The sequence below is a fragment of the Lolium rigidum genome, chromosome 5, assembly GCF_022539505.1.
Source record: "Lolium rigidum isolate FL_2022 chromosome 5, APGP_CSIRO_Lrig_0.1, whole genome shotgun sequence".
NCBI lineage: Eukaryota > Viridiplantae > Streptophyta > Magnoliopsida > Poales > Poaceae > Lolium > Lolium rigidum.
This window is the reverse complement of record NC_061512.1, coordinates 225,822,285-225,884,507: the sequence shown is the minus strand read 5'-3', so window position 1 is coordinate 225,884,507 and position 62,223 is coordinate 225,822,285. Positions and strand designations below refer to the sequence as shown.

The following is a 62,223-nucleotide window of genomic DNA, read 5'->3' as shown; positions in this document are numbered from 1 at the left end:
GCCCATTTGGGATGCCTATGTCACCGGCCTTGAAGAGATCGCATCATGCAACTTGCTCCATCAGTTGTCTTCGGCCTCAACCGGTGAAACTTGTCCTAAATTCGCTGCAAATATTTCTTCCCGGGTTTATCAGTGTCAGTGACCGCGTCTAGAGAAATACTCTCCCACGCGTTGGGAAGAGTAATGTCCTCCTTCTCCGTGTAATTCGCAGAGCGCTTCGATGCTCCGGCTTTGATGATGGCGGCAACGATCTCCTCAAACACCTACTCCTCCACCTCCTCTATCTCCTCTCTCTCTTTGGGTTCATACCCTTCGTCGAAAAGCGTGTAGTGGGAAATAGTGATGTATGCAGTGCTCGGCTCTAGCATGTTCACGAACGATTCCGGAGCATCGCCCTCACTACAAGAATGAAACACAGGCGATTTATGGAATATTCACGCAACGCAGATCCAAGAAAGAAGACATTGCTTACGTAGAAGTAGCGGTGGAATCCGCCGGAGTCAAGGAGGGGACCGTCACTGTTGGGGAGGTAGAGGAGTCGCAAGAGGCGGATGCCTTTCGCTTCAGCTTCAGTGGCCACCCTCCCGTCGATTATGTCCGGTCCCAGTTTTGCGGCTTGGTCGACGGCGCGGAGGAAGAAGTGGTGGGCATTGTCACCGCACCGGGCGGGCTCTGCTGCTTCCGCTTCGGCGAAGCAGCGGTTGCCACAGGGACATCCAGGAAACCATAGCGAAATGTGTACTATTCACTATAAAATTTATCAGAATTTTTCTTTTTTGTGTGGCCTAGAATATAAAGTAGTTTGTATTGAGATTTTGCACCATTGTAGTATACATCATTGGCTATCTCTATAATTTTGATTCGGATTTTTAAAAATTATAAATTTAAATTATGAGTGTTTGAAAATAAAGGACTAAGTGTAGCTCGGCTTTCGTTTGAAGTTTTCCCTATGTCCTAGACCATTTGGAACATCAGAAATGACTAGGTGTTCAACAACAAGATCTGTTAATCTCTGATGAGTAACGTTATCATAAAAAAAAAATCAAATCTTGTGCCATGGATGGCTTTGCTGCGGTAAAACATAGCGAGACCTGGAAGGTAGTGGTCAAGAAGATGAAGCTTAAAGCAGACTGTACTAACTTCTTTGTGAGTGTAGTTGGTTAGCTTTTGTTTCTGGGTATTGCTCCTGATACGTAAACTGGTAGCCCAAGTTTTTCTTTCTTCTTGACAAATAAGCTACGGAGTACTTTTTTAAAACATAAATAAGCTACTTATCTAATCGTTAATTTCCTAAGAATCAGGGAAATTTTGTGCCTCTTCTCTAACAATAAGTGATTTGTTGCGGTTCTCTCTTTGATCTTGCGACATCTGCGGTAACTTTTGTTTGATCCGGAGAAATTTATTTCATTGATTTCTGTTCCTGATACGTAAACTGGTAGCACCAGTTTTTCGTTTTTCTTGAAAAATAAGAAACGGGGTACTTTTTAAACATAAATAAGCTACTTATCTCTAATCGTTGATTTCCTAAAAAGCAGGGCAATATTGTACCTCTTCTATAACAACAAGTGATTTGATGCGGTTCTCTCTTTGATCTTGCGGTACCTTTCATTTGATACGGAGAAATTTATTTCATAGATTTGGTTATAGCTGTCAGATCTGTTCTTCTCTAAAGAAGATAAAACGGAAAGAAACAAAAATATAAACAGGCAAGGGAATCAAAACATGGAGACGGATGTTCACTGCCATATTACAGTGCAATTCATGCGTACAGGAACACTTAAGACTCTCGAGACAAAGACAAACTAAACACTCGTGTACGGACGCGAGAACGCTAAAACGATTTATTCAACTGACCCATGACGACCTATTAATTTTGGGTCCCAACGAATTGCGGAAGAAGAAACTGTTGGCTCAGATGAACTTCTTCTTCAGCCTCAGCTGTAAAACAATCCATCAGATCAAAGCATCAGTAACCTTAATGACAGGATTTCAGATTATGTTCCCGACTAATAGCTAATCGAAACTTTGAAAGAGAGAAAAAAAGAACCTCGTTGGTGTGGCCGCACTTCTTCTTGCGGCAGTTGGTAGCCCTGAGGGGAAGACGCGCATAGCACCTGATGAGCGGTTAGAAGAAAGTCAGAGAAGAAACAAAACGAATCTTCGGTATGCATAGATGCGTAGCACAGTAGTAGATGGAAATCTGAGGATGATCTGCGGGCAGATCATCCTCTTCTCGTTATACACGTACTTGCGGCAGATCATCCTCTTCTCGTTGTGCTTGAGGGCGAGAGCCAGGAGGTTGGGCGGGACGGTGGTGGGCCGGCCGCCGCGGCTGCCGCCTCGGAGGCGGAGCACCAGGTGGAGCGTCGACTCCTTCTGGATGTTGTAGTCGGCAAGCGTGCGGCCTTCCTCCAGCTGCTTTCCGGCGAAGATCAGCCGCTGCTGGTCTGGCGGGATCCCTATACCACGATAAAAATTCAGCGCGAGGGTTCATCAAATTGGAAACGGCGATCGTCCGGCAAATCGATCTGATAGACACATATGTATATACGTACCTTCCTTGTCTTGGATCTTAGCCTTGACGTTGTCGATGGTGTCGCTGCTCTCGACCTCGAGGGTGATGGTCTTCCCCGTCAGGGTTTTCACGAAGATCTGCATCTTGCCGCAACGACAAACAGCGCGTCCGCTTTCGCTATCAGCTTAGGGTTCGCGTTCGTGGCGGTGATCGTGATGGGAATGGCACTGGTGCCCGGTGCCCTTATATATGGAGCGGAGAGGAGGAAAACGCAGGCGCTAGAAAACCCTCTGCATGCAGCATCGCATCGCATCGAATCTGTCACGCGTATCGTAACAGTATATCGTAATTAGCGCCATTCCCGCGCATTCGACGCTAACAGCAACTCCAGATCACCGGGATTATTGCTTAACATTGTGAAAATGAAAAATTTGGGTTATCTTTTTTTGTAAATGGAATGCTTGGATTACAGTCTTAAACGTGAAATTAGGAGCTTTTCTAAACTGTGATAGCTTTATGGAAAATGGAAGATTGGGATCAGTTAACGGGTGACCACGTCGGGCCGGACCATATGTGCGAGCTGCTCCTCTCAAGAGGTCCATGCAGGACGTGGTCCTTCGTAGAGTTTGGCAAGTCCAAACGAGTAAACGTACAAGGTGTGATGGATCTTCCTCATGCTTGAGCTCTTTCTCAGCTCACCAATCACTACAGTAAACACATAAGGTGTCGACGGCCATCCTCTGTGCCGATGTCCGGGTTGTCGGCACATGGCCCGTTCCGTCCAGACCAGCTGACAAGCCGTCGACACAGGAAAGTCATCAGCACAGAAAGCCATGTGCCGACGGCCTCTCCATTGTGATGGCAAGGTAACAGCGCCAGGCCTATGCCAACAGCTTTGCTTTCGGCACAACTTCCTTTTTTATTTGAGGCCGCATAGCCATTTTTTTATTTTACCACATTAATCTTAAAAAATCATAACTAAATTATTATAGTTCAAAAAAATACAAATAGTTTATCAAAATTTGCAGAAAAGTACTATCTTGGAAAATTTTCAAACTTGAAATATTGCAAACATATCAAAAAACCCTTCTCAGAAATGAACTATCATGTTTGAGGTTTCATAGCTTTCAGGCTGAATGACCAATGTTATGGCTAGAACCAAGGCATAGTTTGTGATAATGTGTCTATATTGTGCACACATGTGCATCTTGGGATGGCGAACAATGTTGCGGGAGGAGGCTTTCCTTTTCTTCGCATGAAAAAGCTATTTTATATTTTTTGAGTCCCAAAAAACAGGGTGTTTTGTGAAGCAACCACCAAGTGAAAGTTTCACAATGGTATCACCCAGTTAAAAAAAAAATACTAAACCACCATACATGCAGAATTTTCCAACCGGGATATCTTAAACATTTCCGTACACCCCTCTTGAAAAATATAAATTCCTGCCGAATCGGTAGGAAGTCGTTCAGATTTGAACTACGGGTACTGATCTAATGCTCATGATTTTTCGAAAAAATCATTTTTATGTTCACAATATGCTATTTCATGAGAGATCCACTTCAAGTTTAGCGAGGCTCGGCTCGAGCTAAGAATCTTCATGCCCGCCATTTTGACCATAGTTTGAAACGGGCATAAGAAATTAAAAAACAATGAAAACAATGAAAACCTTCGCTCGTGGTGTCATATTATGTGACATAGTTTCTTAGAAAAATATCAAAATTGGAATGTTGCAATTATCTCAAATAAATCTTCTCAAAAATGAGATATCATGTTTCGGATTTCATGACTTTCAGGCCGAACGACCAATGTTATGGCTAGAATCGTAACATAGTTTGTGAAAATGTGCGCATATTGTGAACACTTGTGTATCTTGGGATGTCAAACAATGTTGCAGGAGAAAGCTTTCCTTTTCGTCGCACAAAAAACCATTTTCCATTTTCCAGGTCCAAAAACGGGGTGTTTTGTGAAGCAACCACCAAATGAAAGTTTCACAATAATACCACCCCATTTTTCAAAAATACTAGACCACCTGAAATGCACAATTTCCCAACTGGCGTAGGTTAAACATTTCCGTCCACCCCTCGTGAAAAGTATAGTTTTTTGCCATAGAGGTACATGATCTAACGCTCAGATTTTTTGAAAAAATTAATTTTAGATTCAGAATATGATATGGATGTCATATTTGGATTCCTCTCATTTTTCTGATCGATTTATACATAATATTTGTCAAATTGCGATCTACGAATTTAAAGATAATATTTTTCCATATTAAATAGGAAAGGAAAAACAATTTTATTGTTATTTGAATTTGAGATTAATATTATTAATTAATTGTTCTTTGCATAAGTAACTGTTTGGAATCCAAAAAGATAAAGAGACCATGTCCGTATTTTCTAAAGCTAAACCTAAGCTGTGATACCATATTAAACTTCAAGCACTAGCCAACGTAACCAAAAATCTAAACTAATGGAAACAGCTAGGCAATCTACTTATACATTTCAACAACCACATCAAGGCATATGGGTTAATATGATTAATATGATACTATTATCAACAATGTATCATTTTTTCACATAATCTTATCTAGAAGGAACATAGAAGTTAAGCGTGTTGGGGCTAGAGCAGTGTGAGGAGGGCTAGAGTGTGAGGAGGGCTAGAGCAGTGTGAGGATAGGTGTCTCATCGGGAAGTTTGACGAGGAGTGCAATGTGACCTAAGATTAACTGTACTTAGTGTGACGATGGTTGACTGACCGGAGGTTTGATCACGAGTGCAATGTGACCTAAGATTAAGTGTCTTTAGAGTTAAAAATGTCCATTGTGATAGATTAACGAGTCAAACATTTCGAAAAATTGAATTTGGTTTTGAAAATTTGAAAACAAAATTGATTTTTTTTGGAAAGATATAATAAAATCCTATGTCGAAGGCTTTATCATCGGCAAAATCGGCTACGCCTAACGGCCGTTAGTTGCTGACGACCAACTGTCTGTGTTGAGAACCTAAGGTGCCGACGAAGGCGGCACAAACCTTGTGCCGACAACTGTGGCCTTCGACACCTTGTGCGTTAGTGAATCTTATTACTTTCTCTGTTCATAAAAGGATGTCTCAATATTATCTAAATTTAAATATATATCTACACACCGAAAATGCGTCTAAATACAAGCATATTTTGACAATGTTAAGACATCATTTTGTAGATGGAGTGAGTATTACTCTTTTCACCCTTAATTAATAGGGCGCGCTGCAAAAGGATTGTGGACGCTCTCATTTCCCCCTTACAGTAGCCTAGGATTTCTTCCACCTTCGACTGGGCCGCCGACGGTCGCTCCATCGGAATAACCGGCCGTAGTTGGTCTAGGTTTGGCACCGGTGTAGTTTAGGAGTAGATCTGTAGGATTTCTCCTTCATTTTTGGCTTCATGCCAGTGTTTGGGCGTTTGCCCCACAGTGAAGACGGTGGGTCGGATATCCGTCGCTGGATCCTAGCCGTTGTAGGGTTCCTACTTGATGGGATTCGTAGCATAGAAAACAAAAATTTTCCTACCGCGAGAACGCAATCCAAGCCAAGATGCAATCTAGAAAATGGGAGCAACGAGGGGATGAACGAGACTAACCCTTGAAGATTTCCAAAGCCTACAAGAGGAGGCTCTCGTTGCTGCGGTAGACGATCACTTGCCGCTTTCAAAAGCGCGTAGAAGATCTTGAAGGTGCCACAATCGGGCAGCACCTCCGTACTCGGTCACACGTTTGGTGTTGATGACGACGTCCTTCTCCCTGTTCCAGCGGGCAGCGGAAGTAGTAGATCCTTCTCGGAATCCCGGCAGCACGACGGCGTGGTGGCGGTGGTGGTGGAGATCTCCGACAGAGCTTCGCCTAAGCTATGTGGGAGAGAGAGGGAGGAGGGAACCTCTAGGGTTTCTGGGAGAGGGGGATCTTGAGGGGGTGCGACCATGGTGGTATTGGTGTGGCCGGCCAGCCCCTCCCCTCCCCTCTTTATACAGGTGGAAGCCCCAAGGATTAGGTCAAAAGTCTCCGAATAAGACCCCAACATAAACCTTCCATATGACCAAACCTAGGGGGAGTGGGACTCCCCCCTTTCCTTTGGTGGGGTGGCCGGCCACCATGGGGAGGAGTACACTTGGGACTCCTCCTCCCTTAGGCTGGCCGGACAAGGTGGGTGGAGTCCCACCTTCCATGCTGATTTCTTCCGGACTCTTCTAGAACCTTCTAGAACCTTCCAGGAAAAATACCGGATCATTTTCAAACCTAGAAAATGACTTCCTATATATGAATCTTATTCTCCGGACCATTCCGGACCTCCTCGTGATGTCCTGGATCCCATCCGAGACTCCGAACAAAACTTCGAACTCCATTCCATATTTCCATATGTACTTAAACGACATCAAACCTTAAGTGTGTCACCCTACGGTTCGCGAACTATGTAGACATGGTTGAGACTTCTCTCCGACCAATAACCAATAGCGGGATCTGGAGATCCATAATGGCTCCCACATATTCAACAATGACTTTAGTGATCGACTGAACCATTCACATACGATACTGATTCCTTTTGTCACGCGATATTTTACTTGTCCGAGGTTTGATCATCGGTATCTCTGTACCTCGTTCAACCTCATCTCCTGACAAGTACTCTTTACTCGTACCGTGGTATGTGGTCTTTTATGAACCATTCATATGCTTGCAAGCTAATTAGACGACATTCCACCGAGAGGGCCGAGAGTATATCTATCCATCATCGGGATGGACAAATCTCACTGTTGATCCATATGCCTCAACTCATACTTTCCACATACTTAATCCCACCTTTATAACCACTCATTTACGCAGTGGCGTTTGATGTAATCAAAGTACCCTTCCGTCATAAGTGATTTACATGATCTCATGATCGAAGGACTAGGTAACTATGTATCGAAAGCTTATAGCAAATAACTTAATGACGTGATCTTATGCTATGCTTAATTGGGTGTGTCCATTATGTCATTCACATAATGACATAACCTTGTTATTAATAACATCCAATGTTCATGATCATGAAACGATGATCATCTATTAATCAACAAGCTAGTTATACAAGATGCTTACTAGGGACTCCTTGTTGTTCACATAACACACATGTATCAATGTTTCGGTTAATACAATTATAGCATGGTATGTAAACATTATCATAAACTCAAAGATATATTATAATAACCATTTTATTATTGCCTCTTGGGCATATCTCCAACAGTCTCCCACTTGCACTAGAATCAATAATCTAGTTTACATTTGTAAAGATATAACACCTTGGCCTTCCGATGTTTTATCATGTTTTGTTCACGGGAGAAGTTTTAGTCAACGGATCTGACATGCTCAGAAACGTATGTATTTTGCAATTCATTTGCGTCTCAACGCATCACTCATTTTCCAAATGAGTCGGCATTAAATATGTTTGGTCTTCTGGTGGAACGTTAATTCCGCGGTCTGAAATATGTCACTAATATTGTCACATACAATATAGCTTCAAGGTTCTGACACTATCGGAACTATACCAAATTCTCAAAGAACTTCTCGACTCAACATCCTCAGTCATTGTCAAAACAATGTCATGCTTTGCCTATGTTTGTAGAATCCGTCACAATATTTAGAACTCTTCTAAATCTAGCATTGTGTTACCTTTTAAACGATACTTAGCCTAATTGAGATTTGAATTTCATTTTTATATGTGACCAAACAAATATCGGTGCAACACCTTACAGTGATTTGTTTGACATTACCCCATATAAAACTATATATGTATCCTTGGTTCTTCTAAAGCATACATGGATATTCTTACTGTTTGTCCAATGATTATCATATGAATCATTCTGGTATATGCTCCTAACCTTTTAGAGCATAGGACATCTAATTTTGTACATTTTATTCGTGATCTAAAATCACCCATGTGTTTTTACTCATTGAGTGTCAATTACACTCAAGTCTTGTTTAAACCTTCGCATGAAAAGAACACATTCTTAATATTTCTATATTGAACTACTTTAATATCCATTCTATGTACTTTGACTTAAACTTATTATGTGTTTCAATCTATCTTCATAGATCTTGACACTAAATATGTTTCAGTCCATATCCTTTCATTAAAGTTAATTCTCAATGAAACCTTTTAATCAAATATATAATTACATCATTTATAACCAACTATATGTCATCTACATAAAGTATTATAAATATGTCTCAGCACTCCCACTTAATTTCTTGCAAATGCAAGCCTCTTCATCGTCTCTAATAAAATCAAAAACTCTTTGACTATTTCATCTGGTGAAGATTCCAACTCCGTGATACTAAATTCATCCAATTGAAGTTTGTATACCTATCTAGTATTCCACGGACCAGCAAAACTCTTGGTTGTATCTTGTATACACCTTTAATACACACTTCTGATAAGTAATGTATTTTTCCATCCTACTAACATATCTTATAAAAGAAATATGTAGTGATTACTAGAATAATCCACATAGACTATAAGCATTGCTACGGAAGATCTAATCTTGTCGTAGTCAACTCTTTGAACTTTATCGTAAACAACTTTTCGACAAGTCAAGCTTCTTCAAGGATATTTCATCCAAGTCCATCAATTTTATAGATCCATTTACTTTCAAAAAGTATTCATCTATCTTGGATTTCATGGCGTATAGCCATTTCAACGGAGTCAGGGCCCATCATAACTTCTTTGTTTGTAGTTGGTTTACCATTGTTCAAAATCAATCCTTTGTCCACAAATCATTTATTTGATCACAAAGTAAACCATACCTACAAGGTTCAATATGTACTTCGATCTCCATGGCTAAAATATTTTGTAGTCATGGGAGCCATGATCGTCGTGGCCGCTTCCGAAACCAATTCCGATGCTGCGCTACTCTGATCATTATGCTCAGGTTCATAAACCTTATCAAATTCTATTGTCCTCCCACTCAAATACTTCGCTAGAAAACAATTTCTTGGAAATAAGAAACATTGACAAACACTTTTGTCTTTGTTTTCATAGTGAAAAGAATTCCCAATCAATTCTGTGGGATAACCAACAAAGACATTCATCCGATTTTGGTTGTAAACTCTTAGACCAAAATTTAAAGAAAGGACTATTAGGGTTTATACCCATGCCATAACTTGTATGGTGTCATTTCAACAGACCATGATGATGCTCTATTTAGTGTAAAAGCGGTAGTCTCTAAAGCATAATCCACAAAAATATAATGGCATTAATATTTTATCTCATCATTGACCCAACAAGGTTTGGATACATCTCTCGGATACTTCATCATCACTATGATACTCCAAGAAACGTGAGTTGTAGAACAATTTCATAACTCTCTTAGATGTTCGCTAAAACTAGTAATTCAAATATTTCCACTATGATCCAATCATAGATATTTGACTTTTCTATTACGATGATTTCCACTTCATGCTGAAATTTATTTGAATCTATTCAAATGTTTCAAACTTCTTCCTTATCGAATATATCCACATATATATACTCAATTCATTGTTTGAAGTTTTCATGAAGTAGAAGAATCTCCCGCACACAACTATGTCCAGTGAACCACATACATCATCATGTATGTTTTCACTAAGTTAGTTGCCCGTTCAACTCTTGGCCTATGAACGGTATTTTAGTCATTCTCTTTTTAGAAAAGATTTGCAAGCGCCAAATGATTCAAATATCAAATGACTCCAATAATCCATTTGCATGGAGTTTCTTCATGCGTTCCTTTCCAATATGACCTAAATGGCGGTTCCACAAATAAGTGGAATTCAAATCATTTGCCTTATGGCATTTTAGCGTCAGTATTATGTGTGTGTGTTTCACCATTAAGATTTATAATAACTTATCCATCGTACATGGAGTAATGTCATAATTTGAACAACTCATTGTTTTCATTTGACCGAGCAAAATAACAATTATTAAGTTCTTTATTATAAATTCTAAGGGCTAGATAGAATGCCAACGATGAACATAATAACACTTTATTTTTGTTCCGGACGTGCATTCCTATCATATTCCTTGTCAGTCACTTAGGCCATTGTATTCTTGTATTGCGTTGTTTTGTATGACACGTCATACCAACCAATATGGTACAAATACCCAAGAATTTCATTGTGTGACCAAACGAGGAATACAACCATAACATGTATATCATTTATATACACCTGAGCTAGACTTTCTAGTCTTTTCTTTCTTTCTTACTGCCAAAATATCTTTTGCAGTTTCTCTTTTAGCTTTCCTCATTATTCAGAAAAACACTTCAACATCATTAACTTCTAGGTTTGTTGGTCAAATACCAATAACCTTGAGGTTCTTACTTTGAAGTTGATCATCATATGATAACTGTTCTAGATTTCACTATTAGTAACTTTGTAATATGATGAACAATTTCACTCATAATTTTATCCATTATATCATGACGACTTTCCGAGACCATGTCTGTGCATGCTAGGCTCGTAAAGTTTAACCTTAGTATTCGCATGTGCAAATCTGGCTTGCACCCGTTGTATGCACACATAGAATCTATAACACCCGATCATCACGTGATGCTTAGAAACGACGAGTCTTAGCAACGGTGCATACTAAGGACAATCACTTCATGGATATGCGAATATCGTTAGTGCCCCAATAGTTGGAGGATTGGGACGCCTTGCGTCTTCAACCTTCGTACATTCCCATAAAACTTATGAGTTTATGTAGTCTCACCAAATTATATTCTATCATCTTGCATAAGGTCTTTAGATATCACATATATCTCATACCTTGATTATTTCTGAAAACTAAATTTCCAGCTCCTTACTTTTCAAACAGATTTGAACTTCAAGTTTTACGGAGACAAGATAACTTTAGGTACTAATTGAAACCATAGTTCTTTGAATCAACAATGTGAGGTTTACTAAAAGTTTGCAATAGGACTTAATCATTTCTTGATTCATAAACAATACGGTACCAGTCCGTAAAGTTTATTGTCAGATTTTAACAGTATTTCTATCTCAATAACAAGACTAGCGCTTGGTAGAAAAATGGATGCCAATACTACAAAATTAATTTAAAATACTACTCAGACTATGTTTATGATAATTAGTTCATGTTTTAATCTAATTACTAATGAACTCCCACTTAATACAACATCCCTCATAGTTGTTAAGTGGTACACGATCCAAATCCACTACACCAAAACCGATCATCACGTGAGATGATGTAGCTTCAATGGTGAACATCAACATGTTGATCATATCATCCATATGACTCGTGTTCAACCTTTCGGTTTCCGTTATCCCGAGGCCATGTCTGTACATGCTAGGCTCGTCAAGCAAACCCAAGTATTCCTCGTGTGCAACATGGCTTACACCCGTTGTATGTGAACGTTGAGTCTATCACATCCGATCATCACGGGATGCTTCGAAACGACGAACTGTGCAACGGTGCATACGAGGGGAGAACACTTTATTATCTTGATAGTAATGTGAGGGATCATCTTATAATGCTACCATCGCGATCTAAGAAAAATAAGATGCATAAAGGATTAACATCACATGCAATTCATATGTGATATGATATGGCCCTTTAGTCTTTGCGCCTTCGATCTTCATCTCCAAAGCACGGACATGATCTCCATCATCAACGGGCATGATCTCCATCATCGTCGGCGTAGCGTCAAGGTCCATGGCGCCGTCTTCATGGTTGTTCACCTCATGTAGCAACTATTACAACTACTTTGAAATACTACTCAACATAAAATTTAAAGACAACCATAAGGCTCCTGCCGGTTGCCACAATACAATAATGATCATCTCATACATATTTATCATCACATTATGGCCATATCACATCACCAAACCCCGCAAAAACAAGTTAGACGTCTCTAATTTGGTTTTCATATTTTACGTGGTTTAGGGTTTTCGAGTAAGATCTAATCTACCTACGAACATGAACCACAACAGTGATACTAGTGTTGTCAATAGAAAGAGTAAATTGAATCTTCACTATGGTGGAAGAGACATACACCCGCAAAGCCACTTATGCAATACAAGTTGCATGTCGAACGTGGAGCAAGTCTCATGAACGCGGTCATGTAAAGTTAGCCCGAGCCGCTTCATCCCACCATGCCACAAAGATGCAAAGTACTCGAACTAAAGACAACAAAGCATCAACACCCACAAAACAATTGTGTTCTACTCGTGCAACCATCTATGCATAGACACGGCTCTGATACCACTGATGGGATTTGTAGCATAGAAAACAAAAAAATTCCTACCGCGAGAACGCAATCCAAGCCAAGATGCAATCTAGAAGATGGGAGCAACGAGGGGATGAACGAGACTAACCCTTGAAGATTTCCAAAGCCTACAAGAGGAGGCTCTCGTTGCTGCGGTAGATGATCACTTGGCGCTTTCAAAAGCGCGTAGAAGATCTTGACGGTGCCACAATCGGGCAGCACCTCCGTACTCGGTCACACGTTCGGTGTTGATGACGACGTCCTTCTCCCAGTTCCAGCGGGCAGCGGAAGTAGTAGATCCTCCTCGGAATCCCGGCAGCACGACGGCATGGTGGCGGTGGTGGTGGAGATCTCCGACAGAGCTTCGCCTAAGCTATGTGGGAGAGAGAGGGAGGAGGGAACCGCTAGGGTTTCTGGGAGAGGGGGGTCTTGAGGGGGTGCGGCCATGGTGGTATTGGTGTGGCCGGCCAGCCTCTCCCCTCCCCTCTTTATATAGGTTGAAGCCCCAAGGATTAGGTCAAAAGTCTCCGAATAAGACCCCAACATAAACCTTCCATATGACCAAACCTAGGGGGAGTGGGACTCCCCCCTTTCCTTTGGTGGGGTGGCCAGCCACCATGGGGAGGAGTCCACTTGGGACTCCTCCTCCCTTAGACTAGCCGGCCAAGGTAGGTGGAGTCCCAGGTGGAGTCCCAGAGGGACTCCACCTTCCATGCTGATTTCTTCCGGACTCTTCTAGAACCTTCTAGAACCTTCCAGGAAAAATACCGGATCATTTTCAAACCTAGAAAATGACTTCCTATATATGAATCTTATTCTCCGGCCCATTTCGGACCTCCTCGTGATGTCCTGGATCCCATCCGAGACTCCGAACAAAACTTTGAACTCCATTCCATATTTCCATATCTACTTAAACGACATCAATCCTTAAGTGTGTCACCCTACGGTTCGCGAACTACGTAGACATGGTTGAGACTTCTCTCTGACCAATAACCAATAGCGGGATCTGGAGATCCATAATGGCTCCCACATATTCAACGATGACTTTAGTGATCGACTGAACCATTGTCGTGGTATCATCACGGCATATGCCATAGGGTGGCTAATCGAAGTGGTTCCTGAGAGATCTCACGGCGGTATCCGAATGCGGGTATGGGGACGAGCGACACGGCGACGTACCCAGGTTCGAGGCCCTCCGATGGAGGTAAAACCTCTACTCCTGCTATGAGTGTATATGATGATCACACAATACAATGGTGCTCCTAGAGCTGTGTCCGGCTGCTCCTGGGAGGCTAAGGGAGATGATGTCTCTCTCACAGGGCAGCTCTATGGGTGGAATGAAGTAAGAATGATCGATCCCCTGCACGAGAGGGGGTAGTGCGGCTTATATAGGCGCTGGCACTTTACATATAAGACCCTATAGTCTACTAGCCGGCTTGGCCGGCTTTGGCTTCCGCTCCTTCCCGAGGCGGTGACGTCAGGAGCCGTTGAGGCATCGTGGCCTGTCCCATCCGGCTGCCACGGTCAGCGGTATGGGGAGGAGGTGTCCCTGTCGCCGTCAGCCACTGTAGTCAGTACGGATCGACGTAGGCCCTGACGGCCTGTCCGGCGCGTGGCACTATTGCTCCACAGTGCCCCGCGCTTTACGGAAGATGGAGTCAGCGTGGACTTTGGGAACCCGGATCACCAACCCGGTTCCTTCCAGTGCAAGACTCGCCAGCCTCGAGTCGGTCCGAGGTACAAACCCCGGTCGGATATGGCTTGTAGAAGCCGGCCCAACTACGGCATTGGTGGCCGTAGCCGGGCCGACTAGGACCTAGAGCCAGCCGGCTTCCGGACCAGCCGGCCACGGCGCCAGCCGGCTGCACCTCAGCCGGCCTTTGCCGCGAGCCGGCCAGTGGCCAGCCGGCTGCTCCGCGTCCATTGCCCTACCCGGGGTCTTCCCCCCGACAATCATTCACATACGATACTGATTCCTTTTGTCACGCGATATTTTACTTGTCCGAGGTTTGATCATCGGTATCTCTATACCTCGTTCAACCTCGTCTCCTGACAAGTACTCTTTACTCGTACCGTGGTATGTGGTCTTTTATGAACCATTCATATGCTTGTAAGCTAATTAGAAGACATTCCACCGAGAGGGCCCAGAGTATATCTATCCGTCATCGGGATGGACAAATCTCACTGTTGATCCATATGCCTCAACTCATACTTTCCAGATACTTAATCCCACCTTTATAACCACCCATTTATGTAGTGGCGTTTGATGTAATCAAAGTACCCTTCTGGCATAAGTGATTTACATGATCTCATGATCGAAGGACTAGGTAACTATGTAGCGAAAGCTTATAGCAAATAACTTAATGACGTGATCTTATGCTATGCTTAATTGGGTGTGTCCATTATGTCATTCACATAATGACATAACCTTGTTATTAATAACATCTAATGTTCATGATCATGAAACGATGATCATCTATTAATCAACAAGCTAGTTATACAAGAGGCTTACTAGGGACTCCTTGTTGTTCACATAACACACATGTATCAATGTTTCGGTTAATACAATTATAGCATGGTATGTAAACATTATCATAAACTCAAAGATATATTATAATAACCATTTTATTATTGCCTCTTGGGCATATCTCCAACACTACTTGCCCTAACTCTGCTCCTATGGGTGGAGAGAGGCCATGGTGAGGAAGACACCGTCTTCCTCAATAACTTGGAAGCCTCAAGTTATGTATCTCCCCGATGCTACTGCGATGAAGAATCTCTTCTAGCCGGTCGTGGTGGCGAGGAGGAGGGCCAAATCGAAGCAGCAAGCTGCCCTGCTGCTTCTCTCCTGGCCGGCATTGGTGGCAAGGGGGAAACGAGGCGAGGTGCGCTGGTTTTGGATCTGGGAGGCAGATCCTGTCCTCTTCATCAGTGCTACTCGAGGTGGAGAGCTCGGCTGAAAGTTCCCCTGGCCTGCCATGGTGGCGAGGAGGGAAGCGGTAGCGGAGCGGCTATTCCTCAAGCTCTGCATCGACGAGTGCCTTTGAGGTGCTATGGAGCTGCTCTTCCAGGGCTCCTTCGAGCGGAACACAGCGCCTTCTATTGATGCTCTGATCCTTGGCCGACATGGCGGCCCCTACACTACCTCCAGGATAGAGGTATTTCTTTGCATTATTCGTTGGAGCTCGATGCCCCTCCACCGCCAAGTGGTTTTTCCCCGAAGGAGGAGGAGTGTCCAACATCTGCGGTGCATCGCCGGAAGTATGATGTCGAGCGCTTTGGTATCGGATTTTGATAGGCACGTCTTGAGATCGCCGGTGGGAGGTGGCGGCGTTACCCATGGACTTGATCGTGTTTCATCTTTTGTTCTAGGGTGTTTTCTGCTTTTCTTCAAGTCCTTTCTTCAAGTTTTAGGTTTCTCAGTGCGAGAGATGGTAAAGTTCATGTTTGTAATATGTACCCGCCCCATGTGTTGTTCTGAATGAATTGATGGGGCCTTCTAGACCCCTCCCCTGTTCGGAAAAAAGGGCGCGCTGAGTGTCCCTGGGGCTTCTCATCCTCAACATCGACCAGGCGCCACTTGTTCGTCCCCACAAGAAACAAGAGGGACAGCCATTTCCACCTTATTTCTAATCCCTATGATTTTTTTTTGAATCTAAACCCTCTGATTTAGGTCATTGCATATACTAGAAGGAAAATGATCCAATGCCCCCGAGGGTTAACACGCGCTGCAACCTTCCGTTTCGTGGCCGTCGGATGGGCGTGATCACACGCACGCACGCGCTAGCGTTCCATTACAACACGTTATATGTGGGCCGCACTCACCACCACAACCTTATCTCCTCCCTTTCTGTCTCGCGCATTGCTGTTCGCCCATGGAGACGGAGAACGGGGAAAATCCAGGCCACTGCACCCCAGCAACGCCGCTCTGCCCTTGCCACGCGACTGCCATCCACCGCCGCGCTCCGCCGCGGCGCCCCAGCCACACGCTCACAGTCTTTCGCCGCCCAGAGATCGCCCAGTTCTTAGCGTCGATGTCGTCAAAGGGGGACCGAGCTCGTCGTTCACCTCTGGCATGCACCAACTCCCTCCGAAGCCGGCGACAGCCTAGCTTCCCCTCCCCTGCTCTCCATCCGCCTCCCCTTCGCATGGTCGGAGGCATGCCTGACCCTTGCACGTGCAGCCCTCCGATGTTCCGCCGGCTCCTGGTGGTGGTGCCGGTGCGGACAGGGTTGCTGCTACAACGTGCGGCCGGGCTTGCTACAGGGGGAGGCGAGGCTTGCTACAAGGGCGGCCAGGTTTTGCTACAATAGGCGGCCGTCCTTGCTATCGGCGGTGGGCGGCGCTGCTACCGCCGGTGGGAGGTCTTGCCACATAGGGCGTCGGGCCTTGCTACCGGCGATGGGTGGTGCTGCTACGAGCGGCGGGAGGTGTAGCTACAAGGGGTGAAAGTTCTTGCTACATTGGGCGTCAGACCTTGCTACGTGGGTGCCATCCTTTGCTAAAGGTTGTGGCCGGCTTTGCTACCAGCGGTGGGTGGCGTGGCGGGAGGTCTTGCTACAACATGCACCCGTATTTTCCTACCTGTGGTCGGCGTCTTTGCTGCGAGAAGTGGGGGCTTCTCCGGCGATGGCTTCTTCTCCGGCGACGATTTCTTCCCCGTCGACTGCTACGACGTCTCTTTGCTGCAAGAGGTGGGGCGCTATGCTACCAGCGGCAGAAGGCGCTGCTACAACGGGTGATGACCCACACGTATAGGGGATCGCAACAGTCTTCGCGGGAAGTAAAACCCAATTTATTGATTCGACACAAGGGGAGACAAAGAATACTTGAAAGCCTTAACAACGGAGTTGTCAATTCAGCTGCACCTGAAAACAGACTTGCTCGCAAGAGTTTATCGATAGTAACAGTTTTATAGCAGTAGCAGTGGTGAAATATCAGCAACAGTGTAACAAAGACAACAGTAGGGATTATAGTAAACAGCAGGATTAAAATACTGTAGGCACATGGATGGATGAACGGACGTTGCATGGATGAGAGAAACTCATGTAACAATCAAAGTAGGGCATTTGCAGATAGTAATAAAACGGTGTCCAAGTACTAAACAATCCATAGGCATGTGTTCCATATTTAGTCGTACGTGCTCGCAATGAGAAACTTGCACAACATCTTTTGTCCTACCAGCCGGTGGCAGCCGGACCTCTAGCAAATCTCTCGGAAATTAAGGTACTCCTTTTAATAGAGCACCGGAGCAAAGCATTAACACTCCGTGAACACATGTGATCCTCACATCACCGCCTTCCCCTCCGGTTGTCCCAATTTCGTCACTTTGGGGCCTCGGGTTCCGGACAGCGACATGTGTATACAACTTGCGAGGTAAGATCATAAAACAATGCATATCATCATGAAACAATAACATGTTCAGATCTGAGATCATGGCACTCGGGCCCTAGTGACAAGCATTAAGCATAACAAGTTGCAACAATATTATCAAAGTACCAATTACGGACACTAGGCACTATGCCCTAACAATCTTATGCTATTACATGACCAATCTCATCCAATCCCTACCATCCCCTTCAGCCTACAACGGGGGAATTACTCACACATGGATAGGGGAAACATGGCTGGTCGATGGAGAGGCGTCGGTGGTGATGATAGTGATGATCTCCTCCAATTCCCCATCCCGGCAGAGTGCCAGAACGGAGTTTCTGGTCCCGAGACGGAGTTTCGCGATGGTGGCGGCGTTGTGGATGGTTTCTGGCGACTTCGACTTCCCGTCTCGCGTTTTTAGATCGAAACCCTTAAATAGTCCAGAGGGGGGCGTCAGAGGCTGGCCGAGGCGGCCTCACCATAGGGCGGCGTGCCCCCCCTCCAGGCCGCGCCGGCCTAGTGTGTGGGGGCCGTGGGCCTCCCCCTGGCCTGCCCTTCTGGCCCCGTGAATCTTCTGGAAAAATAGGCCCTTTGACATTAATTCCGGGGATTTTCCTGAAAGTTGAGTTTCTGCACAAAAACGAGACACAAGGGCAATTCTGCTGAAAACAGCGTTAGTCCGTGTTAGTTGTATCCAAAATACACAAATTAGAGGCAAAACAATAGCAAAAGTGTTCGGGAAAGTAGATACGTTTTGGACGTATCAACTCCCCCAAGCTTAGCTTATTGCTTGTCCTCAAGCAATTGAGTTAAGAACTGAGTGCGATAAAAGAACTTTCACGAACACATTTGTTCATATGATGTAAATATTCTCATGATATGGACAAGTACTTAGGCAATTCATAATAAGATACATGCAAATAAAATCATCCAATAGCTATGTCAATCATGGAAAAGGTACCAACAAATTAATAATAAGCATCATGAATCATGTCTATCAGCAGGATTGCAAAGTTCATAAAAGGATATGATAAAGTGGTATCTCGCTTGCCCGTATTTGTACAGCAAAACATAAATGCTCGGGCACCTCTGAAGTTCATGGAAAGATTAGAAGTAGAGATTATCAAAGATAAAAGCATCAAAGTTATACCACGGTTAATCACATTTTGGGTCAAGCATATTATACTAAGAATGACAGTTGTGCTCTCAAGAAGGTGCTCAAAGAAAGGATGATGACACAACATGAAAGTAAAAGATTGACCCTTCGCAGAGGGAAGCAGGGATTAACATGCGCTAGAGCTTTTCATTTTTAAAACAGGAGTAAAATTATTTTGAGAGGTGTTTCTTGCTGTCAACGAATGGTAATGGGTACTCCAACTACCTCATCAACCAGACTTTCAAGAGCGGCTCCCATGAAGGACGTTATTTCTACCAGCAAGGTAGATCATCCCTCTTCTCTTTTGTTTACACATGTACTTTAGTTTTATTATGGGTGACACTCCCCCCAACCTTTGCTTACACAAGCCATGGCTAACCGAATCCTCGGGTGCCTTCCAATCAATCTCATACCATGGAGGAGTGTCTATTTGCAAAATTAAGTTGCTTACTGATGAATCAGGGCAAAACATGTGAAGAGAATGAAGTTTGATTAATTGGGACTGGGAACCCCGTTGCCAGCTCTTATTATGAAAGTCTGTCAAAAGTAAATGACAAGGTTGAAAGATAAACACCACATACTTCCTCATGAGCTATAAAATATTGACACAAATTGAGAAGCATTTTGAAGGTTTAAAGGTAGCGCATGAGAATTTACTTGGAATGGTTTGAAATGCCATGCATAGGTATTTATGGTGGACACTTTGGAATAACTTGGTTTTCAGGGGTTTGGAAGCACGAGCAGCGTTCCCGCTCAGTACAAGTGAAGGCTAGCAATATACTGGGGAGCGACAATCAAGAGAGCAGTCACTGTCATAATCATGCTTGCGGCAAAATAAATTAACGGAGACATAAAAGTGATACAAGAACTCTGAGGCAAAGTAAATCATCGAGGCTTAATTGACTTTTGTTCAGTCATATGCATGCGTGAGCATGTGCCAAATCGATTCAAATGAATTATTCAGAGGAGGATACCACAATGTCATACTTATTTATGAATAAAACAATGCAAGCAAACATCCATGACATGCTACTCATATTAATAAACTGGAGCTAAACATGAGAGATCATGAACTACTAGACTTTCTTAAATGACATATACCTCACATGAACCAACCAAGCATGCTCATATGGATGAGTATATGTACAAAAATGAAAACAAATAGAGTTCATACCAGCCTCTCACCACAGTCGAATTGTCGTAGATCGTCATTATTGCCTTTCACTTGTGTAGCTTGAATAATATGGAATGAAAACCACGCTCCAGCCACCGAAGACCATTGAACTCCATAATGAACTTTACAAAACCAAAGAAGAACAGCAAATATTTTTGGTGTTTTCGAATTAGAAACAAGAACAAAAGGAAGCAAACAAACAAAGCAAAATCTTTTTGGATTTTCTTATAGCAAACCAACGATAGCAAATAAAGCAAAATAAAAGCAAGAAACCAAGATAAACAAATGGTAAAGAGAAACAACAGAAATATTTTTGGTCTTTTTGTGTTTTAGGAAAGAAACAAAGCAAAAAAAAAGAAAACTAGAAGAGTCACATAAACACAAAGCAATAGGAATTCGCCAAACTTGACAGCAGTACAGTAATCAATTTTTAAGAAATTCTTCCGCTGCTCAGCTCGAAAAGTGTTCAACTAATTAAAGTTAGATAACAACCTGGGGAACATGCACAAAAATTGTCTTCGCAAAATAACGTTCTTCCTGTTTTTGAGAATTTTTTTGGTGTCAGTCCAGAATCTGTTTTCAGGCAGCACTTCCCCAAATATCATCTCCCTCTTATTAGAAAACCACTTTAAGAAACTAAACAAGTATGTACAAGTATCCAGCAACTACAATATGCAAAGAATGAGTGATGCCGGTATACCTCCCCCCAAGCTTAGGATTTTGGCCTAAGTGGAGATCAACCCCAGCGAGGGTCAGGGTTCCGAGCCGGTGGATCATACATGGCGTAGTCATAATAAGGTCCCAGTGCAGAAGAAAAGGGTGAAGGCTCCTCATGCCCAAAATGTTGATGCGAAGAACTTGCTTCATCGGATGATGAGTCGAGGTGTTCCTCGGCCTCCTCCGTGCCGTCTCTTGCATGATGGCCTTGAGGGCCTCCCCGTGCTTGTCGTCTCTCTTTCAAACACTTCTCCAAAGTTATCGTTATCCATCTTCCTTTTCGGAGAGCAAATGTGCCAAATTTCAGACAGAAATCTGGGCTGAGCAAAGAGATCGAGAAATCTTGAGCTCTTGAGCGCGAGTGAGAGAAAACTGGTACGAGTTTTTTCGGGAGAGAGAGTGATATGGGAGGAAGAGATGAAGTGGTGGGGCAAGGAGGGCCCCACACAACAAGGTGGCGCGCCCCCCTTGCTGGCCGCGCCGGCTGGTGGGGTGCCACCCTGGGGTGCCCCACTGGTCATCCCCAGGTGCTCCCAGGTGCCTCTTCGAAAAATAAGACCAACGGTATAATTTTTGTAGATTTTTGAAAACTTTGAAAAATGCACATTTCTGGGTATTAAATTTATTATTACTGGGCAGAAAAAGATTTTTGAAATCTCAAATTGACTAAAGAACTTTGCAAAACAAAAATGCTACATCAAGTAGAACAAGTGGAGGAATAAAGAGATGTTGTTTAGTTCCTCTATGCATATAAAATGAATTTATTAACAAGGTTGATCAAGTCTTGCCACCAAAAAAAATTTACATAGCATAAGAAGAAATAAACCTCAAATCAATCATGTTACCTTGAATTGTATTGATATGGATCCAATCATAATATTTTTATATCCTTCTTTAGGCTCATATATAGGACAATCAATAGCTCCAACTTTGATAGTTCTCACATTAGAAATTGTATTAACTCCACATACTTTATCAATCCTCTTGGGGAAATAAACGTATGCTCCTTGTCATCAACATTGAAAGTAACATTTCCTTTGTTGCAATCAATAATAGCCCCTACGGTGTTAAGAAAAGGTCTCCCAAGAATAATAGACATATTATCATCTTCAGGCATTTCTAACACAACAAAATCAGTTAATATCAAGCAGTTATTAGTAACTTGAACAGGAACATCCTCACATATACCAACAGGAATAGCAGTAGATTTATCAGCCATTTGCAAAGATATATCAGTCGGTATCAACTTATCTAAATAAAGTTTCTTGTAAAGAGAAAAAGGCATAACACTAACACCTGCTCCTAAATCACATAGAGCAGTTCTAACATAATTATTCTTAATAGAACAAGGAATAGTCGGTATACCTGGGTCACCCAGCTTCTTTGCAACTCTGCCATTGAAAGAGTAATTAGCAAGCATAGTGGAAATCTCCTCATTAGGAATTTTCCTTTTGTTAGAGATAATATGTTTTATATACTTTGAATAAGGAGGCAATTTAATAGCATCAGTCAAAGGGATTTGCAAGAATAAAGGTTTCATCCAATCACAAAATTTATTATAGTGTTCTTCTTCCTTTGATTTTAGTTTCTTAGCAGGAAAAGGCATTTGTTTTTGAACCCACGGTTCCCTTTCATTACCATGTTTCTTAGCAATAAAATCTTCTCTAGTATAATTTTTATTTTTAGCATGCTTTTCAGGTTCATCTTCAACCTCTTCTTTATCAGAAGCATCATTCTTATCATTATCTTTATCATGTTCATTACCACTTTCAGTTTCAGCATCAGAAATAGAAATACTATTAGGATCATTAACAGGTTTAGAGGATTCTACAACATTTTTATGTTTATTTTTCTTTTTCTTAGAATGAGCACTAGTTTTAATTCGTTGAGAATCTTGTTCAACTCTTTTGGGATGCCCTTCAGGATATAGAAGATCCTGAGTAGAAACACCGCCTCTAGTTGTTACTTCATAAGCATGTTTTTCTTTAGCACTATTTTTTTAATAAGTCATTTTGCACCTTAGTGAGTTGATCAATTTGAGTTTGAATCATATGAAAATGTTTAACAAGCATCTTAACATCATTGGAGGTTCTCTCCACAATATGATGCAAATTACTAATAGCTTGATAATTTTCCATTAAATGATTCTCTACTCTCATATTAAAATTTTCTTGCTTAACAATATAATTATCAAACTCATCTAAGCATTGAGCAGGAGGTTTTGAATGCGGAATATCTTCCCTAGTAAAGCGTTGAAGAGAATTTACCTCAATCATGGATGAAGGGGGAATTATCTTGCATAAATCTTCTATGGGAGGTAAGTTCTTCACATCTTCAGATTTAATACCTTTCTCCTTAAGAGATTTCTTGGCTTCCCTCATATATTCATCATTTAATTTAATCAAACCCCTCTTCTTCAATAACATAGTCAGGGCTGGTTCAGGTGTAGTCCAATTATCATGATTCCGGCCTATTTTAGCCAATAATTCTTCAGCTTCGTCTGGAGTTCTTTTCCTGAAAACACAATCAGAACAACTATCCAAATATGCCCTAGACTCAATGGTTAGTCCACTATAAAATATATCAAGTAAATCATGCTTTTCTAGATCATGTCCAGGTCGAGCTCTGATAAGAGAACAAAATCTTGCCCAAGCTTCAGGCAATTTCTCTCCATCTTCCTGGTCAAAACTATAAATTTTCTGCAAAGCAATATGTTGAGCACTAGCAGGAAAGTACTTCCGAAAGAAAACATCAAGCAAACCACTTGGACTATCAATAGAATCAGGAGGAAAACTATTATACCAAGTTTTAGCATCATCCTTTAATGAGAAAGGAAAAAATTTAGCAACAAAATAAGTACGCATCTTGATATCATCAGAAAACAAGCTACTCAAGGTAGAAAGTTCATTCATATGTTCTACAACACTTTCTTTTTCAGTACCACAAAAGGGTGTTTTCTCAACAATAGCTATATGAGATAAATCAAGAGAAAAATCATAATCCTTATCCTTAATGTTAATAGGAGATGTAGCAAATTTAGGATCAGGAGACAGCTTATATCTAATAGTATGTTGTGCAAGAAGCTTTTTAATTTTTCTTGCATCAGTAGTAGCATTGCATTTATCAATAAAATCATCATCAAGTTCCACATAATCTTCATTAGGATCATCACTAGAGTATTCAACAGACTCAGGTGAATTAACAGGTGTAGCAGTATTTTCATTAGGAGTTTCAGCATTTTCAATTTGTCTAGACCTAGCAATTGTAGCATCTTGAAAGGACCCCAATGAACCACTATCATCAAGCACAACAGAAACATCATCAAAATTATAAGAATTTTCAGATTCAGCAGAAGTACCAGCATGTGAAGCTTGTGGTGGTGAAACAAGTTGACTTATCACAGATGGTGAATCAAGAGCGACGAGAGGTACTCGAGTTGTACCTTTTCTTGTAGTGGATGGTAATATGGCGACTTTAGGATCGCGAGATTTACCCATGATGGAGAATTTGCAGCGAACAATATCAATCCAAGTGAACTTCCAAATAAAGCTATGCTCCTCGGCAACGGCACCAGAAAATAGTCTTGATGACCCACAAGTATAGGGGATCGCAACAGTCTTCGCGGGAAGTAAAACCCAATTTATTGATTCGACACAAGGGGAGACAAAGAATACTTGAAAGCCTTAACGGCGGAGTTGTCAATTCAGCTGCACCTGGAAACAGACTTGCTAGCAAGAGTTTATCGGTAGTAACAGTTTTATAGCGAGTAGCGGTGGTAGAAATATCGACGACGGAGTAACAAAGACAGCAGTAGGGATTATAGTAAACAGCAGGATTAAAATACTGTAGGCACAGGGATGGATGAACGGGCGTTGCATGAATGAGAGAAACTCATGTAAGAATCAAAGTAGGGCATTTGCAGATAGTAATAAAACGGTGTCCAAGTACTAAACAATCCATAGGCATGTGTTCCATATTTAGTCGTACGTGCTCGCAATGAGAAACTTGCACAACATCTTTTGTCCTACCAGCCGGTGGCAGCCGGGCCTCTAGGGAATCTCTCTGGAAATTAAGGTACTCCTTTTAATAGAGCACCGGAGCAAAGCATTAACACTCCATGAACACATGTGATCCTCACATCACCGCCTTCCCCTCCGGTTGTCCCAATTTCAGTCACTTTGGGGCCTCGGGTTCCGGACAGCGACATGTGTATACAACTTGCAGGTAAGATCATAAAACTGAAAGGACACGGATGTCGCCTAGAGGGGGGGTGAATAGGCGATTTAAAACTTTTACGAGATGGGCTTAACAAATGCGGAATAAAACTAGCGTTTACTTTGTCAAGCCCAAAGCCTATATACTATGGTTCACCTATGTGCACCAACAACTTATTCTAAGCAAGAGTTCACCTATGTGCACCAACAACTTATGCTAAGCAATACAAGCAAGTATGTGATAGCAAGATATATATAACTTCAAGCACGATGGCTATCACAAGGTAAAGTGCATAAGTAAAGAGCTCGGGTATAGAGATAACCGAGGCACGCGGGAGACGATGATTTATCCCGGAGTTCACACTCTTGCGAGTGCTAATCTCCGGTGGAGAGGTGCGGTTGCTTAGTGCTCCCGAACGCCACAAGAGGCTCACCTTGAGGTGTGGTTGCTCGATGCACACCAACGCCACAAAGGCCTCACCCCAAGATGCGGTACTCACACCACACACCGAACGCCACGAAGGCGCCTCACCTAAATCTCCGGTGACCCTCGCCACAAAGGCCTAGGTCACGGTTCCACTAAGGGATTTCCTTCGAGGCGGAAACCGGGCCTTACACAAAGATTGGGGCACACATCCACAACTTAATTGGAGGCTCCCAACAAATCGCCACAAAGGCCTAGAATCCGTCTAGGGTTCCAAGAACCCAAGAGTAACAACCTTCTTGCTTTCACCACCACGAATCACCGTGGAGAACTCAAACCGATGCACCAAATGCAATGGCAAGAACACCACAAAGATGCTCAAGTCCTTCTCTCTCAAATTCCAACAAAGCTACAAAAGCTATTGGGGGAATAAGAGAGGAAGAACAAATAAGAGGAGGAACACCAAATTTCTCCAAGATCTAGATCTAGTGGATTCCCCTCACAAAGAGAGGGATTTGATTGGTAGGAATGTAGATCTAGATCTCCTCTTCCTTTTCCCTCAAAAAGATTCAAGAAGCATAGGAGGAGTAGAGGGAAAGGGAAGCTCTCAAGGTCAACAATGGTGGAGAGCACAAAGGGGAAGAGATAGCTGCCCAAGGAGGAAGAAGGGGGCTTAAATACCCCCTCCCATCGAAATATGACCGTTTGGGTGTGCTCGGGCCGGATTTTCCGGGCCGGATATTTGCAAAATATCCGGGCCCCAAAAAACGGCTAAGGACATGAGAAAACTGCTCTCGGGATGGGGGCCGGACATTTGGCCGGATATTTGCCCGGATTTGTCCAAAAACCGTATTTTTCCGGGGGGCCGGATTATCCGCCCTAAACTTGGGCCGGAATATCCGCCCCCCGAAAACTAGCGAAACATCAAGCTGAAACGGGCATAACTTTAGCATCCGGACTCCGATTTTGATGATCTTGGGCTTGTTTTAAAGCTAGGAACAAGCTCTACAAGATCATGCAGGAAACCATCATAGTCCAACAAGGGAGGATAGAAACAAATGATGAAAGGTTTGACCTATCTAAAAAAGACATACCGGTAAAACCTCCAATCTTGAAAATGCAACAAGTTGGCCGTGCAAAAACCATTCTTGATGAACTAGAGCTTGTCATGAGAATAAGCACAAGCTCTAAATCATCACATGGATAAGATCCAAATAATAACCAAGAAAGATGATGAACCAAACTCGAAAACGCAACAAGTGATCTATGCAAAATCCGTTTTCGATGAACTAGAGCTTGTCATGAGAATAAGCACAAGCTCTAAAACATCACATGGATAAGGTCCAAATAACAACCAAGAAAGATGATGCAAGGATGCAAAGGTTTGAGCTCTCTCCGAACGATACGATCGAGTTACTCACTCGAGAGCCCTCTTGATAGTACGGCAACTAAACTATAAACCGGTCTCCAACTACACTATGAGACCGGTGAGAAAGAAACCCTATCAAGAGCAAACCTTATACTTGCGCATTCCACTTGAGCTTGATGACGACGATCTTGACCTCAACAAGATGGAACGCCTTTCTTGCTTGTGCTTGCTTGACGAAGTCTTGTAGATTGCTCCCCCATAAACCACCATGGGAGAGCTACTTCTTCGGCGCATCTTCACATAACCATGACCACCATGTGGATTGCTCCCCCATAATCCACCATGGGAGAGCTTCTTCTTCGGCGCATCTTCACATATCCATGATCACCATATGGATGGCAAGACTCAAGCAAAGGATCTCTTCGAGATGGCTCATCTTGAACTTGCACTTCATTTCTTCATTCTTCATCATGTTGATGTCTTGAAGTAACTTGAGGGCTCACTTCATCTTCATCTTCAAGACATACTTGACACTTGATATCCTTCATCAATTTCTTCTTATTGCAACCTTGAAGCCAACATATGGTTCAAGAATTGCCTATGGACAACTCCTACAAATATAACTCAATGCAAACATTAGTCCATAGGGATTGTCATTAATTACCAAAACCACACTTGGGGGCTCCATGCACTTTCAATCTCCCCCATTTTGGTAATTGATGACAATCTCTTTGAGAGAGTTTATATAAGGAATTTAAGTAACAAATAAGTTGAATATATAGAGCAAACTCCCCCATAATATATGCATGTGTGAATGATCTTGACTTTCATTGCATATATTGGCATTCAAAGCCTAGTGGAGTTTCCTCTAAATATTGAACTATGCAAAGCAACAAGATGCAATGCAATAAAGGCACATGCTTAAGCACAAAGCAAAGACATAACCAAATTCCCTTAAACCCTCCAAACTTCTCCCCCATTGGCACCAATTGCCGAAATGGGTGAAAAATTTAGAAGGCCAATATAGTGAGAGTTCCTCCATAGCGTGTGCATTTCTCATAATTTGAGTGGAATCAAATGCACATATCCAATGACGAATATTCGGAAGGAATCACACTATAGATAGGATCAAAGATTGCAAAAAGATAACAAAGTCAAGAAGCTTCAACAAATGAAGCAAGCAACCAAATGAACCACAAAGAGGATACCAAAAGAAAGATAGATATTATGATAAGATCAAGAAGATTGCTCTAAATAATATGAGGAAGCTCCCCAAGGTTTGTGCACAAAACTAGACAATTTGCATTAGAGTATAAAGTGCACAAACATGGAATCATCACTCCCATAATATCATTCAAAAACAAAAGATACCAAGTGAATCAAACTCTAATGATCGCCACAAGATAGTGCTCTAAATCAAATGAGGAAGCTCCCCAAGGTACATGCATAAATTAAAATGTTGTATTTGAATACAATATGCATAACATGGAATCCTCACTCCCTCATTTAAAACACAAACATTTGTAATAGATCATAGATAGAAAAGTAAGCTAAACACTTGCAACAAACAGATAGTTGAGCAACAAGTAAGAGGCACCATAATAAAAAGGCTCAACCAAGAGGATATGTGAAAGGCATGATAAAGCATATTATAAGACTATTACAAGGATGAGCAAAAAGCATCATCATAGTCTTCAAAGAATTATATTGCTTAGCATGACCAATCAACATGCAATAATAAATAAGATATCAAACGGAGATGTATCATCTCTTATGTGTATAAGTTTCTCTAAGTGGGCAATATCACAAAGATATTTATCCACAAAGAAACATGCACACATAAAATAGATACGCAAGAAAAATAGTATGATATCCAAGACGAAGTCATGCAATATACCAATAAGAATTTTTGCTTAATAGCATGGCCAAAGGCTCAATTTTATCTTATTGTACATTCATGAACTTCAACCACAAACAACTAAAATACATCACAAATATCAACAAGGGATAGAAGATAGTTGGGATGCATTTGAAAAGGCAACAAGTATCACAAACGGGGATACCAAAAGAAGTAACTAAATTTGCACTTTCATCTATATTGCACATGTGAGAGCCTTGAGGAATTGATATGCAACAAAATTGCTAGATAGGCATAGTTGGGATGGATGAATTATGAGCATGATTTAAAATACTTCCCAACAAATGCACTCATCTCAAATTACTCACATTCACAATAAAGAGGTTTCATTAAGACTTTTGCAAGAAGCACAACATTTGCAAATCAAGAGATTCATGCCAAGATGCAACCATAAGGTTGGATACAAGAAAAGTATGCATGAGAAGATACTTGTTACCAAGATAGCATTGGTGTGGATGTAGTAGATATGTGTTCGTTGACCATCCTAGCTTGCCTCAAGTTACCATTGAGTCACCACTTCTTTCCAAGAGTGAGACAAGCATTCAATGCATATCCATTGTACCTAACACAAAGGTAAGTACAAAATGGTCCCCAAACTAATTGGGTCCGAAGTAGTTAGACACACTACAACATATAGGACAAACTCCACAATTCTATGTGCATATAGATATGAAATTGAATTTCATGCACATCTTAGCCAAATTAGGATTTGATGGAGTTTACCCTATATATTGGATCAAAGAAAGTGACACATGCCATAAGATATACATATATTAAATATGCATGCACAATACTTTCAAGAACCAAAGGAAGATACAATTTGGACAAAACACCAAATAAACCAAGAGACAATGGTTGTCCAAATTATATCAAAGAATCAAATCAACACAAGATTGACTCCAAAGACTTATCTCATTATAAGAAGCTAATTAAACCTAAACACAAAGGAATGAGATAACCAACTCCCAAGAGAGCAAGGTTCCAACAAATAAACCAAACCCTCGAAACTTTTTATGATGGCACAAAGTACCAAAAAGAAAATTTTATGTCTCCCAAAACCAAATTTTTGATAAAGATCAAGAGATGTTAAGCATTCTAATAATATAGAAGAGCTCCCCCAAGTTTGGTGCATTATCTAGGATTTTTTATATGAATACAAAATGCACAAAACTAGGATCATCACGCTACCTATATCTTCTAACAATGCTAAGAAAGTTTGAATAGACAACTTAGATCCATAAGATGCAAGGAAGACACATGGGAGTCAAAGCACAACAAATTCATGGCAATAAATAAGGCAATATAAATACAAGAGCCAATGTAGATATGATCAATAAATATCTACCTCATAATTGATTACCAATTGTCCTAGGACAAGAGGTATTAGGAAATATTTCCCGGTGGTAGTTTGTAAGTATACATAAGATCATATTTACAACGAACAAAGCATATGGTAAAAGATAAGAGTTAACCATCATGCAAAGATAGTTTCTTGATAGCTTCATTTAGTCATACCAACATGCAAGGCAATTAATAGTATTCATACCAACATGCAAAGCAATTAATAGTATTCATACCAACATGCAAAGCAATTAATAGTATGACTTGAAGCACATGGTTTTCCAAAAATGTATTGAGGGACACGTTGGGAAAAACCATGCCAAGAAAAACTTTCACAAATAAGATCCACAAAGATATTAGCAATGAAGCCATTTAAGCAAATTGGAGCTTGTTTGAGCAAACATGCCACATAGGAGAGAGATAATTTACGGTATCAATTCTATGTGACACAACCTCAAATGTTCACATTTTCTAGGCTTGTAATATGCACAAAGCTTATTACTCCCCCATAATGTGATAAGGAATTTATTTTCACAAGAGGCAAATAAGATCCAAGTAGAGATATTAATGGACATTAGAATTTGAATTTCTCATGAAGATGACATACCACATAGCGACTAGATAATCTCGCAATATCAATTCTAAGTGATATTCCTCATGTACACACATTGTTTAGGATAATGAAATTCCCAAAGGAATATCACTCCCCCAAAATGGGATTGTCCATTAATCGCTCATAAGAGCCATATAAGATACAACAAGATGCAAAGAGGCTCCAACACAAACACAAATACATGGTGTGCAACCCAACATGCATAGACTTGATTTCTCAAGAAAAAGCAAGTAGGAAGCACAACATATACAAACACATGTTAGGAACAAAACTAACACATGCAAAGGGGCGAGTAACTTTCAATATAAATGAGTTGAGCACATGTTACCGCAAGGAGGAACATTGAATATATGATAGAAGCAAGATAACCAAGACTTGGCTTGAGATAATATAAATGATGAAGATCCCTTAATTCTTCATGATGTAGCCAAGTCTCCAATGCCCTCCAAAAAGCACCTATTGATCAAGTTTTGGATTGTTGGTCCCCAACTAAGTTGGGTCCTAAGAGGTTAGTCACAATAGGCTTGGCAACCCAAATGGTTCTTTTCTTGACACCACTTTGAGCACCAACATATTTGGCAAACACATTGCCACCCTCATCCTTACAAAGAGAATAAACATCATCAATGGAGATAGAGTTGGATGAGGTACCAATAGTGCAAAAAGAGGAGATGTGGCCCTTCTCACGGCATATGTAGCAAGTTCTTTTCTTCTCCTTCTTCTCACTAGATTTCTCCACAATGGGAGCATTGGCTTGATTCTTCTTGGGAAGTGGAATTTCTTCAACTTGAGGTTGAATATGAGTTTGAGCTTGAGGCTGCTTCCCTTTTTGCTTCTTCTTCAAAGGGCAAGATCTAACATGGTGCCCTTCAATTTTGCACTTGAAGCAAACAATCTTGGCCGGGTCTTTGACTTGTACTTGGCCATTCTTGTTGTTGTTGTTCTTGGACTTGTTCTTGTTGTTGGATTTGAATCCAAGTCCACTCTTGTCATTGGGGGATTGTTGCACACTTAAGATCGTGTCAAGTTTGCATTTCCCTTCATGACTCTTTACCAAGTTGGTCTTCAAAGAAGTGACTTGGGCCTTGAGCTCTTTGATTTCCTCTACATGGTTAGTAACAACACAAGTACTAGAGGAAGTAGAACCTTCATTGTTAGAGCAACAAGGCAAGGAAGATAATTCATCACAAGATTTAGCAATACTATGAGTGGATGAATTACTAGGACTAGCACATGGCAATATAGCATTTTGGGTAGTAGTGCTAGTATCCACATGAGGCTCACAAGGTGTTGCCTTCGATATGATAGCCTCATGAGCTAACTTTAGCCTATCATGGGAGGCTACAAGATCCTCATGGGAGCTAGAAAGCTTTCCATGATTTTCTTCCAATTTCCCATAATTGCTAGTTAGCAATTCAAGTTGAGCCCTTAGCTCAACATTCTCCTTCAAGATAGATGCTTCACAAGAAGTAGAGTTAGTAGCACAAGCATCATCACAAGACATATTAAGAAGAGAAGGTAACATAGCATGCTCTTTTAAATATGAAGCTTGTAGTTGCTCATATGACTTGGTGAGGATAGAGTGTTCGCTCTCCAAGGCCTTGTGGGCCTTGTCTAGATCATCTAGATCCTTAACAAGTTTATCATGGCCAACACCAACTTTGAACTTTTCATTTTTAAGCAATTTTAATTTAGCTTTAGCATGGTCTCTTTCTTTAGTGAGTTTAGCAAATATTTCATTTTGAGACACCTCAAGGGTTTGAAGTTGCTCCTCAAGAGAGGCTACGGTCTCTTGTTCTTCTTCAAGATCATTCTTTAAAGATGCTACATCATCGGCATACTCTCGTTCAAGAGCACCCGTTTTATCAATGGTGTTCTCATGCATCCAAATAAGTTTTTGGCTCTCAATAGCGGTAGTCAAGATTTCAAAGAAGTGAGAGCTAGCAATTTTATCTTTGTAAAGAACCTTGAATACACTCTCACCTTTATCGCGTAGAGAGGGAACCCAATCCTCTTCTTCATATTCATCCTCATTCTTATCACCACGAGACATATTAGGTTCCATGGTAGGAGGTACCGTGGAACCCTTGGCCATAAGGCATATATGAGGACCGTGAAATAAAGATGAGGAGTTACTTGAGGCTCCTTTCAAGATCTTGTCTTGACCAATAGAATCTTTGGTTTCCTCTACATTGTAAGACACACAACAACTAGAGGAAATAGAATCATTTTTATCATGGCCACAAGACAATGCAAGCATATCATCATTAGATTTTTTCAAGCAACTTACACATGATATGCAAGGACTATCAACACAAGCATGTAAATCATTTCTAGTGCTAGATGTGTTTAAGTCCAAAGATGAAGCATTGCAATGAGATAGAGATGAAGAGTCATCAATAGTAAGCTCAAAATCAATATTGCAATTTTCATCACCACTCACCATATCATTACCTTGTGTCTTACCACACTTTGGTGAAGTGGATGAAGATGAGAACCCATCACGGCCGGAAGTGGAAGCAAAACAATCATCCTCAATGATAGTGGACACATCATATTTATCTTGAAGCTTTGTCCATAATTCATGAGCGCTCCCAAAAGGCATGATTGAAGAAGTAACTACATTGCTCACAACAATGGAAAACACATGAGAAGCAAGAGCATCGAGACAAGAGTTTTTCTCCTCCTCAAGAGATAAATTTTGTGGATCCTTAGGAGAAGAAAAACCCATGTCAAGAAATCGCTCCATGTCCGGGGACATACGCCGCAAAATATTAAGCACATAAATTTTCCATAGATCATAATTTGTGCCATCTAATATAAACAAGTTATTGTGCCCTAATCCCCTAACCGACATCTTTACTCTCAAGGCGGTGAAGCCTAAGAATGAGAGACCTTGCTCTGATACCAATTGAAAGGACACGGATGTCGCCTAGAGGGGGGTGAATAGGCGATTTAAAACTTTTACGAGATGGGCTTAATCAATGCGGAATAAAACTAGCGTTTACTTTGTCAAGCCCAAAGCCTATATACTATGGTTCACCTATGTGCACCAACAACTTATTCTAAGCAAGAGTTCACCTATGTGCACCAACAACTTATGCTAAGCAATACAAGCAAGTATGTGATAGCAAGATATATATAACTTCAAGCACGATGGCTATCACAAGGTAAAGTGCATAAGTAAAGAGCTCGGGTATAGAGATAACCGAGGCACGCGGGAGACGATGATTTATCCCGGAGTTCACACTCTTGCGAGTGCTAATCTCCGGTGGAGAGGTGCGGTTGCTTAGTGCTCCCGAACGCCACAAGAGGCTCACCTTGAGGTGTGGTTGCTCGATGCACACCAACGCCACAAAGGCCTCACCCCAAGATGCGGTACTCACACCACACACCGAACGCCACGAAGGCGCCTCACCTAAATCTCCGGTGACCCTCGCCACAAAGGCCTAGGTCACGGTTCCACTAAGGGATTTCCTTCGAGGCGGAAACCGGGCCTTACACAAAGATTGGGGCACACATCCACAACTTAATTGGAGGCTCCCAACAAATCGCCACAAAGGCCTAGAATCCGTCTAGGGTTCCAAGAACCCAAGAGTAACAACCTTCTTGCTTTCACCACCACGAATCACCGTGGAGAACTCAAACCGATGCACCAAATGCAATGGCAAGAACACCACAAAGATGATCAAGTCCTTCTCTCTCAAATTCCAACAAAGCTACAAAAGCTATTGGGGGAATAAGAGAGGAAGAACAAATAAGAGAAGGAACACCAAATTTCTCCAAGATCTAGATCTAGTGGATTCCCCTCACAAAGAGAGGGATTTGATTGGTAGGAATGTAGATCTAGATCTCCTCTTCCTTTTCCCTCAAAAAGATTCAAGAAGCATAGGAGGAGTAGAGGGAAAGGGAAGCTCTCAAGGTCAACAATGGTGGAGAGCACAAAGGGGAAGAGATAGCTGCCCAAGGAGGAAGAAGGGGGGCTTAAATACCCCCTCCCATCGAAATATGACCGTTTGGGTGTGCTCAGGCCGGATTTTCCGGGCCGGATATTTGCAAAATATCCGGGCCCCAAAAAACGGCTAAGGACATGAGAAAACTGCTCTCAGGATGGGGGCCGGACATTTGGCCGGATATTTGCCCGGATTTGTCCAAAAACCGGATTTTTCCGGGGGGCCGGATTATCCGCCCTAAACTTGGGCCGGAATATCCGCCCTAAACTTGGGCCGGAATATCCGCCCCCCTGAAAACTGGCAGAAACATCAAACTGAAACGGGCATAACTTTAGCATCCGGACTCCGATTTTGATGATCTTGGGCTTGTTTTAAAGCTAGGAACAAGCTCTACAAGATCATGCAGGAAACCATCATAGTCCAACAAGGGAGGATAGAAACAAATGATGAAAGGTTTGACCTATCTAAAAAGACATACCGGTAAAACCTCCAATCTTGAAAATGCAACAAGTTGCCCGTGCAAAAACCATTCTTGATGAACTAGAGCTTGTCATGAGAATAAGCACAAGCTCTAAATCATCACATGGATAAGATCCAAATAATAACCAAGAAAGATGATGAACCAAACTCGAAAACGCAACAAGTGATCTATGCAAAATCCGTTTTCGATGAACTAGAGCTTGTCATGAGAATAAGCACAAGCTCTAAAACATCACATGGATAAGGTCCAAATAACAACCAAGAAAGATGATGCAAGGATGCAAAGGTTTGAGCTCTCTCCGAACGATACGATCGAGTTACTCACTCGAGAGCCCTCTTGATAGTACGGCAACTAAACTATAAACCGGTCTCCAACTACACTATGAGACCGGTGAGAAAGAAACCCTATCAAGAGCAAACCTTATACTTGCGCATTCCACTTGAGCTTGATGACGACGATCTTGACCTCAACAAGATGGAACGCCTTTCTTGCTTGTGCTCGTGCTTGCTTGACGAAGTCTTGTAGATTGCTCCCCCATAAACCACCATGGGAGAGCTACTTCTTCGGCGCATCTTCACATAACCATGACCACCATGTGGATTGCTCCCCCATAATCCACCATGGGAGAGCTTCTTCTTCGGCGCATCTTCACATATCCATGATCACCATATGGATGGCAAGACTCAAGCAAAGGATCTCTTCGAGATGGCTCATCTTGAACTTGCACTTCATTTCTTCATTCTTCATCATGTTGATGTCTTGAAGTAACTTGAGGGCTCACTTCATCTTCATCTTCAAGACATACTTGACACTTGATATCCTTCATCAATTTCTTCTTATTGCAACCTTGAAGCCAACATATGGTTCAAGAATTGCCTATGGACAACTCCTACAAATATAACTCAATGCAAACATTAGTCCATAGGGATTGTCATTAATTACCAAAACCACACATGGGGGCTCCATGCACTTTCAAAAACAATGCATATCATCATGAAACAATAACATGTTCAAATCTGAGATCATGGCACTCGGGACCTAGTGACAAGCATTAAGCATAACAAGTTGCAACAATATCATCAAAGTACCAATTACGGACACTAGGCACTATGCCCTAACAATCTTATGCTATTACATGACCAATCTCATCCAATCCCTACCATCCCCTTCAGGCTACAGTGGGGGAATTACTCACACATGGATGGGGGAAACATGGTTGGTCGATGGAGAGGCGTCGGTGGTGATGATGGCGATGATCTCCTCCAATTGCCCGTCCCGGCAGAGTGCCAGAACAGAGTTTCTGGTCCCGAGACGGAGTTTCGCGATGGTGGCGGCGTTCTGGATGGTTTCTGGCGACTTCGACTTCCCGTCTCGCGTTTTTAGATCGAAACCCTTAAATAGTCCACAGGGGGCGTCAGAGGCTGGCCGAGGTGGCCTCACCATAGGGCGGCGCCCCCCCCCCTCTAGGCCGCGCCGGCCTAGTGTGTGGGAGCCGTGGGCCTCCCCCTGGTCTGCCCTTCTGGCTCCGTGAATCTTCTGGAAAAATAGGCCCTTTGACATTAATTCTGGGGATTTTCCTGAAAGTTGAGTTTCTGCACAAAAACGAGACACCAGGGCAATTCTGCTGAAAACAGCGTTAGTCCGTGTTAGTTGTATCCAAAATACACAAATTAGAGACAAAACAGTAGCAAAAGTGTTCGGGAAAGTAGATACGTTTTGGACGTATCAACGGCTTTCCACAGTTTCTCCCTAGGCAACGACTTCTTGTCCGGTGACTTCTCTGGTGATGGCGTCTTCTCCGGCGAGCACGCAAGCACCTTCTCCAGCGATGGTTGGGTACTTAGGTTAGAAAAGTGCAGCAGGATTAGGAGTCTCGGCCGGCCAGTAGTTTTCGGTGGGAGAGATAAAAGTTGCAAACGAGGGGTGGTTCGTTTGTTGACCACATACTTGACTACCTGCAGGGACACGTGATACCTTCTGGACCCAGGGGCTGGGAAATTAAATCCCCCGGGGGACGCCCAGTACTCCCCATACTAGAAAGTTAGAAAACCTTAGTCCTGCGGTGTACACTTCTAACTCCTCTAAATCAATTTTTTTTGGGAAAGGCCTAAGGCCGTATATTATCTGAATTAAGCCTTACAAGAACATCCTTCCAAGAATAACAAATTACACACAAGTCCTCGAAAAGTTCAGCACAATCTTCATTTTGCATCCCTCAAGCTCGTTGCCACCTCTGGGCTTCCAGTTTGTTAAAGCTCGCATCGGAGAAATCTTGAAAAAAACTTGGGTGCTTGCACAATCTGTGGTAGTGAAGTCGTCGATGTACCCAAAGATGCCAGCAACCATGATATTGAGGGAATATCGTCCCTGAGAAAATAGTACCGAGGTGGGTTAGGAGTTTATCCCCGACTCCGGTAGACAGAGACGGGGGACAGAAAAAATGCAAGTTCCCCGATGAAGTCGTACCTAGCTGAGCTTCATCATGCAGAGATAGAACTAGAGGTCACCAATACGCTGTAACACGGTCTCCTACACATGATGTCGCCGCCGTATGAAAACGCTAATTACCTCATACCTAATTACCAATGATCGGTACCAACCTCCAACTCACTGATGCCCCCGAGGAAGGACAACAATATGGGGCAGCCTTAAGGACCTTTATCCTCATCGATGTCGATATCCCTTCACTGGATAAGAACAACTCGAAGACCCTACATGATCGGAAACAAATATCGGAGGTACCCCCACCCTCCTTCCGCTATAGCAACCGATGGAGGGAAAGGGAACCTGCAGTGGCGTTGGTGAGCCGAGGGGAAAACATGATCGCCTCCTAGTAGCCACTTGAGGACCCTAGAAAATGCTTCATGAGGGACGTCATCATTGTGATGCATGATCCATACCATACCAATCCTCATAGGTTTTCATGCTATAAGGGCCATGGGTTTTCATCTACTAGATCCAATCTTGCTAAGAGCATCCCCAGCCGTTGGAGGCCCTCGGGGCGAATTCCGGATGAAAATAGCCCCGGATTGGATCAATTTTTGGCATGGGGAGCAGTATATTTCCAGTCGTGTGCTCCCCAAGCGGCGCGGCGGCGTGGTGGTTGCTTCGGGGGAGAGAGAAACGTTCGGGACAGAGAACGTGGGGGAGAAAGAGGAGACACGTGGGCGTGGGCGGTTGGTTTTGCTCCATCCGGAGTCCCCGAGAGATCCCCGGGAAACCGAGGATGGCCCGGGGAGTCCGGACGAAATTAGGCCGTTTTCCGGATGAAAACGAGGACCTGGGGGCGTGACTGGGCCGTTTTTCGCCGTCCGGATGTAAAAAACGGCTCGTGGGGGGCTTCTCGGGGAGACGAGTGGAGATGCTCTAATACCCCATCCATGGATGGAGACTTCCTTGGCCATCAGTGAGGCATCTTCCAGCCCCAAGGTCAGCACAACTTCGAAAATGACGAACTCCATGGTCAACTTCACCACCGAGTTTTCATCGTCATCATCCTTGGTGTCATTCAACTACGCCCCGCTCATCATCATCCGCATCGACCCTGACAACTACCTCTATCGGAGGGCTAAGGGTTCGACCATACTTCCTAGTCACCTCCTACTGGGATTCATCGATGGCAGTTTTCGTGCCACTTCTTGGCCTGCTTCCCCACTTCAGCCACCAAGGCTTCCATATCACGCATGATGTGCTTCAGATTGCTCATCCGGATTCGTGGAGACTTAAGCTATATGATCTTGACTAACAAAAAAGCTACTGACTAACAAAACAGGTTACCTACTATAAATGTGTTATAAACAACAACTCGAGTACATTCTTAATACACACCGAATTCGAAAATATCTACGATCATATTTATAATTCTACTGAATATTCAACATGAGAGGTGAGGAAAATATATTTTGGTAGGCTTTTCTAATAATATAGATGCTTTAGAAATAGTCAAAATTTGTTTAGAAGTAATATAACAAAGTATTGTTGCGGAATAATAATGGAGGCATGCTATATCAATAAACTAAATGCTGAATGGATTTGAAAAAACAAACTGTTGTTGAATTACAATTTGTGGATCATCGTTTTGGTAATTTATTAGGACCAGATGATATGGTTAGGTGCGGAACTAAGATACTCCAACATATCCTATGACATGATGCTATGTATGAAAAACGAAAAGATCTGAGCATTCGTGCAGACATCTTAACTGCAAATGACATGTTGAAGTTGTTTTTGAATTATATCTTAGATTATGAGCTTTAAAAATTACAGTCCACACATCAACTAACTCCATACATGGATGGGGATATGTTAGCATTGACTCAGTATACTAGAAAATGCATATGTAACAATACTATAATTTTTTCCAGCCTGCTTGATGACTGCAGTAATAGTCAAGATGGAGGAGGAGCCGGTAATAAGTATCGTGCTCCGCCTGGTGCCTTCAACGAAGAGCATGGTACCAAGTCGGCGCCTGCGTGCAGCCATATAACTTTGGTGAAGTCACAACCTAAATAAAACCAATTGTATCTATTGTTAAACCAAGTCAACTTTCAAATTCCTTCTCCACAAATTTCAGAAATGTTTACTTACTTTTATTTTTTATGTGAATGCCAAATAATGACCATTTCGTGTGCCTTCTTTGTAGATCCTCAATATTAACCCAAGATATAATAAATGAAATTAAGGGCATTTTTTAGTTCAAGACGCAAACTTAACATGTAGTTAAATAATTGCCAAACAAAAAATATTGTTTTTTACTACTCTCTCCTATCCATAATAAGTATCTTTGTTTTATTTCAAATTTAATTAAAAATAAATTAAACCACGGCACTGATTATGGATCGGTGGGAGTAGTAATGATTTAATTGTGTGTTAGTATTAAATTTATAGATAAAAAATCAGTCCAATTCCGCAATAGATATAATGGCATTTTAAAATTCTCCTGGAAGTGTAATCAAGTCAAACAAACAAAAAAGTGCTGCACATCAGTCTCAGTTTTCCCGTAGGTTAAGGGAAAAATATGCAAAATGGAAATGGAGAGGAACAGAGAAATGCAGAAAAAAGTGCATGGTGATGTCGCACCACAGAAATAACATGGTGATGTCTGGTCCATAACAGCTTCGGTTCCTTATCTGCAGAGTTACGTTGCCTCCTATGCATTAGCAAACACAAAGGTGAAAATCTTACCGTTCCCAGCCAAAGCCATTGCCCCCAAGCTGATGAAGTATCAAAACGGGTACCACCGCCTATAGGTTGTCTGAAGGCTGAGTGTAAATACGGGCCGGGCCGCCGGGGTGCTCAGATAAAAAAAGCTGGCTATGGTGTTATAGTCAGAGATGAAAAGGGCAAGGTAATCTGATTGGCTTGGAAATATAGCACATACAGCACCAGCGCCGAAAAAGCCTAGGCTAAAGCATTATTGGAAGGGCTGCATCATATCTGGCAGGCATTGTGAAACAGATTATCAGTGTGTGGTGCAGGCAATCAATTCCCAAACTCTATCATCCTCCTGGAGCATCTACCTGGAGATCAAAGATTTGCTGCGTATAAATCCTATGTTGCAGTTGAGGAAGATCAACCATAGTAGTAATCAGGTGCATATTGTTTGGCAGTTCAGCAACGAGTGTGTCAGCATTATTGATTATAAGAACATCAATAAACTAAAGCTCGCGGTTTCCCTACAAAAAAATGCAAAAGGAAATGTGTGTGTGTGTGTGTGTGTGGGGGGGGGGGGGGGGGGGGGTTCGGAGAAATGCGATGGCTATACATCAGTTTCTATCTTCTGGAAAATTGCGGCATGATCCTTGAGCATTGTTGCGGACTGAGTATTAAAGTGCAAAATTGACATTAACTGTCATCCAAAACACTTAATTTAAGATATAAATCGTTCCTCCAAATTGATGGCTATAGATCAGTTTGTATCTTCTGCAAAATTGCGGCATGATCCTTGTTGCGGACTGAGTATTAAAGTGCAAAATTTACATAAATCTTAGCTGTATATCAAACCAGTGATCTCATCCCAATTGGTCTTTTCTGGGCACAAGCAAATATTTAAGATAATCATGAGTTTGTGACATTGCGGACCTAAAAACAGGGGCGGCAGCAGAGAACATTAATAGTTGGCTGAACAGATAAGAAAAGAAGAGCAGATCGGTACACTTGAAATCTAAACACTTTGCCCATCCAACAGAAGGAACAGCAGACATACATATATAAAAGGTCTCTAGGCAGAGAACATCAAAAAAGAAATAGAGCGGGCACAGATCACTTCGATAGCTAAGGATAAAAACATGTGTTCACTAATCATATATTGACAACCGTAAAGAAATTTGGTTCCCTCCATTCAAAAAAGGATGTTGAAGGTTTGTCCAAATTTAGATGTATCTATACACTAAAAGGTGTAGATATCTCTGAATTCGGATAAAACTTACAACATTTTTCTGTGGACAGAGGTAGTACTAAGACTCAACTTATAACTCTGAGACGGACAGGATGCTAAGACTACTTATTCAACTGATCCATGCCGAGCTTTCCAATTGGACGACCTAACGGTTGCCCGCTCAAACAAACTTCTTCTTGGGCCTCAGCTGAAAACACATGAGATCAAACCATCTATCAGCAAGACACGCTCAAACTGGATCTTAACATCTTAAATCCTGTTCTCAGCCGCTAATCGAAAAACAAAAGCTATATATGATCACCTCGTTGGTGTGGCCGCACTTCTTCTTGCGGCAGTTGGTAGCCCTGGGGGGGAGGCGCGCGTAGCACCTGCAGCGAGAAAAGCAACGGTGAACAGAGATACAAAATCAACTGATCAATCGAAGGAAATCTGAGACGATCTGACGGGCCTGGATGGCTCGATAGATAATTGTACACGTACTTGCGGCAGACCATCTTACTCTCGTTGAACTTGAGAGCGAGCTGCAAGAGGTTGGGCGGGATGCCCTTTGGACGGCCGCCGCGGGTGCCACCACGGAGGCGGAGCACCAGGTGGAGCGTCGACTCCTTCTGGATGTTGTAGTCGGCCAGCGTGCGGCCGTCCTCCAGCTGCTTCCCGGCGAAGATCAGACGCTGCTGGTCCGGCGGGATTCCTACACACAACATACATCGTGCAGGCTCAGCAAAATTAAGGAGCAGTTAGCAGCTACGATCATATATATACGAGCAGTTCACATATAGATCCTACCTTCCTTGTCTTGGATCTTAGCTTTGACGTTATCAATGGTGTCGCTGCTCTCGACCTCGAGGGTGATGGTCTTCCCCGTCAGGGTCTTCACGAAGATCTGCATCTTACCGGAACGACCAACCGCAGGTCCGCTAGCTCTCGCTCGAGGTAGGGTTCGCGTAGCGTGATGGTGGTCGTGAATCGTGATGGGAATGCAGAGTTACCACATCGAGGGAGTCCTTATATAGGGGAACGGAGAGGAGGAAAACGCAGGCGCTACGAAAACCCTTTGCATGATCGTAACTGCATAATAAGGTAATTAACGTCTCCCCCACGTATACGACGTTAACCGCTCGTTCAAATTAATCATCGATATTGCTCACATGTTTAAGAGAAAAATCTTGATTGGCTTCTTTTTAACTAAAAATATGGATTATATCTTATTCTTAAACGGAATAAATGGATTGCGTTCTTCAACGGAAAATCAGGAACTCTTTTTTTTAGAAACATCAGGAACTTTTCTTGATGGTGACTGATTCATGGCAGGCAACTGGGGCCGGACCATATGCTGCCTTCCTGTGCATAGGCCCATATGCAGGGTTTCTCTGATGCCACTTTCAATTCTGAATGGGGAATGTCAATTCTTAATGTCAAGCAGGTAGGCAACTATTTCATAGAATGAAAATCTTAACGGTTCTGCGAAAGTGCGAATACAGAATCACCCTTACACGGCTGAAATGTCATTCAGCATTACGCATCTCTTGTCTGGAAGAAGAAGAAAGAAAGCATTACGCCTAGTGCAGACTCTGCAACGTATAGTCGTACAAGTACAAACAAAATTCCGTCAAGCAGCTTTGGCCAGCTCCCTGTCCACGGCCGCCAGCTCCCTGTCCACGGCCACCTTGAGGAAGCTCCCTTCCTCGACGACCATCTGCACGGGCAGGAACCCGAGCCCGCTGGCGACGGCGAGCATGACCTCCTTCATCTCCGCACGGAACTCCTTCTTGTCCACGGCACCGTCGCCGTCTCGGTCGAAGCGCGCGAACAGGCCACGGTAGAGCCCCGCTAGCTCGTCGGGACCGACGATGCCGGCCTCGTCGACGCCGAAGTGCTTCTCGAGGACCCGGAGGCTCATGAGCTCCGCGGCCATCTCGGCGTAGGAGAGCAGGCCGTCGTGGTTGGCGTCGAGGGCGGCGAAGCGGCCGTCCACGGAGGCGTTGAAGGCGCCCTCGTCCTCCACGAAGCTCTGCACCGTCCTCCCGTCCAGGATCTCCACGCTCATCTTGGAAAAAAACTGTGTCTGATCTGTGCTAGTAGCTTTCTTTTAGCCTGCTATGTCGATTGGTTTGAGGAAATGGAAGAGTTGCTCTCGGCTATTTATAGTGGTGCGTCAGTTGGGGTTTTCCGGTTTGAAGTGCTTGGGTAAGATGCTGTGGGACGTGCTTGAAATGTAAGCCAAGGACGTGTTGGGTTTCTCCAGGCTGCAGCTTAAACTGTGATGGTTTCGGCCCGCGCCGCACCACGGTGTTGACGGAAGCGGCGGCATCTGGTGCCGCGGAATTTTTACGCGGAGAATATACGCTGCGATGGCGTGTGAGCGGTCATTCTGGATCCTGGAAGCTCGACGCAAAGTGCCGTCTTTGCTGCCTTGACTGTTGCCGAAGGCCCCTGTTTGTCTTTCTCATACGGTTTTGCAAGTTTGCTTGGAGCAGCAGCTGGATTCCGCAGTTGAAAAATGGTCCTAAAATTTGGAGTGCTCAGGATTCGGTCAACTGTGGCCACAACTTTTCCAGAAGCTTCTCCTGCATTTGCCAGTGATCCGTCCTTGCCTGTTGCCCACTTGCCCTCGGATCACGATCAACGGGACATATGGTCGCCAACTAAAGCTTTAGGTCCACGGCAATATCTTATCTTTCTTTATTTTCATTCGTTTTTTTTTTCTGTTTTGCCTGCTGTTTTTGTTCTCTTTTTTGCGTTTTCAAAATTTTCAAAAAGAAATCTGATTTTTTTGAATAATTGTACTTTTAAAAATGTCAATAGTTTCCAATTTGAACATATTTGAAATTTGAAAATTTTCACAAGTTTGAAAAAATCCAATTTTTTATTTATTGTGCATGAACATTTCCCGATTTAAATTTTTTTTCGTATATGAACAAGTTTTTAACTCGAACAATTTTTAAATAGATTTTTTTAATATGAACAAATTTTGAATTTGAATGATTTTCAGATTTGAACATTTTTCAAAATTGAACAATTTTTAGATTTTAACTTTTCAAATTTGAACAAAAAGTAAAAAAGGAAAATAAACAAAAAAAATAAAAAGAAACTAAAAAAGAAACTGAAAAGAAACTGAAAAGAAAAAAGAAAAGGAAAGAAAAAACAAAAAAAACAAAAGGCATAAATAAATGGAAAACCAGGCCGGCCCATACCACCCGGCGGGGGTGCGCGCGCAGTAACGACGACCTGGTCGGTTTATAGGAATTGTCGTGGATCCTACACAATGGATTATGGGCAACCTATAGTTTCTACCCAGATACAGGGCACAGTTGAACTAAAATATCGGCCCATAAAAAAAGCAAGCATGGAACCGCGGGGAGCGCCCACAGGTAAATCCTTTCTGCAACACTAGTCGATGGCTGCAAAGCGCCGCACCACCTCCCACTCACCCCACACACGAGTGGGAGCGTCCACTCGTAAATCTCTAGAATTTTATTTCGTAATTAGTTTGAAATTTTAAAATACAAATTTTGAGTGTTCAAAATAAAGAGCTTCATGTAGCTCTGTCTCCAAACCCCCATATAAAGTAGTACCCTACCTAGTTCTTGTACCGCTATATATTTACTTTGTAGAGTTTTTTACCCAATATATAAACACTCAACCCGGCCTAGGTAGAGGGTCCGGTTCCTGGCTTTCGTACAATTTTCAATTCTGAATGTCAAGCTGCACTACGGGAAAAAAACGGCATTGCCGTGCAGCCAATCATTGCCGTGCGCCCACTGCACGGCAAAGACATTTTTGTCGCGCGCAGCAAGCAGCACACACAGCAAAGACAAACCGCACGGCAAGGCCTGAGCGCAGCACACGTCAATGAATCCATGCACGGCAAAGTCAGCAGTGACGCACGGCAACGAACCTGTGCACGGCAAAGTTCAAACAAATCGCACTTCAAAGAAACGACGACGGCAAAGTCCCTACAAGCCGCACGACAAAGAAATAGTGCACGGCAAATGCTCTGGACGTTGCCGTGGCGCACCCTTTGCCGTGCGGATAGACAAGTTGGCACGGCGTTCCTTTCTTTGCCGTGCGCCAACATACATTTTATTTGTTTTTCTTTCTATTTTATTTCATCTAATACTTTTTTTTAATTAGTTTTACTTTTTGATGACTATTTATTAGTGTTACTTAAGATAATGTGCAATATAAAATTACTCTCCATGTTCATCCCCCCACATATATCAGGGTTTCAGAGCAATCTGCGCTTCGGAAAATCAGCTAAGTGTTATCGCCCAAATGTGAGGAAGGTCACACCGGGGAGCTACTTTTGCACCATTACATCTTCCACCACACTTTCACACATATCATAGGTCCACATGCAAGATTTGGTGGGATTCCGGTGCTCCGGCGGTCATTCTACCCTCCCCCCCCCCAAAAAAACAGCGGTATTTGTGCCCCGGCGGGTCTACCACCTAGATTTCTCCGCGCGAGGGTGAACCAATGTACCTTTTCATTCTTTTAGGTTTGTTTAGGACATATACACATGGAGAACCAAGATTGGGACCCTTTGGCACATATACCCGCAGCTAGAGCCATTCACACGATCGAGGGTGTGCCTGATCTACTGGTTAGGGTTAGCTTTAGGGTTAGGGCTAGGGTTTAGGGGGTAGGGCTAGTGTTTAGGGTCAAGGTAAGGATTTAGGGTTAGGTATAGGTTTAGGATTTAGGGTTAGGGTTAGGATTTATGATGCAGGGTTTTGCAGCTTTGGTGTCAGCACGTGTAGTTAATGCTTTAGGGTCTAGGGGTTTAGGGCTCGAAGCCTCCCCAGTTTAGGGTTTAGGATTTAGGGGAGATACTTTTGCACCATTAAACCTTTCACCACACTTTCACACATATCATAGGTCCACATGCAAAATTTGGTGGGATTCCGGTGCTCCGGCAGTCGTTTTCCCCCTCCTCCCCCCAAAAACAGCGGGATGTGTGCCCCGGCGGGTCTACCCCCCTAGATTTCTGATGGGATTCGTAGCATAGAAAACAAAAAATTTCCTACCGCAAGAACGAAAACACAAGCCAAGATCTAATCTAGTAGACGGTAGCAACGAGAAGATCATGAGACTAACCCTCGAAGATTTTTAAAGCCTACGAGATTAGATCTCGTGGTGGATGTAGTCGATCACTTGCCGCTTGCAAAAGCGCGTAGAAGATCTTGACCGCTTGCAAAAGCGCGTAGAAGAACTTGACGGTGCCACAATCGGGCAGCACCTCCGTACTCGGTCACACGTACGGTGTTGATGAAGAGGACGTCCTCCTCCCCGTTCCAGCAGGCAGCGAATGTCGTAGATCCTCCTCGCAATCCCGCCATCACGACGGGCGTGGTGACGGTGGTGGTGGAGATCTCCGGCAGGGCTTCGCCGCAAGCGCTGCGGGAGAAGAAGGAAGTGGAGGGAGTAGCTAGGGTTTGGGCGCAGGGTGGTGCTGCGACTTGGGGAGCTAGGGATGCGACTTGAGGTGCCCTTGGGGTGCCCCTTGGCCTCCTTAAATAGGTGGCCAAGCCCCTTGGGTCGTCCAAAAACCTGCCCCCAAGTTTGACTGAGTTCCGATAGGTTTCCGGTTCCGAAAACCTAGTCCTACTCGGATTCTTTTGCCAATTCCGAAATTGCATTAAGGAAAGACTCCTTTTCCCTTAAGGCAACGTGGTTGCACCTATTATGGAACCCTCCGGACTTCCTTAGACATCCCGGGTCGTCCCGGACACTTCCGGAACCTTCCATAATATTCCGGACTATTCCGATCCTTCCAAAACCTTCTAGAAGCTCCGGTCAAAACGCCGGACTTTTTCCGAACCCCGGAAAATGACTTCCCATATATGAATCTTATTCTCCGGACCATTCCGAACCTCCTCGTGATGTCTCGGATCCCATCCGAGACTCCGAACAACATTCGAGCCCCATTCCATATTCCATATCTACTTAAAACAACATCAAACCTTAAGTGTGTCACCCTACGATTCGAGAACTATGCGGACATGATCGAGACTCCTCTCCGATCAATAACTAATAGCGGGACCTGGAGATCCATAATAGCTCCCACATATTCAACGATGACTTCTTGATCGATTGAACCATTCACATACGATACCGATTCCCTTTGTCACGCGATATTCTACTTGTCCGAGGTTTGATCATCGGTATCTCTATACCTCGTCTCCTGACAAGTACTCTTTACTCGTACCGTGATATGTCATCTCTTATGAACCATTCATATGCTTGCAAGCTAATTAGACGACATTCCACCGAGAGGGCCCAGAGTATATCTATCCGTCATCGGGATGGACAAATCCCATTGTTGATCCATATGCCTCAACTCATACTTTCCGAATACCTAATCCCACCTTTATAACCACCCATTTACGCGAGTGGCGTTTGATGTAATCAAAGTACCCTTCCGGCATAAGTGATTTATATGATCTCATGGTCGAAGGACTAGGTAACTATGTATTGAAAGCTTATAGCAAATGAACTTAATGACGTGATCTTATGCTACGCTTAATTGGGTGTGTCCATTACATCATTCACATAATGACATAACCTTGTTATTAATAACATCCAATGTTCATGATCATGAAACTATGATCATCTATTAATCAACAAGCTAGTTATACAAGAGGCTTACTAGGGACTCCTTGTTGTTTACATAACACACATGTATCAATGTTTCGGTTAATACAATTATAGCATGGTATGCAAACATTATCATAAACACAAAGATATATTATAATAACCATTTTATTATTGCCTCTTGGGCATATCTCCAACAATTTCTCCGTGCGAGGGTGCACCAATGTACTTTTTCATTCTTTTAGTTTTTTTAGGACATATACACATGGAGAACCAAGATTGGGGCCATTTGGCACATATACTCGCAGCTAGAGCTATTATCACACGATCGAGGGTGTGCCTGATCTACTGGTTAGGGTTAACTTTAGGGTTAGGGCTAGGGTTTAGGGGTAGGGCTAGTGTTTAGGCACTAGTGGAGAAGAGGCCTTTGGTCCCAAGCCCCTGGGAGCAAATGTCCCCGTTCTGAACCAAACCGGGACTAATGGGGGGCATTGGTCCCGGTTCGTTCCGCGCTGGGCGGCCCACCCATTGATCTCGGTCAGTTTTGGGCCTCTGGTCCCGGTTTGTATTACAGCAGCAGGGCGCGGCTGCCTATGTCAGGCCTCCGATCCCTTTAGTCCCGGTTTGTAATACAATATGGATACAGGGCGCAACAGATGTTCAGTACGAAGATTACTATCCAATGGCTCAAGTCGTAAACAAGTATAGATACGGATATGATCTCGTCAAACCTGGCAAGCTCGCGTGTCTAGGGACTCAGATGCGAAGGTTGCATGAATGGTACCTGCAAGCCTGTCGAAGAGGTGATCTCTACCTCATGGTGCATCTTAGAGATGAGCATTACTTCCGGGGGCGGGAGGAGATAAGCCTTGAGTTAGAAGAATTGTTTTAGTTATTCAATCAAGACGCCCTCGACAAATCTGTCATCAGTTGCTACTGCTTGTAAGTGATTTATTATGTAATTAAGTCTGTAGCTCAGCTCATTCATTTGCACTAAGAATTATCCTCACTATATTCTTTGTGTACGCTATATATATTAATTATGTAGAATGAAGAAGCTCGAATACAAAAGAGGCAAGCTCCACGATATGGGGTTCATTGACCCAAACACAGTTCATGAAGTTACGGTTTGACAGTACGCCAAGAACACAGAGGACAACATGCTAAGGTTTTTAGTGAAGCAAACAAACAAAGAGGATATATTCTTTCCCTACAACTTTAAGTGAGTGTTATAACATACATTATGCTTGTGCAGCTTCAGTTTTATTCTCGTAATCATTGAGCTATGCTTGTGCAGCTTCCACTTTATTCTCCTAATCATTGATCTTAACAAAGGAGTCGTACTTGTCATGGACTCGAAATGTAAAGAACATGCGGAATGGGCGGATATGGCTGCCATCCTCCAGAGGCAATTTCAATCAATTTCGTATCGGCATCTTCATCTATTCTAATTCGACGATATCATCAACTAATCAATAACTCATTTACTCATTTTTTTCTTTGTCGGGCAGGGCTTGGAAACGGTTCATCAATACTGTTCCGGGTAAATGGAAATCAGAGCTTACATTTAAAGATTACCCTGTAAGTAGTTGATACGTCTCAAACGTATCTATAATTTCTAATGTTCCATGCTAGTTTTATGACAATACTTACATGTTTTGTTCACACTTTATATCGTTTTGATGCGTTTTCCGGAACTAACCTATTGACGAGATGCCGAAGGGCCGGTTCTTTGTTTCTGCTGTTTTTGGTTTCAGAAATCCTAGTAAGGAAATATTCTCGGAATCGAACGAAATGAATGCCCAGCATCCTATTTTTGCACAAAGCTTCCAGAACACCCGAGAGCCAGCAGAGAGGGGCCACAGGGCCACCAGATGATAGGGCGGCGCGACCAGGGCCTGGGCCGCGCCCCCCTACTGTGTCGTCGCCTCATCAGCCCTCCAACTCCGCCTCTTCGCCTATTTAAAGGTCCCTGACCTAAAACCTCGAGACGAAAAAGCCACGGTACGAGAAACCTTCCAGAGCCGCCGCCATCGCGAAGCCAAGATATGGGGGATAGGAGTCTCTGTTCCGGCACGCCGCCGGGACGGGGAAGTGCCCCCGGAAGGCTTCTCCATCGACACCACCGCCATCTTCATCAACGCTGCTGTCTCCCATGAGGAGGGAGTAGTTCTCCATCGAGGCTAAGGGCTGTACCGGTAGCTATGTGGTTAATCTCTCTCTGTACCCCAATACAATGATCTCATGAATTGCTTTGCATGATTGAGATCCATATGATGTGCTTTGTATCACTATTAGTCTATGTGCTACTCTTGTGATGTTATTAAAGTATTCTATTCCTCCTTCACGGTGTAATGGTGACAGTGTGTGCATCGTGTAGTACTTGGCGTAGGCTATGATCATAATCTCTTGTAGGTTATGGAGTTAATTATTACTATGATAGTATTGATGTGATTTATTCCCCCTTCATAGTGTAAAGGTGACAGTGTGTATGCTATGTTAGTACTCGGTTTAAATTGCAAAGATCTATTATGCTCTAAAGGTTACTTAAATATGAATGCCGAATGTTGTGGAGCTTGTTAACTCCGGCATTGAGGAGCTCTTGTAGCCCTACACAACGAATGGTGTTCATTATCAAACAAGAGTATATGTAGCACAAAGGAAGAGAACATATTTATTTATGTGATCAATGTTGAGAGTGTCCACTAGTGAAAGTATGATCCCTAGGCCTTGTTTCCAAATACGCAATCATCGATTGTTTCTTGTTTTACTTGCATCTTTACTTCCTGCAATATTGCTACCATCAATCTGCACGCTGAGCAAACACTTTTACGACGCCGTTACTACTTGCTCATATTCATTCATACCACTTGTATTTCACTATCTCTTCGCCGAACTAGTGCACCTATACATCCGACAAGTGTATTAGGTGTGTTGGGGACACAAGAGACTTCTTGTATCGTGATTGCGGGGTTGCTTGAGAGGGATATCTTTGACCTCTTCCTCCCCGAGTTCGATAAACCTTGGGTGATCCACTTAAGGGAAACTTGTTGCTGTTCTACAAACCTCTCGCTCTTGGAGGCCCAACACTATCTACAAGAATAGAAGCACCCGTAGACATCAAGCACTTTTACGGCGCCGTTGCGGGGAGGAAAGGTAAAAGGCACTCATACTTCGGTCCCAGGTAACTAAGTACTTTTCTGTTGCCGTTGTGTGAGTGCTCGAAGCTATTTCCTTTAGATCCTGCAATTGCATCTTTTTGTTTCTTGTTAAATACTAGTAAGGCATAATGGGAAACATCTGTGAGCTTTTTAAACTATTTCCTGAGTCAAGACATGAATGGTTTAATGCGAAAATTAAAAAACCTATGGAACCTTATTTGCATGCTAGTAGTAATATTAGTATGAACGCTTTGAACACCATTGTTGATAATGATATAGAAAGTTCTAAGCTTGGGGAGGTCGGTTTTGATGAAAATGATCTCTTTAGCCCTCCGGGTATTGAGGAGAAAGTTTATGTTGATTATGATATGCCTCCCATGTATGATGATTATAATGATAGTGGTCTTTTGGTGCCGCCTACTATGGAGAGTAAAGTTTATTATGATGATACTATACCTCCTATATTTGATGATGAGAATAATAATGATAGCTACTTTGTTGAATTTGCTCCCACTACAACTAATAAAATTGATTATGCTTATGTGGAGAGTAATAATTTTATGCATATAGCTCATGATAAGAATGCTTTATGTGATACTTATATTGTTGAGTTTGTTCATGATGCCTCCGAAAGTTATTATGAGAGAGGAAAATATGGTTGTAGAAATTTTCATGTTACTAAAACACCTCTCTATATGCTGAAATTTTTGAAGTTACACTGGTTTTATCTTCCTATGCTTGTTACTTTGCTCTTCATGAACTTGTTTATTTACAAGATTACTATGCATAGGAAGCATGTTAGACTTAAATGTGTTTTGAATTTGCTTCTTGATGCTCTCTTTTTCTTCAACTCTTATTTCTTGCGAGTGCATCATTAAAATTGCTGAGCCCATCTTAATGGCTATAAAGAAAGAACTTCTTGGGAGATAACCCATGTGTTTATTTTGCTACAGTACCTTTGTTTTATATTTGTGTCTTTGAAGTTGTTACTACTGTAGCAATCTCTCTTATCTTAGTTTTTTTGCATTGTTGTGCCAAGTAAAGTCTTTGATAGCAAGGTTCATACAAGATTTGGATTACTGCGCAGAAACAGATTTCTGTCTGTCACGAATATGGGCAGGGCTCTCTGTAGGTAACTCAGAAAAATCTGCCAATTTACGTGCGTGATCCTCAGATATGTACGCAACTTTCATTCAATTTGGGCATTTTCATCTGACCAAGTCTGGTGCCACTTTAAAATTCGTCTTTACGGACTGTTCTGTTTTGACAGATTCTGCCTTTTATTTCGCATTGCCTCTTTTGCTTGTGTTGGATGGATTTCTTTGTTCCATTAACTTCCAGGTAGCTTTGGACAATGTCCAGAAGTGTTAAGAATGATTGTGTTACCTCTGAACATGTGAATTTTTGATTATGCACTAACCCTCTAATGAGTTTGTTTCGAGTTTGGTGTGGAGGAAGTTTTCAAGGGTCAAGAGATGAGGATGATATACTATGATCAAGAAGAGTGAAAAGTCTAAGCTTGGGGATGCCCCGGTGGTTCATCCCTGCATATTTCAAGAAGACTCAAGCATCTAAGCTTGGGGATGCCCAAGGCATCCCCTTCTTCATCGACAAAATTATTAGGTTCCTTCTCTTGAAACTATATTTTTATTCGGTCACATCTTATGTACTTTACTTGGAGCGTATGTTTGTTTTTGTTTATGTTTGAATAAGTTCATCCTTGTGTGGGAGAGAGACACGCTCCGCTGTTGCGTATGAACACATGTGTTCTTAGCTTTACTCTTAATGTTCATGGCGAAGGTTGAAACTGCTTCGTTAATTGTTATATGGTTGGAAACAGAAAATGCTACATGTGGTAATTGGTATAATGTCTTGAATAATTTGGTACTTGGCAATTGTTGTGCTCATATGGATCATGTTTAAGCTCTTGCATCATGTACTTTGTACCTATGAATGAAGAACTACATAGAGCCTGTTAAAATTTGGTTTGCATGATTGTTCTCTAGAGTCTAGATATTTTCTGGTTAAGGTGTTTGAACAACAAGGAAGACGATGTAAAGTCTTATAATGCTTACAATATGTTCATATGTGAGTCTTGCTGCACCGTTTGTACTTGAGTTTGCTTAAAACAACCTTGCTAGCCTAACCTTGTATTGAGAGGAATTCTTCTCGTGCATCCAAATCCTTGAGCCAAAAACTATGCCATTTGTGTCCACCATACCTACCTACTACATGGTATTTCTCTGCCATTCCAAGCAAATACTTCATGTGCTACCTTTAAACAATTCAAAAGCTATTATCTCTTATTTGTGTCAATGTTTTATAGCTCATGAGGAAGTATGTGGTGTTTATCTTTCGATCTTGTCATTTACTTCGGACAGACTTTCACCAATGGACTAGTGGCATATCCGCTTATCCAATAATTTTGCAAAAAGAGCTGGCGCGGGGTTCCCAGCCCCCAATTAATCAACCTTCATTAATAATTCTCTTCACATGTTTTGCTCTGATTCATTAGTAAGCAACTTAATTTTGCAAATAGACACTCCTTTATGGTATGTGAATGTTGGAAGGCACCCGAGGATTCGGTTAGCCATGGCTTGTGAAAGCAAAAGGTTGGGAGGAGTGTCAACCATAAACTAAACTAAAGTACATGTGTAAACAAAAGAGAAGAGGGATGATCTACCTTGCTGGTAGAGATAACGTCCTTCATGGGAGCCGCTCTTGAAAGTCTGGTTGATAAGGTAGTCAGAGTACCCGCTACCATTCATTGACAACAACAAACACCTCTCAAAACTTTACTTTTATGCTCTCTATATGATTTCAAAACTTAAAAAGCTCTAGCACATGATTTAATCCCTGCTTCCCTCTGCGAAGGGCCATTCTTTTACTTCATGTTGAGTCAGTTTACCCACTTCTTTCTATCTTAGAAGCAAACACTTGTGTAAGCTGTGTGCATTGATTCTTACATGTTTACCTATTGCACTTGTTATATTGCTTTATGTTGACAACTATCCATGAGATATACATGTTGCAAGTTGAAAGCAATTGCTGAAACTTAATCATCCTTTGTGTTGCTTCAATGCCTTCTACTTTGAATCTATTGCTTTATGAGTAACTCTTATGCAAGTCTTATTGATGCTTGTCTTGAAAGTAATATTCATGAAAAGTCTTTGCCATATGATTCAGTTGTTTAATCATTATCTTTACCATTGCTTTGAATCACTTCATTCATCTCATATGCTTTACAATAGTATGATCAAGATTATGATAGCATGTCACTTAAGAAATTATCATTATTATCGTTTACCTACTCGAGGGCGAGTAGGAACTAAGCTTGGGGATGCTTGATACGTCTCAAACGTATCTATAATTTCTTATGTTCCATGCTAGTTTTATGACAATACTTACATGTTTTGTTCACACTTTATATCGTTTTGATGCGTTTTCCGGAACTAACCTATTGACGAGATGCCGAAGGGCCGGTTCTTGTTTTACGCTGTTTTTGGTTTCAGAAATCCTAGTAAGGAAATATTCTCGAAATCGGACGAAATCAATGCCCAGCATCCTATTTTTCCACGAAGCTTCCAGAACACCCGAGAGCCAGCAGAGGGGGGCCACAGGGCCACCAGATGATAGGGCGGCGCGGCCAGGGCCTGGGCCGCGCCCCCCTACTGTGTCGTCGCCTCGTCAGCCCTCCGACTCCGCCTCTTCGCCTATTTAAAGGTCCCTGACCTAAAACCTCGAGACGAAAAAGCCACGGTACGAGAAACCTTCCAGAGCCGCCGCCATCGCGAAGCCAAGATCTGGGGACAGGAGTCTCTGTTCCGGCATGCTGCCGGGACGGGGAAGTGCCCCCGGAAGGCTTCTCCATCGACACCACCGCCATCTTCATCAACGCTGCTGTCTCCCATGAGGAGGGAGTAGTTCTCCATCGAGGCTAAGGGCTGTACCGGTAGCTATGTGGTTAATCTCTCTCATGTACCCCAATACAATGATCTCATGAATTGCTTTGCATGATTGAGATCCATATGATGAGCTTTGTATCACTATTAGTCTATGTGCTACTCTTGTGATGTTATTAAAGTATTCTATTCCTCCTTCATGGTGTAATGGTGACAGTGTGTGCATCGTGTAGTACTTGGCGTAGGCTATGATCATAATCTCTTGTAGGTTATGGAGTTAATTATTACTATGATAGTATTGATGTGATTTATTCCCCCTTCATAGTGTAAAGGTGACAGTGTGTATGCTATGTTAGTACTCGGTTTAAATTGCAAAGATCTATTATGCTCTAAAGGTTACTTAAATATGAATGCCGAATGTTGTGGAGCTTGTTAACTCCGGCATTGAGGAGCTCTTGTAGCCCTACACAACGAATGGTGTTCATTATCAAACAAGAGTATATGTAGCACAAAGGAAGAGAACTTATTTATTTATGTGATCAATGTTGAGAGTGTCCACTAGTGAAAGTATGATCCCTAGGCCTTGTTTCCAAATACTGCAATCATCGCTTGTTTACTATTTTACTGCATCTTTACTTCCTGCAATATTGCTACCATCAACTGCACGCCATCAAGCACTTTTCTGACGCCGTTACTACTGCTCATATTCATTCATACCACTTGTATTTCACTATCTCTTCGCCGAACTAGTGCATCTATACATCTGACAAGTGTATTAGGTGTGTTGGGGACACAAGAGACTTCTTGTATCGTGATTGCGAGGGTTGCTTGAGAGGGATAGCTTTGACCTCTTCCTCCCCTGAGTTCGATAAACCTTGGGTGATCCACTTAAGGGAAACTTGCTGCTGTTCTACAAACCTCTGCTCTTGGAGGCCCAACACTGTCTACAAGAATAGAAGCACCCGTAGACATCAGTAGTACTATATATATAGCTATGTCCGTGAATCTCTTTGATATTTTCTTTCAATACGATGCTTGATTATTAGTTTGATCGAACTATTTTTTCGTAAAGTGTATGAGGCAGGAACCTGGGAATAACTTATATGGATACTACGTCTGCGACTTCATTCGTGAGATGTCCTGTCACACGGATGCGGAGGAAGCTATACTCCACACTCGTGTACGTGAACAATATTTCACAATTAATTTTATTACCATCAATTGTATTGAGTTCCATTCATATATATATTGATCTTCTTTTTTTTTAATATAGATGATACTGTTGGAGATATGCCCAAGAGGCAATAATAAAAGGGATTTCTATTTTCGTGCCCCTGGTTCGTTAGTTGTACTCAGTTTTCCCCAGTCCCTTAGTTTTTCCTCAGTTTTCCCCTCCTCTAGTTTGAAACACGCACAAGTGCTGGAACGGCCGGTAGCCGTCGGGTCGAGGCCTTGACCGTTAGTCCGACCGGGTGGGGCCGCACGGGGGCAGCTCCTCCCCGACCGTCTCGTGCCGACGGGTAGGGTCGAGGAGACACGTCGGAGCAGCCATCCATCTATCGCTGACGTGTGGGCCGTTTTATTTCATGATTTTATACGCGGTGCTGCCAATGACAAATGGGGCCGCTCTATAGGGCTGCCGCAGCCAATGACCGGTGGGGTCGTCTATTTTTCCAGGAAAAGACATATATTGCCGCTCCGTGGGGCTGCCGCAGCCAATGACCGGTGGGGTCGTCTATTTATTTAGAGAAACTCATATATTGCCGCTGCGTGGGGCCTCCGCAGCCAATGACCGAGTGGGGTCGTCTATTTTTCGAGGAAAAGACATATATTGCCGCTCTGTGGGGCTGCCGCAGCCAATGACCGAGTGGGGTCGTCTATTTATTTAGAGAAAATCATATATTGCCGCTCCGTGGGGCCTCCGCAGCCAATGACCGGTGGGGTCGTCTATTTTTCGAGGAAAAGACACATATTGTCGCTCTGTGTGGCTGCCGCAGCCAATGACCAGTGGGATCGTCTACTTATTTAGAGAGAAAAAATCATATATTGCCGCTCTGTGGGGCCTGCGCAGCCAATGACCAGTGGGTCGTCTATTTTTCGGGAAAACTCACATATTGCCGCTCTGATATATGTCTTTAGAGAATATCATAGAGAGAAGCAACAAGTTCGCTAATTAATTATTCTTAAGCTAGACCGGAGAACCGGCGGCAGCTCGTTCCCCACCGTCGGATGGAGCAGCCATCGCCGGCGCCTCGTCGCGCCGCCGGCTCGTCCCCCGGCGGCGTCGGACGAGTTGCGGCGCTGCACGTCAACCACGGCTCCAGCACTTGTTTCGTCCGCACGCATTGTACCCACCGCGAGAAAGTCTGCGCAAGCGGATCCGCCGCCCACGACGACCGGGATTTGTTCCGCGCACCAATTGGTATAGCTTGGTAAGACCTCCGCTTCTGCCTCCCCCGCCCCTAATCGATTCGGTTCCCGTAATTTATTGGAGTTTTCAGGTACGAAATAGTCCTCAATGTCCGGTCGTAGCGGGTACACCGGCGAGGGTGGGGATTCGATCATGTCGTGGCCACGTTCTACTTCTCCTACCTCGTCGGAAGTGCGGGTATCTAGCTTCAGCTCTCGTACTACCGTTGAATTTGAAGTTCCGCCATGGCCTGTTGGGGTGATTTCAGTTGTTCTTTTTTCCATTATTGTTACGGTTAGCCGGGCAAGCCGATGATCCATGGTACATTGCATACCAAGATGAATCAACCCGGTGGTGTAGCCAGAGGATGGATTTGGAGGAGAAGGTGGCCAATTTAGGTGATGAATTGGCCCGTAAAAACCTGATGATATTCGAGCTGAAGCGTATTGTGGAGGAAGAAAAGAAGAATTCAGAGCTTATTCGCAAGGAGAAGTTGAGAGTTGAGACAGATCTTGCCGTATTTGATCAAGTGGTAGAAAATCTAGAACATGAACTTAAAGTGATGGGAGAGGAGAAAAGTAGATTCATACTGTGCAGTTTATTAGGTGTCATCCCTGTCCTAGCGGTTATGTGGTTACTGGTAGACGATTTAGTATAGAATTGTTATTCGAGTAGATGGCTCTAACCACTTGTATTTTGTTGTGGCTCTAAGCACTGTATTTTGTTGTACAATTTCCTACTTGTGCTAAGTAATGCGCACGATAATTTTAGAATGCATGAACATTTTATAAAAGTGAAGGGATCCCAAAAGTGAAAGCATGTACCAGCCTCCGATCAAATACATATCAATATCTTCCCAATCAAGTTGGGATAGAATTCAAATCATATATACGGATGTCGGGGGGAAGACCCCGGGTAGGGCAATGGACGCGGAGCAGCCGGCTGGCCACTGGCCGGCTCGCGGCAAAGGCCGGCTGAGGAGCAGCCGGCTGGCGCCGTGGCCGGCTGGTCCGGAAGCCGGCTGGCTCTAGGTCCTAGTCGGCCTGGTTACGGCCGCCAATGTCTGTAGCTGGGCCGGCTTCTACAAGCCATATCCGACTGGGGGTTTGTACCTCAGACCGACTCGAGGCTGGCGAGTCTTGCACTAGAAGGAACCGGGTTGGTGATCCGGGTTCCCAAAGTCCACGCTGACTCCATCTTCCGTAAAGCGTGGGGCACTGTGGAGCAATAGTGCCACGCGCCGGACAGGCCATCGTGGTCTACGACGATCCGTACTGGCTACAGTGGCTGACGGCGACAGGGACACCTCCTCTCCATACCGCTGACCTTGGCAGCCGGATGGGACAGGCCATGAGGCCTCAATGGCTCCTGACGTCACTGCCTCGGGAAGGAGCGGAAGCCGGAGCCGGCCGAGCCGGCCCGATGAAACTATAGGGTCTTATATGTAAAGTGCCGGTGCCTATATAAGCCGCACTACCCCCTCTCGTGCGGGGATCGATCATTCTCACTTCATTCCACCCTTAACGCTGCCCTGTGAGAGAGACCATCGTCTCCCTTAGCCTCCCGGGAGCAGCCCGGACACAGCTCTAGGAGCACCATTGTATTGTGTGATCATCATATACACTCTAGCAGGAGTAGAGGTTTTACCTCCATCGGAGGGCCTCGAACCTGGGTACGTCGCCGTGTCGCTCGTCCCCATACCCGCATCCGGATACCGTCGTGAGATCTCTCAGGGACCACCTTCGATTAGCCACCCTATGGCATATGCCGTGACGATACCACGACATTTGGCGCCCACCGTGGGGCCTTCAGCATCCTCGGCCGGTGTCTTCATCCGGACGGGCCTCACCATCACCACCGGCGAGCGAGTCGCTTCAGGCTTGATCTGGAGATTCGGCTCCCTCGACTGCGTCAGCGACAACGCTGGCTGCTTCGCCGACCGGCCCTTCCCAGCCGGCGGCAGCGTCATCTCCTTCGGCGGCCACGATGTCTACGTCGCCACCGTCGCACCGCCGCGCTACCCGCGGCAGGTGCTGCGCTGCGCAAGCCCTCCTCCGCGAGCTGGCAGCAGCGTTCCCGCCAGCCCCGCCATCGTGCAAGTCATGATGGCTGGCGACGAGCTCCCCACCAAGAACCCGCGCACCCGCGGCCCCAACCTGGAGCGCAACATCGACCCCAACGCCTCCGGCTCAGGCGCAAAGGCGCCACCGCCACCGTCCCGGCTGGACGAAGTCCGGGCGAAACTGAGCACCCCGCTCACGCCTGGTGCCGACCCCACCGCCATCGAGGCGGATTTGGAGGCGCACCGCCAGCTCCTCCTCAAGCAAACAGAAGAACTGGCTGCTGCTAAGCGCCAGATGGAGATCACCCAGCGCGAGTACAACCGCGCCCACGGCCTCACTCCAGGCGGCGACGATCCCAGCCGAGCCGGCCAGATCCGCCGCAGGGGCCGCGACCTTGGCGCCGAGATCGCCCGCGACGGCGCTCCTTCGCCGGCTCTGTCCGCGGAGCAACCCGTCTACAACACCCCCGACAAGAACATGCGCGCGGCACAAGCCGCCGCAGAAGAGCTGAACCGCCTCGAAGGCGAAGAGTTACGCCGCTAGACCAAGCGGGTGACTGAGCTGCTCAACGCAGCCACCAGGCAGGCGGCCGACCCCAGGTATGTCAATGCCCCCAGAGCTTCTCACGCTCGTGGAGCTGCGAGCAACGACGGGGAAGGCGCCGGGGACTCGGCCGAGTCCGCCTCCCCCGGCACCAAGCCGGCACCGTGACTCCCGGGCCACACACGCAAGCTCGAGCCGGCCGAGCCACCAGCCGGGCGGCAGCAGCCGCAGCCGGCCTCCTCCAAGCCGGAACCAGGAGCAAGACTCCGAGCCCTGCCGCCAGCACCGGCCGGCTCCAGAAGCAAGCGGCCCACGCCAGCCGGCACGCTCCCGGCTGGGCCCGCGCATCGAGCCAACCGACGCCCGAGAACGCCTCGACCGGCTGGTCGAATCCCGCATTGCGGAAGAGGAAGCTCCAGCCGGCCCAAAGTGCTTCGGGCCACGCATCATCAGCGAGCCCATGATCGACGGCTTCCAGCTCCCGCGCGACACCCCAAGTACGACGGCACTGCCAAGCCGGAGGACTGGCTGCAGGACTACTCCACCGCAGTCGGCATCGCCAAAGGCAACAAGCGCTGGGCTGTGCGCCCCCCCTCATGCTGCTCGGCTCCGCCCGCACATGGCTCAACAACCTGCCAGCCGGCAGCATAAACGGCTGGCTGGACTTCGAAGCGGCCTTCATCAGCAACTTCACCGGCACTTACCGCCGGCCGGGTCGGCCCCAACAGCTGGAGATGTGTAAGCAGGGCCCCGACGAGACGGATCGCGCGTACCTAACGCGCTGGTGCGAGATGCGCAACTCCTGCGAGGGCGTGCACGAGATCCAGGCCATCAGCTTCTTCATGGGAGGCTGTCGGCCCAACACCATGCTGTGGCACAAGCTACGCCGCAGCGACCCCCAGTCGATGGCCGCCTTGATGGCCATCGCCGACAAGTACGCGCTGGCTGAGGAAGCCGGCAAGCCTCCGGCTGAAATTTCGCCGGCCCCCGCCAGAAGGGACAACAACAAGCCGACCGAGGGCGCCTCTCATGGCAGCCGGCGGGACAACTACCGCGGCAAGCGTCACAGCGACCAGCTGGACCGCCGGTACGGCTCCGCCCACGTAGCCGCCGTGGCAGACAACGCGGCAGGCGGCAGCCGCCACCAGAAGCAAGACCGGCAGTGGAAGCCGAAGTACACCTTCGAGCAGATGCTCGACTCGCCGTGCAAGTACCACAGCGGCAAGAACCCCTCCAACCACACCACCCGCGACTGCCACTTCATGAAGCGGCTGACAAGCGGTGAACCTCTCCCGCCTCCACCCCCGCCTCCACCAGCAGGCGGGCCGGGTGGCCAAGCCGGCGCAGAGAACGCCAACCTCGAGCACCACGAGGCTAACCAAGTGCACCATGGCGGCCGATATCTGGCCGAAGATGCTACCTACATCATCTTCATCTCCGAGCCCGAGGACAAGACGAGCCAGCAGAGCCGTTCCCTCGAGGTCAACGCGGTCATACCGCCGGTCCCCCAGTACCTAAACTGGTCAGAGCAGGCCATCACTTTTGATCGCCGCGACACACCGGCTGTCCTGCCGAAGCCGGGCAGCTACGCCATGGTCCTCGACCCCACCATCGGCACAACCCGGCGCAGCATGCGCTTCTCGCG

The 62,223-nt window shown here is 44.0% G+C and overlaps 2 protein-coding genes across 2 annotated transcripts; both read right to left on the bottom strand.

The window, feature by feature from the left end:
- Window positions 1-1,861: 1,861 nt before the first annotated feature.
- Window positions 1,862-42,791, bottom strand: LOC124655109 (polyubiquitin-like). The gene is made up of 7 exons (XM_047194067.1): window positions 42,689-42,791; window positions 42,474-42,593; window positions 40,647-40,654; window positions 2,556-2,658; window positions 2,249-2,459; window positions 2,048-2,114; window positions 1,862-1,938 (listed from the first exon to the last, which is right to left on the bottom strand). Exons 1-7 carry the CDS (start codon window positions 42,789-42,791, stop codon window positions 1,912-1,914), a joined length of 639 nt encoding a protein of 212 aa, XP_047050023.1. The 3' UTR covers window positions 1,862-1,911.
- A 517-nt stretch (window positions 42,792-43,308) lies between these two features.
- Window positions 43,309-43,989, bottom strand: LOC124655110. Its single transcript, XM_047194068.1, has one exon. The coding sequence runs from the start codon at window positions 43,947-43,949 to the stop codon at window positions 43,512-43,514; it is 438 nt and encodes a 145-aa protein (XP_047050024.1). The 5' UTR covers window positions 43,950-43,989; the 3' UTR covers window positions 43,309-43,511.
- Between the last annotated feature and the right edge of the window lie 18,234 nt (window positions 43,990-62,223).

What these genes read in the sequence shown, in the direction of transcription:
- LOC124655109 (XM_047194067.1), bottom strand. Translation starts at nt 42,791, where the DNA reads ATGCAGATCTTCGTGAAGACCCTGACGGGGAAGACCATCACCCTCGAG. An exon ending in TAAGATCCAAGACAAGGAAG is followed by an intron (nt 2,460 to 2,555) that starts GTACGTATATAC and finishes ATCGTGGTATAG; the next exon opens with GGATCCCGCCAGACCAGCAG. An exon ending in AAGAGGATGATCTGCCGCAA is followed by an intron (nt 2,115 to 2,248) that starts GTACGTGTATAA and finishes ACCGCTCATCAG; the next exon opens with GTGCTATGCGCGTCTTCCCC.
- LOC124655110 (XM_047194068.1), bottom strand. Translation starts at nt 43,949, where the DNA reads ATGAGCGTGGAGATCCTGGACGGGAGGACGGTGCAGAGCTTCGTGGAG.